The 72,089-nt window shown below is 44.7% G+C and overlaps 2 protein-coding genes and 1 long non-coding RNA gene across 3 annotated transcripts; 1 reads left to right on the top strand and 2 right to left on the bottom strand.

The window, feature by feature from the left end:
• Positions 1-26,796: 26,796 nt before the first annotated feature.
• Positions 26,797-28,358, bottom strand: LOC125523473 (putative F-box/FBD/LRR-repeat protein At4g03220). The gene has a single exon (XM_048688508.1). It carries the CDS (start codon positions 28,271-28,273, stop codon positions 27,137-27,139), a length of 1,137 nt encoding a protein of 378 aa, XP_048544465.1. The 5' UTR covers positions 28,274-28,358; the 3' UTR covers positions 26,797-27,136.
• Positions 28,359-54,369: 26,011 nt separating this feature from the next.
• LOC125521944 (uncharacterized protein At2g34160-like) lies at positions 54,370-56,431 on the top strand. Its single transcript, XM_048687013.1, has 5 exons — positions 54,370-54,654; positions 54,990-55,038; positions 55,843-55,905; positions 55,973-56,037; positions 56,130-56,431. Exons 1-5 carry the CDS (start codon positions 54,538-54,540, stop codon positions 56,232-56,234), a joined length of 399 nt encoding a protein of 132 aa, XP_048542970.1. The 5' UTR covers positions 54,370-54,537; the 3' UTR covers positions 56,235-56,431.
• On the bottom strand, positions 56,261-58,798 carry LOC125521945. Its single transcript, XR_007289512.1, has 2 exons — positions 58,387-58,798; positions 56,261-58,302 (listed from the first exon to the last, which is right to left on the bottom strand). It is a non-coding gene; the product is annotated as an uncharacterized LOC125521945 (long non-coding RNA).
• Between the last annotated feature and the right edge of the window lie 13,291 nt (positions 58,799-72,089).

Genomic DNA, 72,089 nt, shown 5'->3' with positions numbered 1-72,089 from the left:
AAACAAAAACAAGCGCGTCCCAGACCGAAACATGGTTCTCCCCCTCCCCCCGCCCACCCGTCCGATTCCCCATTCGTACACCGTGGGCGCAAAAACTACCTCTCCACCAGCCGTGAAACCCCGGCGTCCTCCGTCCGCCACCCCATCCCACCCATCAACCGCCGCCCTCCTCCATCAGGCCAGAGCCGATACCCCGACGTCGTCGTCCACCGCAACCTCAACCGCAACGCCCTCCATGGCTAGTAGTTGAAGCAGAGGCCGAGCCATCCGTACCCGAGCCAGTTCAACCACGCCGTCCTGCGCCTCACCGCTGCCGCTCCAACTTCACCACCCTCCACCACACCGGAGTTGTTCTTGCTACGCCGTCCTTCACCGCCTCGGATCTGCTTCCCCTCCGCCGATATACGGCCACGGCAACATAGTCAACAATTTGGCCATGGGTTTGTCCAAGGATCCACGGTTCTCCAAAACATCGGTTCCCTCGGGAGAAAAAATAAGATCGACGCGACATATGGAGGAGACCACACTGGCAACCAATAAAGGTACTCCTCTTCCCTTATTCGTGCAAATCTTACATGTCTGCTTGCACGGTATTCATCCCATAGAAGACACTAGTTGACCGCTTCTTCTTGATACTAGATGTTCCTAGTAACTCGCGATGCACAAGGTTTCTCCTCATATACTATTTCACCTTAGCTAGAGATCCGTCGCCCCCCTGAATTTCAATTCCTGGTGAGTTGATTCCCAATTAACGGAAGCACTCCCCGGCGTACCAGATGCTAGTCCGCCTATTACGCCAGGGAAGTAGTGCCTTGTTGTTTATCTTAGGGGCGTGTGGGGCCTAGAGCTACTTGCACCCGATCTGGAGGTCGGCCGGGATTAAAGGGATGGCCTAGGGGCGCTGCCAAGCACGGTGGTGGTGTGAGGTCGAGGGGAGGGCGCAGCGGCGGAGGCAGGGGTTTGGGATGTTGGTCGCTGGCGGTTCGAGAAAGATCGTCAACTGTGACTGGCGGGAGGTAGACGAAGGCCATCTGCCTGTTCCTTATAGATCGGACGGTTCATTAAAAAAATCGACTGACCTATTTATTTTCAGTTGACTGTTATCTTGATATGACCACATGTGGTGGTGTGCTGGAGGAGTACCTACATTTCCTGTGCTCATATATTACAAAATCATACGGAGTAGAATCTAATTTTGTTTTCCATGCAATGTTGTAGAGCTATCATATGTCTCCTGTCATTTATTTTTCAGCCACCTGCTATCTGCTACTTTTACAGTGCACTAGTTCTGCACACACTTCACCTGTACTCTCACTATTGTGTTTTTATGCAAGGGTATTTCAGAGTCTGCCTCGAGAGAAGCAGAAAAGAAAATAGAGATGTTGCTCCAGCTTTCTACGCAGGTAAGCACGGCATGTTACAACACTATAAAGGGTGCAGTGTCAGCAGATGGAGACGGTAAACGTAGCTCTGGAGTTGATGACCTCGCTCGCAATGAACCACCATCCCAGTTGCTTGCTTTAACTTCACGGGGTCATATGTGGTTGCATGTTCCATATGGTGTCTAGCTTGTATTCGAAAGGCCGAAGTCGGTCTTTATTAAAATAAGGAAATATATTTTATACATGAACCACCATCCCATGAGCACCAGAAGACAAATAGCTAGTCAGGGCACTGGCCGAGCCAGTGACAAGCCCAACAAAGACAGGCATCACCTGGAAGCCAACTAAAAAGCCGCGATGGTGGCGAAGTAGCCCGCCTCGCACCAGGCTCTCAGGTCCTAGATGATCATGCTCACCACTCCAGCCGGATGTCTAGCTTGTATTACTTCCAATTTGGTTAAATTGCATCTGCTTAGCTTACACATTATACCTTTGAATATGACATGCCTTTCTGTTTTTGGTGCATAGTAGTACATCTATGTATTAACCTTACATCAAACTAATGTTCTTGTGTATCCCTCATCAATCACTTATGATGAGGCAGTTAGGCAAGTGGACTACTCCTCATTTAAAGAATGCATCGTCAGCCTCCCGACATGATTCTCAAGAAACAGCAAGGCTAGATGAAGATAGTGAACGTAGCTCTGTAGTTGATTATCGCATTTCCCCTACACTAGCATCGCAGGTGCTTGCTCTAACTTGGCAGCGTGATATGTGGTTGCATGTTGCATATGGTGTCTAGATTGTAATCCTTCCAATCTGGTTAAACTGCATGTGCTATTCTGCTTAGCTTATACATTATACCTGTTAATGTGACATGCCTTCCTATATTTAGTACATAGTGCATTTGTATATTAAGCATGTCCTTACATAAAACTATTGCTTTTTTTGTATCCCGCATCAATCAATATGATGAGACACCTTTAGTATATGCAGTGCGATATTAGTTGCATCTTTCATATGATTTATAGCATTGCGCTGCTTCTAATTTGTTGAAATTCTATTTATGATGGGACACTTTTAACTTGGCAGAGTCATATTGGTTGCATCTTTCATGTGGTGTCTAGCTTGCATTGCTTCTTATTTGTTGGAATGGTTTCTGCTTAGTTTACACAAACAGTTGTGAACATGCCATGCCGTCCTGTTTTTCGTACATATTCCATCCTGGTATCATGTGTTCGCCTTACATCAAAGTAGTGATCGTCAGTATCATGCATGAATGAGTTGTGAAGAAAGAATTTTATTGCTTTTTCTTGTCGGTTTTACTTGACAATTCAAAATCAATAAAGCGGAAGGAATTTAGCAAGGTAGCGGATAAAGATGCTCCTTCCAAACGGAGGGCCTCTACAGTTTCTACTCCTCCATCCCCCCAAGATGATTTCCAAGACAACACATGCATAGGCACTCAACGTAGATGTGTTTATGATGAGCATGTCTCCCCTAGTGCACCATCACCGGTGCTCCCTCTAACTTAGCACTGTTATATGTGGTTGCATGTTATGTCTGATGTCTAGCTTGTATTGCTTCTAATTTTGTTGAATTCCATCTGCTTACTTTACACATTATACTTGAATAAGACATGTGTTCCTGTTTCTAGAACATACACTATCTGTCTATCACACCATGTTCTTACATCAAATTACTACTGTTGTGTAACCTGCAACAACCACTTATCATAAGACACGTTTGACTTTGGAGTGTGATATAGGTTACATCTCGCATTCTTTTCTAGCTTGTACTACTAATTTGTTGAAATGGCACTTATCATGAGACAATTTTAACTTGGTAGAGTGATATTCGTTGCATCTTTCATATGGTGTCTAGCTTTCATTGCTTCTAATTTGTTGAAATGCTTTCTCCTTAGTTTACACATCATAAGCTGTGAATATGCAATGGCACTAATGACGAGAGACCTCTAACTTGGTAGTGTGATGTTATTTGCATCTTGCATATGATTTATTTCTTGTACTGCTTCACATTTGTTTAAATGCCATTTATGATGAGACACTGTTAACTTGGCAGAGCGATATTTGTAGCACCTTTCATATGGTGTCTACCTTCCATTGCATTGCTTCTAATTTAGTGAAATGTCTTCTGCTTAGTTTACACATCATAGTTCTGGTTATCTCTTCCGTCCTGTTTTTCATACATATTGCATCCTCCTATCATGTGGTTGTCTAACATCAAAGTTCAGTTCGTCTGTATCACGCATCAATTTGTTCTGAAGAACTAAATTGTTGTTCATTTTTCTTGTCAGCTTGACTTAACATGGCACAGAGAAAGAGGAAGAAACACAGAATGGCAGGGAATGGGAACCAGAAGAATCCTGCAGATTCTACTGGTATTGATGGTGCAATAGAAGGTCAAAGTCCAGCAGAAAATTCTACAAACAGGGTATCCCATGCTACACGAGCTGCAGAAAAAGCCAAATAGAAACAAATAGTTGCCACCAAACAAGCAGAGACATCCCTAGTTCTTGCAACACCTTCCACAGTACTACCAGCTGCACGAGTTACTCGTGCGTCTACTGAGCTAGCAGCACGTTCCCAAGCTCCATTGCCACCTGACACTACTTCCCAAGCACTCTTGACACAAGACGAGTTGGCAAGATCAGATGAACCTTGTGAGCTTCAACAGCAAGAAGGTAGTTGCTGGAGTTAAGTTACAGTTGCATGCTTCTTTATATGTAGTCTCACAGTTTGATGTACACTAACACTTCCTATGTTCGTTGTTGGACTAGCACCTAGGCGCAAGAGAAAAAAAAACATCAGGGATAATGCTCGATAGGTTAACTAAATCTAGAGGAGGAAGAATGGAGATCCATTTTGAGGCAGGTTTAAAAAGGCCATGTGATGCTACAGAGTCAACCAAGTTAGTACTAGAGGCAGCGGTTGCCGTTAGGTGTCATGTACGTATCCTCCCAACATGGATTCAATACATGAATGACAAAGACGAAACCCAGTTTAACACTTTCCTTGACCATTTATCTGTAAGTATGGTTATGTATGGAAACTACTAATATCGTCTTTCTATGTCCCATACTTTCTAGGTTGCTGATAATGAGACTCCCATAATTTTCAACAGATGAGGTTCAAGTTGGATAGCCAAGATGATGCAACCAGACAAGCTTGCACCCATGTTTTCAAGTCTGCTCTGCGACAGTATCGGTATAACTTGAGGAAAACTCACTTTGAAGGCAAGGCTAATAGTGAACTTTCCCAAACATCTCCAGTGGAAAATATATCGGATGAAGACTGGAGGGGCCTCATTAAACACTGGTCTGATCCGAAGTATCAGGTACATTATATATATATGATCAAATCACATGTTGAAGTCCTATTTACGCATGTGCCACACAAATCTATCTTCTTGTAGGTGAACTGTTCAAAGAACAAGGCCAACCGTACGAAAGTGAAATTCCAACAGACGACAGGATCTCGTAGCTATATTGCACACTGCGAGGCTCTTGTAATTAGCTGCTGTTTCACTCTTTTCGCTATACCATATTATCAGATCTATATTGACTTGTTCCAAATGCAGAGGAAAGCCCGCAAGGACCAAAAAGTAACTGAACCAAATGTTGTGTAAATCTTCAAGGACTGTCACACCAGCAAGAAGAAGGGCATGACTACACCAGTCAAAGCCGTTGTTGTAAGTCCTTAATCCTCGTGCCTTTTAACTACTACTTACTCTGACTTGTCCCTTGAACTGCATGGTTTCCAGCCAATGTCTATTACTCTTTTCAATTTTATACACAATTGTCTTAGCATATCATTGCACCTTACAAGGTTTAAAAGAGAGGAGTGATATTCCTTTGATCTTGACCTGTAATCTAGTTCCGTGCTGGACTTGCCCACACAACGTTACAATTGCCTGTTTGTCTGTTCTCAGTTGTTTTGTGATATGAATGATGTCATACTATGCTTACCGTATTATAAACTTCGTCTCTTTATCCTTAGCCCTCAATACAATGTGAAGAAATAGACAATACATTAGCAATGGTACATGGTCATATGTTTGGAACCTGGTATTATTATGTACTTTGCAATAAAATACAACTAATATTTTACATGGGTTCACCAGAATAAGTTCTGTATATAGACCAAAGCTATTTATTTTGGTTTTGCTGCCTCCTTAATATCTTTTGTTCTGGTACTACTAATGTAAAACCTCAACTTTTCAGCGGGCTATGGAAAAAATGGTGGAACCGCCACCTTCTGAAGGTGGCGTGGCAACTACAACCGCAATGCCAGCTCTTGATGCAGTGGGTCAGTACTTGTCCACTAACAGTGCCAAAAGCACGTTCCTGCGTGATACTGGGTCGGTTGTTAAGGCAATCTCGTCCAAACTGCCTCATGATCAAGATATGCAAGATCAAAATAATGTTGTATCTGTGCTCCAGACACAAGTCCATTCCCTAACAGAGACCCTTTGTGAAACAAGGAGAGACATTGTTCGATGTTGTCAAGATATGCATGGTTTTGAAACCAGACTATCAGACATTTGCTATGTTGTTCAAGAGCCTAGGAGAACTGAAGGCGAAGGTTATGGTGCTCCATCGGACAATACAACATGAAAACATAACAGTCAGGTCAAATGAACTGAGCTTCTGAACTTCTGGTGGTGCATTTATCTGCTAGACTGCTAACTTTTATGCCAACCTTCCTTTTGTTTTATAGTTGTACATTGTTTGGTGCGATACAAAATTTGTTCTTAACATGCAGCCACCGGCTAAAGAAAACAACAAGCCATTTTTGTATAGTGTAGGGTGTTCCCTATATTTGCACTGGTGGCGAACTTTGATGCCCAATGGATGTAATATGTGTAATAGCCGTAATAGCCTAGCGTAAGTTGCTTGCTTATTTATTTCCTTATTGTCTTGTTTATTTGTTTTCTTGTAGTCAGCGCAGTTCTTTTTCTGCGGTTTGCTAGTGGCCGCAATAACCTATTTTTTAAAACTAGGCCACATTAACCATGGGCTACATATTTACTGTAGATAACATGGGCCTCCTATGGGCCGTAGAAACAATGGGCCTTCTACGGGTCGTAGTGTTGGAAATATGCCCTAGAGGCAATAATGAAATGGTTATTATTATATTTCCTTGTTCATGATAATTGTCTATTGTTCATGCTATAATTGTATTAACCGGAAACCGTAATACATGTGTGAATACATAGACCACAACATGTCCCTAGTAAGCCTCTAGTTGACTAGCTCATTGATCAATAGATGGTTATGGTTTCCTGATCATGGACATTGGATGTCATTGATAATGGGATCACATCATTAGGAGAATGATGTGATGGACAAGACCCAATCTTAAGCGTAGCACAAGATCGTGAAGTTCGTTTGCTAAAGCTTTTCTAATGTCAAGTATCATTTCCTTAGACCATGAGATTGCGTAACTCCCGGATACCGTAGGAATGCTTTGGGTGTACCAAACGTCACAACGTAACTAGGTGGCTATAAAGGTGCATTACAGGTATCTCCGAAAGTGTCTGTTGGGTTGGCACGAATCGAGACTGGGATTTGTCACTCCGTATGACGGAGAGGTATCTCTGGGCCCACTCGGTAATGCATCATCATAATGAGCTCAATGTGACTAAGGAGTTGGTCACGGGATCATGCGTTACGGAACGAGTAAATAGACTTGCCAGTAACGAGATTGAACGAGGTATGGGGATACCGACGATCGAATCTCGGGCAAGTAACATACTGATAGACAAAGGGAATTGTATACGGGATTGATTGAATCCCCAACATCGTGGTTCATCCAATGAGATCATCGTGGAACATGTGGGAGCCAATATGGGTATCCAGATCCCGCTACTGGTTATTGGCCGGAGAGATGTCTCGGTCATGTCTGCATGGTTCCCGAACCCGTAGGGTCTACACACTTAAGGTTCGGTGACGCTAGAGTTGTTATGGGAAATAGTATGTGGTTACTGAAGGTTGTTCGGAATCCCGGATGAGATCCCGGACGTGACGAGGAGTTCCGGAATGGTCCGAAGGTGAAGGTCGATATATTGGACGAAGGGTATTGGAGTCCGGAATTGTTCCGGGGGTACCGGGTGACGACCAGCGTGTCCGAAAGGGGTTTCGAAGGCCCCCGACAAGCGTTGGGGGGCCTTATGGGGCAAGGGGAGGGGGCACATCAGCCCACTAAGGGGCTGAGCGCCCCTCCCACCCCATCTCACGTAACTTGGAGAGGTGGGGGCGCCTCCCCTAGGGCAGCCACCCCTCCCGGCTTGGGGGGCATGTTTCCTAGGGGTGGGGGCGCCCAAACCCATCTAGGGTTTCCCCTGTGGCCGCCGCCCCTCCCCTAGGGAACCCTAGGGCACCTCCTCCACCCCCTTCCCCCTATATATAGTGAGGGAGAGAGAGGGCAGCCGCACCCTTCCCCTTGCGCAGCCCCTCCCCCTCTCCTACACCTCCTCCTCCTCCGTAGCGCTTGGCGAAGCCCTGCCGGAGAACCACGAGCTCCATCACCACCACGCCGCTGTGCTGTCAGAGTTCTCCCTCTACTTCTCCTCTCCCCTTGCTGGATCAAGAAGGAGGAGACGCCCCCGGGCTATACGTGTGTTGAACGTGGAGGCGCCGTTGTTCGGCGCTTAGATCGGAATCGACCGCGATCTGGTCGCTGCGTGTACGACTCCACCAACCGCGTTCTTGTAACTCTTCCGCTTAGCGATCTTCAAGGGTATGAAGATGCACTCCCTCTCTCTCGTTGCTAGTATCTCCTAGATTGATCTTGGTGACACATAGGAATTGTTTTGAATTATTGCTACGTTTCCCAACACGTAGACACAATGGGCCTTCTACGAGCCGTATCATCAATGGGCCTGGCCAAACATGGGCCAATAACAGACCACATTATGGCCGTAAATGGCTAGGGTTGAAATCGTTCGTTCATGGGACGACCATAATGGGCCGTCGTTAATTGGCCGTATTTGATGATGTTATGAAAACGGCCCAATGTATTAACGGGCCACAAACGGGCCAACTATAACCACAGGCTGAATTTGGCCCACAAGCAGAAAATGACAGTAACGGGCCGAAAGTAAACGAATGCTAGAAATGAGCTAAAGAATAAATGGGCCCTAAGAAAGATAACATGGGTTGGAAACGGCCCAATGGAATAATGGGTCGTTAATGGTTTTAAAGTGATGCACTGTTCATTACGGGCCAATTTTACCACAGGCCATTAATGGGCCGAGGGTTACTAAGGGCCTCATATGGGCCGAAAGACGTCATGGGCCATACATGGGCCGGAAGTTAAAACGGGCTGTAATTATATTGGACGGCCGAGATGACGCTACTGGGCCTAATTCGGATAGGCCGTAAACGGGCCCTGGGTTAGCGGGCTGTAAATGGGCTATACGCGAACAGGCCGTTAACAGGCTTGCCGTGGGCAGGCCCGCCACCTTTTGACCAAGTCAAATGGGCCGGCCTTTTCACAGGAATGGGCCTCTGTTGGGTCGTGCCACGTGTCGACGTATCATAGACGCTTTGGGTCCAATGAGTGGATGACATCTGTCCCAACGGTGAGCCGACACATGTTTCCTCCACCCAATGATGATTTTACACGTGGAAAATCCCCATTGGTCAGGGTTGTTAACGGGTTAACGGATCCAAAACCGGACCCGATAGCTTAACGGCGTTCCGTGACGGTGGATGCCACGTGTCGGTCACCCTTGACGAAAGCACTTCTGTGACGTGTGATTTATCATCATGGAAGTGGACACTTCCGTGATGATAATTTTGGTAATGTCATGGAAAACTTCTATGACAGCACAGGTATGACTATCTTGATTCTGTCATAAATTTGTCATGGATGTACATGCATGACAGAAAACGTGACCTACTGTGACAAACATGTATCATCAAGGAAGTGTATTTTTTGTAATGTTGTGAACTTATGCATATGGGTTGGCACACGTTTTCGTCTTGACTCTCCAGTAGAAACTTTGGGGCACTCTTTGAAGTTCTTTGTGTTGGTTGAATAGATGAATATGAGATTGTGTGATACATATCGTGTAATCATACCCACGGATACTTGAGGTGACATTGGAGTATCTAGGTGACATTAGGGTTTTGGTTGATTTGTGTCCTAAGGTGTTATTCTAGTATGAACTCTTGAATAGATCGATCAGAAAGGATAAATTTGAGGTGGTTTCGTACCCTATAATAATCTCTTCGTTTTTTCTCCGCTATTAGTGACTTTGGAGTGACTCTTTGTTGCATGTTGAGGGATAGTTATATGATCCAATTATGTTATTATTGTTGAGAAGACTTGCACTAGTGAAAGTATGAACCCTAGGCCTTGTTTCAACGCATTGCAATACCGTTTTCGCTCACTTTTATCATTAGTTACCTTGCTATTTTTATATTTTCAGATTGCAAAAACCTATGTCTACCATCCATATTGCACTTGTATCACCATCTCTTCGCCGAACTAGTGCACCTATACAATTTATCATTGTATTGGGTGTGTTGGGGACACAAGAGATTCTTTGCTATTTGGTTGCAGGGTTGTTTGAGAGAGACCATATTCATCCTGTGCCTCCCACAGATTGATAAACCTTAGATCATCCGCTTGAGGGAAATTTGCTACTGTCCTACAAACCTCTACACTTGGAGGGCCAACAACATCTACAAGAAGAAGGTTGTGTAGTAGACATCAATAGGCGCTTTTAAAACAATTACGGTTTAGGCTTGAAAAATGCGAAATAAAACTATAGCTTACTTTGTCTAGCACAAAACCTAAATATAGTATGCTCCACTATGTGCACCAACAACTTATGGTAAGCAAGATAAACAACTAAGTGATAGCAAGACATATAACTTCAAGCATGAAGGCTATCACAAAGTAAGTGCATAAGTAAAGAGTTCGGATAAGTGATAACCGAGGCACGCAGAGACGGCGATGTATCCAGAAGTTCACATCCTTGCGGATTCTAATCTCCATTAGAGTGATGTGTGGAGGCACAATGCTACCCAAAATGCCACTATGGCTATCGTATTCTCCTCGCACCCTCGCACAATGCAAGGTATCATGATTCCACTAAGGGACCCTTGAGGGCGGTTACTAAACCCATACAAATGGCGACCCTTGGGGCAGTCACCAAACCTGTACAAATTGCTTGGGGCAATCTCCACATTGTAGACCCCAAAGCTTGCCCGCGGATTTACACCACAATGATTGAGCTCCGCGACACCCCCAACCATCTAGGACACCCAAGCACCCAAGAGGCACAAGCTCTAGGGTGCCCAAACACCCACTAGTAATAAGCTTCTCAACTTTCACTTCCACATATCACCATGGAGAACTCAAACTGATGTAACGAATGCAATGGCGAGAACACACGAAGTGGTCAAGTCCCACACTCTCAAATCCCACCAAAGCAACGAAAGCTATGGAGGAATATGAGAGGAAGAGCAAGGGGAAAACAAATGAACATCAAGATCTAGATGTACAAGGTTCCCCTCACTTAGAGGAGAAAAATGATTGGTGGAAATATGGATCTAGATCTCGTCCCTCTTTTCCCCCAAAATAATCAAGAATCATGGGACGAAATGACAGTAAGCAAGCTTTTGGAGGTCAACAATGGAGGGGGAAACTTGCTCAAAGTTGTTCCGGGCAATAGGGAAGAAGACCCCCTTATATAGTGGGAAGAGAAATCCAACCATTATGTTTTGGAAATGCTCAAGAGGTATTGCCGCTTAAGGGAGTGGTACTACCTATAAATATAGGTAGGTAACATAAATCCTCGCGGTAGTACACGTGGCACAACAACTGAAGTACTGCACAAGCGGTACTACCCCTTAAGGTAGCAGCAGAGCTAGAACAACCATAAATTCTACAAACGAAGACTCAAGCTTGTTGGATAGATGACGACAAACACAATCCAACAATGAATGGATATATTAAGAACTAGCACTAGAGAAGAAATGCCAATTGGATAAATAATAGAACCTTCCCCAAATATGAACTAGAAAAATCTCCAACACTGAAAGCGCAAACCTTCCCCAATTGGGAGAGCCATGATACGTCTCCAACGTATCAATCTTGGATGTTTTATATGCAATTATATATTGTTTTTATCATGCTATTATTCATGCTTTTCGACGATGTGTGTTCTGTGGAAGGAGATGTATGACCAATTCCCATAGGCAGGAGACTTTTGATAAGGTCGTACAAAGGCGTCTATGGCGACTTCGTCAATCTCAAGAAGATGTGCCGACTCAGACTCTTGAAGGTGATCATAAGGGTAGGATGTGCGTGTGTGCATTCATAGGGGTGAGTGTATGAGTAGTTGTTTTTGTATTGTGTAAAAAACAATGTCATGGTGGTTCTGCGAAATGAAGTGCTCCAGTTAGGGTAAACTCTCCACTATAGACTTCATCGATGAGCCCGTGGATTCACCTTCCCTCTGCCTGTGCTCTGGCAGCCGGTGGTGGGGAGGGTAATCCCGGTTCTCCGCTCCGGTTAGTAGTTTATTTTAGGATTTTTGGGTCCTTGAAACTGGGGTGCTCGGACGAATGGCGGCGTTTCTTCTTTGAGTTTGTCTTTCGGGCTCTAACCCTCCGCGACTTTGTCCTTCTAAACGTAATCGATGGAGCACCGGCCTAAACTCCAGCCGTCTCTTTAGGGCAGTGAGATTAGGGTTTCTCGTCAAGTGACGAGATTTGGTGTTACGTGCTTCAGAACTATGCAAGGGTTCAACGCCGACGACTCCGGCTCCAGGGCGTCGGTCCTTATGGTCACGTGCACGAATACTTCCCGGATGTTCTCGACAAAGTCAAGGCGGCTATGGTAGGAGAGAGGAGACAGTAGCGCGTTAGCGGCTCGGTCTGCCGGCGGTAGTGGTCGTTTGGTCTCGAAATCTCGATCTAATTTTTATTATATTTGAGATGTTTTGTACTTTCAATGAACTTATATATAATAGATTTGATGTTCTTTTTTACTGCTCTGGTTATCTTATTTGTTCATCGTGCTAAGTCAAGCCAGCATGTGTCCTTTCTAAATAAAAAATGAATTGCATGTATTATCTTGCTGCTCTTCCTCATGATGCATAACATGCGCACTTGTATGGTAGGTACTCTTTTATAGGGATGACAGTTTTACCCATGGGTATGAGTACTCACGGGTACCCTACCCTAAAATAATGGACATGGGCATGAATTGAAAAGATTTTGTACCCACGGGAAATTGGTATCCATACCCGCAAAATCTATGGGTAGGGCATGGGTATTAAATTGCGCCCATTGTTAACCCAATGGATACCCGGAAAATTTAATAAATCAAAATTATTCGTATGACATGTGGGGTAAGTATCTACTCCCTTCGTTCCAAATTACTCGTCGCAGAAATGGATGTATTTAAAACTAAAATACATCTAGATACATCCATACCGCGCAACAATTAATTAGGAACGGAGGAGTAACTCTTATGGCCCAATCCTAAATCTTGTATTCTCTAAACCAGCCATAGGTCATAGGTCCGCAATCTCCTCCTCGACACTCCTCTGACATCCTATGTAACTTCTTGAAACAATGAAATCTCGATTCATGACCATCGAACTCTCGATCCAGTGACCCCCAATTCCAACTGCTCATTCCCACTACGTCGGGCTTCCACCAACCGCTACTCATACTCCCTTGATGCCTCCAAGAAGCCACCCATCGGAGGAGGCTATGTTGGTACTATAATGCCCGCCCATATCACTTGAATTTTACACTCATTTATCTATTTTTTTTAAATTTAAATGTTATATATGGTACCCAATGGATACTCATTGTGTACAGGATACCCGACGGGTATGGACATGGGTATCAATTCATGCCCATGAATATTGAAGTGAGTGGGTATAAAAAGTTTCTATGGGTATGGATTTGGGTAGAAGGAGGTTGTACCCGCCCATACCCTATCCACTGCCATCCCTACTCTTTTATTGGGTTGGAGATCTTCGGCTGTATGATGAAAGCAACTTGGCCGGACAAGGCTCCTGCCGTGCGTTACACGTGTTAACGGCAAAAGTAGCGGATTATTGTGCAATGACGCGATAACAAACTGGCAACCGATCGTGACTAATGAGCGGTCAAATCCACGCGCCTGGCCTACGTGCGATACGGCGCGCAGGCGCGTCCACGTCTGAGGCTGGAGGCCGAGCCGATGAGTGATTGCACGCTTAGGACACACGCTGGCCTCGCCTGGCATGTTTTTCGAATGATTTGAAGATTGCTTATCACACCTGCCGCACGGTCACTTAGCATGATGTATAAAATAAATAAATGGAGCACTTGGATCATTTCGCACAACCACCCGTGACGGAAAAAAATTAACACCTGGACCGATCTCTCAGGGTCCATTCTTCTTGCTGGCGTTCCTTTCTTTTTCGTCTCAGCATGACTGGTAGTTAGATCATCTACAATCGGACGTATTAAACCATTTTTCATATGGTTGCGCACGCACTTGATCAATGACTGGACATAAGAGAGAAGAAAAAAGTGACCTAACCAGACCCCTCATATCTTTTCTATATGTCCGGACTGTCCATGAACTCTCGTATCCATCTCAAATTTGGGGAGAATATGAGGGCTCGCTGACACGCCCGGATGCGTCCGGTCAATCTGCCACGTAGAACACAGACTCACTCCGGATTATCTTTTACCTTTCTTTATTCATTCTTATCTTTCTTTATCTTCATCTCCGTCAACACATGAAGAAAAAAAGAACATTATAACTGCGTGGATGAATAAAATAGGCGCTTAAAACAAACGCGCCCAGTCATTGATCGGGCGTGTCCACGGGCGTCTGAGAGATCGAATTAGAGGTACATGGTGTTGAAATATATTGTCCGTCTCCCTTTATCAGTTCGGACTTTTGGAGCAACTGGCTGGAGCATGAATTCAATATGATATTCGAGCCAAGAGGTATCTCATGTTAATATATTTTTCGGTGAACGTTGTTGCTGCTGATAAATTCCCTACTTAACTGCCGGGTCCACATCCACAGCTAGATATTTTTCAGAGAAAGCAAAATTATCCTTTGCCCCCAATTCTATGTCGGTGCCATCCTTTTCCTGCTCACTTGCCTCTGCATCATACTCAATGAAGAAGCTGAGATAAGCTAGGTCCAGTTGTTTGAGTAGTTGATGTGCTGAAATCATTAGGTAGTCTCCTTGTTTAACAATATAAACCGACATCAACACGGTCCTTGTTACTCAAGTGTTTACCCAACCGAGTGTGGCTGTTCAACACGCACGGACATTGCGCCCCTGTTACACCCACGATCGAAAACTTAGCAAAACAAAAAAAAAATGAAACTTTACAAATCCGATTATGAGCAAATGTTTTAGGTGCTTGCAAAGTTTTGTAGCCAAATGACATCTAAGGAACTCCGTACAAAAAATAAACAAACTTTATACACACAAAAAAAATCTGAAACATGGGTGCCGAGCAAGAGTTTGTATTTTATTTCATATGAAGATCATTTAATGTTATTTGGCGACCAAACTTTACAAGATTGTAAAACATTTGCTCATAATCAATACCACGAAGTTTTAGATTTTTCTAAATTTATTTATTATGTTGTTCATTGCGTGGGTGCATCATAAATGGATGCAGCCACTACTTTCCCTTACCCAATATCATGGCCAATGGCTTGTCATTCTTTACATTATGATATTTTTTCAAAGTGTCGTCTACAGTCAATCGATATTCAAACCCTGACCCTATACCATCCGCCATGCATTGGCTTCCTAATCTATGATATTTTTTCAAAGTATTGTCTACAGTAGATCGATATTGAAACACCGACCCTACCATCGGCCATGCATTGGCATCTAAGGAAGCAATAGAAAATGCCGATGTTCTCTGACTGCGTCGCCGTCGGTGTTCTCGGCTCGTGCGGTATCCATCTCCACAAGAGCAGAGGGGTAAGCTTAGGGCATGGCAGCAGTGAGGTGGCGGCGACGGAGGAGCAGCTGGCAAAGGATGACGCCCGGCGCTGTGCGAGCGGATGGTGAAGATGACTGAGGCTGTATTCGAACGCGAAGGGATGGACGGGGCTATACCGTCAGACTCGAGCGAGGGGAAAGTATCAAGTGATACCATCCCTTACATGCTACTATGATATCAATTAAAAAAATCTGAAAAAAAATCATCGATGTTCATGACATATATGTCGACAACCCCTAAAGAATTCAGATCAAAATTCTACATACACATGAAGAAACAAAGAAGACAAATCCATCATGAATGTATCAAAGGAAGACAAAAGCAAAAATAACACTATTCACACCTGAATTTGTCTTTTTGTTTCTCCGTGTATATTTCAAATTTTGATCTGAACTTTTTTTGTTTCTCCATGTATATTTCAAATTTTGATCTGAAATTTTCGTGAACATCCATGATTTTTTTCAGAATTTTTTGACAAGTTTAAATTTGAATTTTTTAAGTTGGTATCATGAATTCATGGTAGCATACAAGGGTGGTAGCATACTATAAGGGCTAGTATCATCTGATACTTTCCCCAAGCGATGTCATGCAGTGGCTTCGCTCCAAGGTTTCAGCCCTTCTCCACAATTTGCATAAAGTTGCCGCCAGCCATCAGATTTCTATGCTAGCTAGTGGCACAATCATAATTTCCCTTACCTTTATACCTTCCCTAATCAACAAATGATACCTGATGCCCATAGGCACTTCATCTCTCCTTCTCCCCATTTCAATGAGAAGCTATGCACTGTTCCCTTCACATGGATGGCAGTGCTATATAAATCACCGTAGTAATAGCACCATGAGACCGTGAGTGAGCTAATTCGATCCATCCAAAACATTCGGATCCAGTGATCTGGTCCATGTATTCTGTTTTCCCGCTGCTTCCTTCTATCAATCAATGCAAGCCAGCAACATGATGGATCTTTCAAAAAAAAATTCAGAGCAGAAACACTTGCAAATACTGGCACATGCATGCTTGACTATCCAACATTCCTCTCTCCCACTAATGCCATATATAAATAGGCCATGGCTAACATTTACGAATTAACCCACTTCCAGCCAGCAGCTCCATCACAATAGCAAAACAACACTAGCTTATGGGTTGAAACCACCAAGCAAAATCCTGAAACCAGTCGTCTGATAAGCAAATTTGACGTTGAGAGTCATGTCGACGCACCACTTTGGCTGCTGTGCTCTGGCCCTTCATGGAAAGGAGGTCAGTCAATATCTTAACATGTAAACATGAAAATCGTTGTGTTTATAAAGATTATTTGCAATACTCAATATAGCAAACAAAACCATCTATGAACTAGCAGCATGCAGAAAAACAACAGAACAATTGCTCATCACATCACTAGAACTCCCTTTTCTTGACAATCACAGTACCTGCAGGAGTTTGCTAATATTTTGCAAGTGCAGCGAATAGAGAAGATTGCATATACCAAAAAGGGCCACAAACTAGAAAGGTTAAATAATTCATTACCCCCTATTCCACCATTCAGCAATCATTTCGAAAAGAAAGAAATCTGGGGATTTATGCACACTAATTCAGCAGTTTTATTCCCTCAAAAAATCAGTATTATCAGCCAATTATGGGGATACGGGCACAACCAAACTTCAGTTACTCGAAAACCAATATAACATCTGCAAACTGGACACCGAACACCCATGTAGATGGTGTGAATGAATTTATGGAAAATGAGAGTTTAGTATTTTGGGAACAGAAAAAGGGCAGCCGTGTGCATGTAGCTCCCGCTTGCGCAGGGTCCGACCACTTTGGGAACAGAACCTAAAGAAAATACTAGTACAAAGACCGCAAAAACATTCCCTAAACCTACAGAGCTTTACAACAAAGATAGCATGAGGAAACCTAAAACTAAGACAACCTGGAATTAATAATTGGCACTTAGCAAAATATAGATACAAGTCTGACAGAGATAATGCATGGGATTAAGCAACAGAGGCATGGAGTTTCAACAATATGCAAAACAGAAATAGTTGTTGCATTCGGGAGCGTGATAATCATGTATTTAGAATCTGCTTACCAGAACTAGGAACAACACTGCATTCCACATAAGGGTACTCCTTGAAGATGTCATATATTTTTGTGCACAAACCGTTACTTGCTGTGACATCATCTGAAAGCTTCACAGCTATTCTTTTCAGCATTGGTGTGCATTTGAATATTTGTCTCAAGAAATCAAATTCATGCTCCTGTCCTTCAAAGACATTGATTTTCACTTCTTCAAGATTGATCAAGGTGATAGTTTCGCTTCTCCAGTTCTTAGGCTCATCACAGGGACAATTTACTGGGCATGCTATTGCTTTCTCCCCCTAAAAGAAATATGAATAACTACAGCGTGTTATACTCTTTGAAAATATCATCTCAAAACTGTACCTGGATTTGCCTTTTTGCTTCATATATTTCAGATATAAGCAGAGGAAAGAATTACCAGTCCTATCTTAAGAATTTTTGTAGCAGTACGAATCCGATGAATCGCCAGGAGGCGAAACACAAATGCTCCAAAAGCGTGCCCGCTTGTTTTGAAAGAGTTGAAATGTAGATCCAAGACAGAGAAGTTACAAACCACTAGATGTTTCTCTATTTCTTGCGCAAGGCTGAGCTCGGTGCGTGAAAAACTAAATGAGTGCTGGTGCTGCAAAAACAATTTGAGAGTAATATCAGCAATAAGTTTAATCCGTTAAGAGAGACCTGAAGGATTGGAGTATCACCAAAGAGCTAGCTATGGACAGGGGTGCGTGGAAGCTTGCTATCCATGTGCCAGAGCCATGAGTTGGTTGCGAGATCTTATGGGTTTCACCTCTAGCCTACCCCAACTTGTTTGGGACTAAAGGCTTTGTTGTTGTTGTTTGTATCAGCAATAAATTTAATAAGTATAGTTGGCAACTCCAGGAAGTAAATTGAGCAGGCCAAGGAACGCACAAGACAGTCCATCCACAGGCACAGGGCATTGCTCTCCGTCTCTAACCTCACCATCGCAAGGCCCCAAAGGCCAATCCCAGCAGCTACCTTGGAATAGTGGCATAGCCACAGAACCTTCTCCACCATAGGTGCCAAGATGGACAACCTGAGCTCGCGGCGAGTGTCTAAGGATAATGTCAATTGCTTAAGCGTGGGGGCCTCGATATCCACACTCCCTGTCTTGATCTCTAGAACGAGCCCCTGCAGGGACGCGGAGCGGATGGCGTCGCCGAGCAAACAGTCGGTCGCCCTTAGCACGCGCAGGCGCGTTCAATGGAGGAGCAAGTCGGCAACGTCCACGCAGCAGCGAGAGAGGGACAGCACCTCCAGAGCAGGGAACATGTAGCAGCTTGCCGGTGGGTCGGCCAAGAGGGAGAGGTCCAACTCCAACTCCAACCCAGATAGGTCGATGGAGGTGGCTCGGTGGAAGCAGGGGAGGTCCACCTTTGGGGGATAGCACAATAATAAGTCAGGTGTCAAGCGGGCAAGTGGGCCGAGAGAGACGTTGAAGCGAAGCTCCACCGGCGAGAGCCCCGCGGCGGCGCGGAGCAGTGAGGAGACGCCGGCCGCGTACTGCAGGTAGTATAGCAGCTCACGCCGAGGAACAGGCGGGGGCACCTCGGAGTGGATGTCGAGGAGGAACAACACGCCGGGAGCGTGGACGAGGGAGTCGAGCGCCGATTGGAGCGAGTGGAGCGCGAGGTCGCGGAAGGTGAAACCGGTGAGGCGGGTCCAGAGGCGGCTCCACCGGCGGGAGAGGAGGCTGGTGCGCGCGGCGGCGCGGGCGCAGCGGAGGCGGGCGAGGACCTGGAGAAGCAGATCCTCCGGGAGGGCGCTGATGAGATCGGCTCCTCCTCCGGTTGGAACTAGCTCGGGAAGGCCGCCGTGGTGTGCTCCTTCCTCCATTGTTGCAAACCTTAGTGCGCCGCGCACTTCTTTCAAATCCAAATCGCCGCAATTGCTCGGCGGTGAGATTTTCTGTTTGAACAGGTTTCTTTGGCAAAACCTTAGGTTTCTTGGGTTGTCTGCAAACCGGAGCCTGCAGGCGCTTCAGCTGGGCTCGGCCCGTTTAGCTCTTTCGTTCGCGTTTTCAAAGCGCGAAAAATCGATGAACTTTTTTCAAATTTTATAAACATTTTTTCAAATTTGATGAACTTTTTTCAAATTCGATGAACTTTTTTCAAGATTGATGAATTGTTTCTTCAAATTTATGAACTTTTTTCAAAATCGATGAACTATTTTTTCAAACTCGATGAACTTTTTTCAAAGCTGATGTCTTTTTTTTGAAAATGATGAACTTTTTTTCGAGAACGATGAACTTTTAAATTTTTCCCAAAATCGGTGAACTTTTTTATGTTTGTGAACTTTTCTTCAAAAATGATGAACTATTTCTCAAAATCGATGAATCTTTTTTAAGTTTGTGAACTTTTGTCTCAAAATCAATGAATGATTTTAAATTAACGATTTTTTTAAAATAAATTTTTTAAATGATAAATTAATCACGTGGCTATACTAATTCATGTACCGTTAGCGCTATTGAAATCACAGTTGTCCAATTGCTGTGGTGGTCAGCTTAGCTCGAACAATACCTGACTTCACGAGCGTTGCACGCCAGCTACATGTTCGGGCGCTTAAGGCGCCGAACAGGAGCTCCCAGTTTCTTTTTCAAGATTGACCCGCTTACTTTATTTATTTATTTAGAATTTTTTTGACCGACTTTGTTATACCAACTCGAACGCGACTATGTCGGCCAAACAACACATACAGTTTTTCGGGCTGGACCGGGCCAAAAGAGGCTCAGCTTGGTCGCAAATTGGCCCAGCGTTTTAACCTCTCGGGGTGAGCTGGTTGGAGCACGTGACTTGGTGCTCATTTCTCAATAAAAAAGTGACTTGGTGTTCTCCCCTAAAAAAAGTTACTTTTTTGCGAGAGAAAAAAGCATGACTTGGTGCTCAAGTAGCACCACTCAAGGTGGCAGTCGAGTCGGGTTTGGTCAGGTAGACCTCAACCAGACCCATGCCCGAAACGCAACTGGGTGCATAGCCAAACCCACGACCCTACCCATGGGTCTTAGGCTAGACCCATGCCCGAACCCGCCGGGTCACCCGACCAAATTGGGCACCCATCGGGTCAGGGCAATAAGAAACTCTTTTTGTATTGTCTGCTTCGAAAGAAGTCAGTAGGCATCCAACCCTTCCTTTTCTACTACCACAAGCGACGTGGAACTATCTCAATCAGAACTACTGTAGTACTGCACTGGAATGGATGAGCCGCCAGAGTCAAGTGGAACATGGCCCAAGTGATTTTAGCTTGCACGCGCAAACCATGGGTCGGGTGCTTCTCTTTTTTGAAGGATGGGTCAGGTCTTTCTCTCTTTACTTGCGCATGAGCCTCACGCACGTATTCTTTTTCTCATGTGTTCTGTGTTAGGTGCTTGGCCTGTATATTCATACATTCACCCTACATTTCTCTCCTCTGTTTCTCTGTGCCTTGTGCATACATACTAAATAATTAGTTAATAATTACAAGTTTTCACTAGGTCACATACATGTCACATTAATCGGGTAGCCCATCGGATAATCCATGGGTATAGGCGTGTACCCATACCCTACCATCACTACGCGCACATGGAGACCCATACCCTACCCATTCGGGTCGAGTGCCCATGGGCACGCGTACCTATGGGTGGAATTGCCGGGTTGAAGCACCACCATCGTCTTAGGCCTAACATGCACTATCACCATTAGTCCCCCATAACGAGTGTGTGGTTTTATGCACGTTGCATCAAAGGAATGGAAGGAGCTCCACTCACATTTCCTTCCAATGGATGTAGAAGCCATCCGCCAGGTCCCACTAAGTATGGTCCATCAGAGTGATTGCCGGGCCTGGCATGGAAAGAGCAGCTCTTTCTCATTGAGATCGACATATATGATGCTTCTATAGACTAAGATGCAATGCAAGGACTGGAGGCAAGTAGCTACGGCGAGCTCAAACAAAAAAGGAGATGAGAAATTTTGGCGTGGGTTGTGGAAGGTTAAAGTCCCGGCCAAACTGAAAGTGTTTGCATGGAGACTAGCAAGGGCATCTTTGCCCACGGGAGAGGTCGGAAAGGATCGTAAAATGGCACAATCAGCGGCATGTTCGATTTGCAACGTTGTGGTAGATTCCTGGTGGCACGCTTTACTCGATTGCGATATGACAAAGAGTGTATGGGCGCTATGTGAGGATGACGCTGCAGTTCCTTTTGTTTGGGGCAAATTTTAACATGGTCCCTCTTACCTCCTTTTTTTACATATGAGGTAAGAAGGTAAGAGTCAATCAAGCCATTCATTAATGAGATCAACGGCTAAGATCTATTTTATACTCTTACCTCTCATATGAAAAGAGGGGGTAAGAGGGACCATGTTAAAACTGCTCAAGTACATAACACTATCCAGCGTCTTGCTCAAGCTAAATAGCCATAGCTTGGCATCCTGCGTTTCATCACCAAGCTAAATAGTACATAACACTATGTACTTATGTTTGTGGAGGTCTTGGTGACCCTTTGGGTGATATGGTGGGCTCGGCGTCGAGCAATTCATGAGGGGGAATTTCAGAGCCCTTGGTCCACAAACTTGTTCATCGGACAATGCCTTGAGTAGGTCGAGTACTGCAGCAGAAGGACACCACCTGCTCGGGCTACCACTAGGGCTCCGTACGAGAAGGAAACCAGCAAAGTGGGTTCGGCCTGGCCCAGGCATGGTGAAACTTAATGTTGATGGAGCTGGCCAAAACAACGAACAAAGGGGCGGTCAGAGTTGTCTACAAGAGTGAAGATGGACATTTCCTGGGTGCTTCGGATGTTGTGTTACCTGGGGTGATGGATCCAACGACCCTGGAAGCTCATGCATGCAGGGAGGCCACGGAGATCTTTCGGTGGCCACTGAAGTCCGCAGCAAGGCCGTCGTCTCGGGCCAGAGTGATCATCGCAAGGACCAACACTAGCGGCTGCAGAGCGGTCACGACGCTCTTGGCCACGACCCCTTGTTGGATCTAAACATAGACCGGCCCACAATGGCAACCTAGCTAGCCCCCGACCAGACATGGCAAGGGAAGACACGCCCTGTATTGCACGTCCATGGTCAAATCTGGGAAAGAACCCGCCCACGTCGACATCCCCGGCCAGCCAGCCATGGCCAGATCTGGGCAGGGAAGAGCAGGTCGCGGCGGTCGATTGCCGATGGCCCGGGATGGGGCAGCTGCAGCCCTCCTGGCCACACCGTCAAAACCTAGCACCCCTAGTTCGCGGTGGAGAACGGAGCCCAACCGGCGGCCATGAACACGGGCACCACAAGGAGACGAACGACTACGTCGGGCGAAGGGAAGGACACAACAAAGGGAGAGAAGTCCTGCCGTCACTGCCTTCCGCATGGGGCTTCGCCTGGTGGCGGCGAGAGGATAGAGGAGGAATAGGGGCCCCAGAGACGGCGAAGATTGGAACACTACCCGTGTTGGCCCGTTGAGGACAATGCAGGAGCCTTGTTTGCTTCACCCTTTTTATTTTTTCGAAAACACTAACGCCCATACGTGTGGGTGTTACCCAACTCGCCCACACGTCTGAATCGTCGTTCACTGTCTTTTGCACGAATCTTGACACGAAAAGGTGAATTTAGTGTGTCACGTAGGGCGGGGCTGGTGTGTGGGCGTTAGAGAGTTTGCCCACACGCCCGCACCACGTTGTTTGCCAGCTGCATTGTATAGAAGAACTGCTTTTCGCCCACACAGCCACCAACTAGGTCATGCGCGTGTGGGCGAACTGCTTTTCGCCCACACGACACTACTATCTTGTGGATGGCAACTGCAGTTACGCGAACGTGGCAACTCGATACACACACATGACAACTGTGATTCTTTGCTACATGGCAACTGCAGTTACGCGAACGTGGCAACTCGGTACACACATGGCAACTGTGATTCTTTGCTACACGGCAACTGCAGTTGCGCGTACGTGGCAACCAGATAAACACACATGGCAACTGTGATTAACAATACATGACAACTATGGTTGGACCACACGTGGCAACTAGGTAAACACACATGGCAACTACTATTTTGACCATATGTGGCAAGTAGTTAATCACACACGGCAACTACGGTTTGATTACACGCGGCAACTACCATAAATTAGACATGGCAATTATAGTTAACCAAAATGGATAGAGTTGCCATGCTTTTACAACTACACTTGCCATCCCGGATGACTACATCTGCCAATCAGGATGGCAACTAAATCGTCATCCCGCGGGGTAACTAACGTAGCTGCGTCAGGACGTGTGGGCATTTTTGCTTCGTGCCACACGCACGGAGTGGAGATGAGTAGTACTTGTTGGGCGTGTGGCACGAAGTAGCCGCGCCCACACATGTGGCAATTCTAATGTCCGCCCACACACAGTCCGTGTGGGCTGCCTCCTGCTCACACCACACATGATGTGTGGGCGCATGTCGTATATGTCACACGTGTGGCAGTTATCGGCGTCCTATTTGTTTGGTCGGACTTGTTACTTTTGGTTGTGCATATCTATGCAGAGGCAGAGGTCCGGCATCGCTCTTCATGTTATATATCCACATGATACTATATTTAAGTTAATAAAAGTGCCCTTTGTAGAAACGATCTTCTTTTTGTCGGATGGACTACAGTTGTTTAGTTTCTCTTCACAGAAGGATGCTCTCTTGCAGGAGCTTCGAGCTAGATGATAAAATGCTCAGCGTGGACACACAGGCGCGTGACCAATGGAAACCTCAAGTTCAGCGCAAAATCGAGCGATTTTCAGGTCTCATGGGCATCAAAGAAACGCTGCCCAGGCAGTTGCGGACACACCAACACCATTTCAAATTAACCACATGAGCTCGGTTATCATCCGTAGCGACGGTGGACAGCCAACAGGTCCATCCCAAACACAACAAAGGCAGCAACACACAAACAAGTACACTCAACTGACCACATTCATGAATCCAATAATGCGGGACTGCTCAATCGCGGTCATCATTCATGAATCCAAATGTACCCACTGTATACATGTTTTGCTACCTGCCCAGAATTTACAATGAACAGATGTATGTATTCCTCATTTGAGGATTGTATGCATTCCTCCAAAAAAAAAGTATGGTTCAGAGCTCTAATAGCAAGTCAGAGATCATGTCACCAAATATGCCCACCGCATACATGTTGCAACGTGCCGACAATGCACAGCGAACAGATGTACGCATTCCTCTTCGCTTCTAATACCATAAAAGCTCAAATCTACAATCTGCAGGGCATGAGCTTTCGATGTTGCCCAATGAAGGGTCCTCAGCCTCCGAGGCTATTGTCAAAACTGTAAGACCCGGTGCCCGTTGCAGGAGTTGTTCCACAACGTAAACTTCACCTGCATCCCCATCAAAATTGATGATATACACTTCTCTCAGAGCCAGCATCAGAACGCCCTCGGCTCCTGGCTCAGTGTGGCAAATGCAGTTTGGCGAACAGTAACTTCGGACCTGGAAGGAGAGCAGAGCACACCAGGTGCGTTAGAAATGGCAGAGACAAAACTGGAACAGAAGATGCATGAGTCTAGCCCATCATGGCCAGTGTAAAAGCTTTTAATTGCCATGCTACAGAATAAGCAAACGGTAAGCGCGACAAATCTTTAATTTAGCGCTATCATTTGAAAACAATTCAAGTTCCGAGGTTCGCCAGTGTAACTGACTCACCATCAAGGAAATATCAGAGATGCAGTAATCACGTGATCAAGCACAAGCAGTATTTTCAAAAATCTCCCACCTCATGGAATAACAGATTACCTATCTTGCCCATTTTCAGGCACAATGATATTACTGACTATATCATACGAAGTGAAAAACATTTGCACGTTGGACAACGATTTTAGCCACCTCGTTTTAAACTCATAACTGAACCGAAGATGCATGGAACAAAAATAACTGTGCAGTGCAAATGGTATTGGCGAGTATAAACCGGAACGATAGACGCTAGTAACTAATTTGGTGTTTACAATCACAATACAGAAAGTGTAAGAAACTCTAAAAGAAAGATATATACTGGTACTTGATAATATATGTACACTTTATACTAACTACACCTACCAAGTTTTTGTCCGAAAAAATGAGGGAGCACCCCTGGCCTCTGCAACTATTCCTATTAATTAACTCGTATCAAGAGCTTTTCCTTATCCTTATTATGATGTTAATGCACCTTCCTAGTAATGCTCTTATTTTTCCGCTGTATGTCCTCAACATGTCTATGCTCTCCTAGTCCTAACAGAGAAGGGAACTTAGTTCTAGTCCAATACACAATGGGCATTCATGTTCATGCACACCATTGGACACCAGCTATACTGGAATTTATGTGTCACTTAAAAATCATTAGTGTGCTCTGGTTCCCAATTATATAAGAAATATAAATGCATTGCTCAATTTAACAGCCGGTGTGTAACTTCAGTCGTTCAACAGATTGTAACCATAGGGTGCTGAAAATGCTGAATACAGGTATACTACAGAGGGTATGATTACCTCATCTCGGATTTCGAATGATAGGCGCAGCTCTCTTATACCATGACACTTCGTGAGAAACCGCAGTACACTTCTTTCAAAAGCATGTTCATTTGTTTCTAAGGATAACCCCAAGATATCCACATTAGGGATGACTATGTCTTCCATCAGGAGCAACGAGCTATCCATCCTCGGCTGATTCATTGGAAGTCAAAAAAGGTGAGCCCATAAAAATGATCCTCAGTGAATTTACACTCTGAGTAACAGATTGAGAAACTACATCAGCCTTAACATTCGATCTTTTCCTTGTATACTCTGAGAATCCTTGCAATATATACATATCTAAAAACCACCAGTAGAATATCTTACGCATAAGTCAAAAGGCACAGTAGCATATTCTACAAAACCAACAATGCTGCTCCTGAAGGATACTTGCACATGTACAGACGTGCAAAGTCAAACCACTTGAAGTATATCCTACAATACCAACAGTGCTGTTTCTGAGCTCCTATTTTCTGCTTTCCTGAACGACACTCGCAAACTCAAACCACTGAATGAATATTCTACAATACCAACGGTGCTGTTTCTGAACTCCCATTTTCTGCTTTATTGAACGATACTTGCACATGTACAAACAAAAACTCAAACCACTTGAAGTATATCCTACAATACTGACAATGCTGTTTCTGACCACCTATTTCCTGATTTCCTGAAGGATACTTGCATATGTACAAACTTGCAGACTCAAACCACTGAATGTACATTCTACGACACCAAAGGTGCTGTTTCTGAACTCTTATTTTCTGGTTTATTGAACGATACTTGCACATGTACAAACACAAACTCAAACCACTTGAAGCATATCCTACAATACCGACAATGCTGTTTCTGACCACCTATTTCCTGATTTCCTGAAGGATACTTGCAAACTCAAACCACTAGAAGCATATTCTACAATACCAACAATGCTATTTCGGAACTCCTATTTGCTGCTTTCCTGCTCTAATTATGCTTGTGCACTTCCATACTAGTCAACAGTTACTTAACCATCTTGTGCATGTGTCGTTTGATGTACTTCCCCACCCGATTGTAATTTCTCACACTCCTTCTATCAATGAAAAGATACGTATGATCTTGCCTCGTTACAATACAATTTTATCTCAATGGCACACTGATCGATATTATTCAAGGAGAGAATAATTTATGCTCATGAATAACATTGCACAGTTTAAGTCCAAGAGGAGACCGTAAAAATAATTGTATCCAAGAGGAAGAAAAGGCACTCACACCAAGAGTCATCTCAAGCTCAAGGTGGTGAACTGCTGCAAAGCGACCAAGAAACCCTGCACATATCTGAGCCATCTGAAAACCTCGCCAACGATGTGTGTCCATAGGAGGTGCTCCGAGCGTCTGGAGGCATGGCATCTCTCCGAGGTGGACAGACTCTAGATCATAAGGCCCATTCCACCTGAACACCTCTAATCTCTCTGCAGTAATGCTGGCAACTGGTTTGAGAGAATCATAGAAGCAGCGTACCACATCTAGCTGATGGAGCCCTGGAGCCGTGATGTGGAGACGCTCAAGCCCCATGAGATAGGACAGATCAATAGATACCAGAGACTTGGAGTTGAGCGTCAGCACGTTCATGTCACGGACGCTGCTCATGGTTAGTTCTTGCAAGGACGGGAGCATGGTGTCGCTGATGAGAAACTGGCCCCGGGACTGGAAGTTCTGCAACCGCATCAGCCTAAGCGCGTCGAAGACGCCGACCCGTGGCAGCTCCAGGGTAAGAAACCCGAGGCGAAGTCGAATCTCTGTGGCTCTCCTGAAGCAGGGCATCTCGGACGCCTCGCCGTCGTGCCGTGGTCGTCGTCCCCGAAAGAGCTCTTCCATTTCGTCCGACACGGCGCGGCTGTCGTCGAGGTGGAGCCGGCCGCAGAGGAGGGGCGCGGCGAGGGAAAGCCAGGCGAAGGTCTCCCGCGCGTCCACCTGGTAGGGCGAGACGGCGAGGCTCTGGATGTCGTGCGCCTCCGGGGCGGCGAGGGCCTCGTAGGCCGCGAGGGCACGGGCGGGCACGGAGGGGTGTACGCCGTCGAAGAAGAGGTGGGGAAGCTGGGCCCATACGCCGCGCCATCTCCGGGATAGGACGCTCGTCGCGACGGCTTCCTTGGTGCGGAGGCGGAGGAGGATGTCGACGAGGAGGTGGTCGGGGAGGCGGCTCAAGAAATCCACGCCGCCTCCAGGGACCGCGGCGGCGGCGCCGGGGACGGCCGCGGGGGCGAGCGCGGCGGCCTTGTTGGGGGGCTCGCCGTTGCTTTCCATGGGGGCTCGGGATTTGGGATTTCTCCCTCCTGGTTCTGGTTCTTTGTTCTTGAGCGAGCGGGCTCCGGGGCGGGGAAGGCGACCTCGGTGGGGAAATGTTGAAGAGAGCCGTTGGGCGGAAACCTGCTCCTTTCCCTTTTATATTTTACGAAAAAATCAACGGGAAATTGTTTTGTTGGGATTTTGTGAGGAACAATACCAAAAGTGAAAATTAGGGATTTATGCAAAATTCTGTCCATAGCATACAACTTAATTTCAAGTGCAACGTAAATTAAATAGGAAAAACACTCAATGTCAACCGGCTGAAAATGGATATCACGTCCGTCGCTTCCTCTACACAACACGTGTCCCTATGGGCTCTACATATGTATCCATCTGATTTTTTGAAATAGAACTTAGTTGCATCGTATTCCACGACTCTCTCCTCTCTCTCGCATCTCTCCTCCCCAGATAGAATGAGACGCTACCAGTCGGCTTCCGCCACGCGCTCACGCGCGCCCATGCTCGCCATCGACCCGCGTCGGTAGTCGTCATTCGCCGGTGAGGTAGGCCTTCACCGCCGTCCTTCACTTCCTGCTATTTTTCGTTGACGGCTCGCTCACCTCAAGTTGCTTTTCAGGCGAGGCACGACTCATCAGCGTGCTTCTGCAACAGCAGGTGCGACGACTCTACAGACCTGTTGCGGTCGGCGGTGACGCGCTAGACGCAGGCAACGATGGCGACGCTTCTGCACATTGTTTCCAGTTGCAAAATTTTTTGCAACATTATCTATGTTGCAAAAGTTTTTCCACAAATCACCATTGTTGTAACAAAAGTGAAGACAAAAAACCTATGTTGCAAAAAACGGCAACATATCCTATGTTGCAAAAAAAACACTGCAACACGACATCTGTTGAAAAAAAAAATCCACACCCCAACCTATGTTGCAAAAAAATCCGCAACACAACCTCTATTGCAAATGTTTTTTACAACAAGATCTCTGTTGCGAAGTAGAGGAAACATTCAACCGATAGATTGTGTCAGATCTGACAGCTTGCAAGGTGGCAGATCTTTTAATAATATCTGTCGGCCTAAGCACAACAACCCCCATTAAATAGTACATAAATTAAACATGACATAATTCATATGGTTCATCTAGATTCCGTGTGCTTCATGTCGACGCAGTCGCCGGTCCACCTCATCTTTGATGGCCTTGGGGTTCTTAGCACGATGACTAGTTGGCTGGGCGGGAAGTTCGCTTGCGTAGGCTGGACAACAAATCAAGACCATGGTCGCTTATTTGATCCTAACCGTAGAACGTGTTCCTAAGGTTAATGTCCTATGGTTTTCTAGGATGAATGTGATGTGAAATCCTAAAAGGAGCACCCAATTAGTAAACAAGTATAAGAAATAACATGATTGATTCCTCGGCTTACGTCAAGAAAAGAGTGAAGTGCATCATAGTGTTGGAAATATGTCCTAGAGGCAATAATAAATTAGTTATTATTATATTATATTTCATTGTTCATGATAATCGTTCATTATCCATGCTAGAATTGTATTGATAGGAAACTCAGATACATGTGTGGATACATAGACAACACCATGTCCCTAGTAAGCATCTAGTTGACTAGCTCGTTGATCAATAGATGGTTACGGTTTCCTGACCATGGACATTGGATGTCGTTGATAACGGGATCACATCATTAGGAGAATGATGTGATGGACAAGACCCAATCCTAAGCCTAGCACAAAGATTGTGTAGTTCGTATGCTAAAGCTTTTCTAATGTCAAGTATCATTTCCTTAGACCATGAGATTGTGCAACTCCCGGATACCGTAGGAATGCTTTGGGTGTACCAAACGTCACAACGTAACTGGGTGGCTATAAAGGTTCACTACAGGTATCTCCGAAAGTGTCTGTTGGGTTGGCACGAATCGAGACTGGGATTTGTCACTCCGTGTAAACGGAGAGGTATCTCTGGGCCCACTCGGTAGGACATCATCATAATGTGAACAATGTGACCAAGGAGTTGATCATGGGATGATGTGTTACAGAACGAGTAAAGAGACTTGCCGGTAACGAGATTGAACAAGGTATCGGGATACCGACGATCGAATCTCGGGCAAGTATCGTACCGCTAGACAAAGGGAATTGTATACGGGATTGATTGAATCCTTGACATCGTGGTTCATCCGATGAGATCATCATGGAACATGTGGGAGCCAACATGGGTATCCAGATCCCACTGTTGGTTATTGGCCGGAGAGTTGTCTCGGTCATGTCTGCATGGTTCCCGAACCCGTAGGGTCTACACACTTAAGGTTCGATGACGCTAGGGTTATAGGGAATAGATATACGTGGTTACCGAATGTTGTTCGGAGTCCCGGATGAGATCCCGGACGTCATGAGGAGTTCCGGAATGGTCCGGAGGTAAAGATTTATATATGGGAAGTCCTGTTTTGGTCGCCGGAAAAGTTTCGGGTTTTATCGGTAATGTACCGGGACCACCGGGAGGGTCCCGGTGGTCCACCAAGTGGGGCCACCAGCCCCGGAGGGCTGCATGGGCCAAGTGTGGGAGGGGACCAACCCCAGGTGGGCTGGTGCGCCCCCCACAAGGGCCCAAGGCGCCTAGGGTTTGGGGAGGGGGCGCCTCCACCTAGCTTGGGGGGCAAGTTTCCCCTCTCCCCCCCTTGGCCGCCACCCTATATGGGTTTGGGGCTGCCGCACCCCTTGGGGTGGAAACCCTAAAGGGGGCGCACCCCCCTCCCTCTCTCCTATATATACTTGAGGACTTTGGGGCTGACAACAGATGAGTTTTGACCTCTCCACGGCGCAGCCCTGCCTCTCTCCCTCCTCCTGTCCCGCGGTGCTTGGCGAAGCCCTGCAGGATTGCGACGCTCCTCCACCACCACCACGCCGTCGTGCTGCTGCTGGATGGAGTCTTCCCCAACCTCTCCTTCTCCCCTTGCTGGATCAAGGCGTAGGAGACGTCACCGGGCTGCACGTGTGTTGAACGCGGAGGTGCCATCCGTTCGGCACTAGGATCTCCGGTGATTTTAATCACGACGAGTACGACTCCATCAACCCCATTCACTTGAACGCTTCCGCTTAGCGATCTACAAGGGTATGTAGATGCACTCTCCTTCCCCTCGTTGCTAGATTACTCCATAGATTGATCTTGGTGATGCGTAGAAAATTTTAAATTTCTGCTACATTCCCCAACAGTGGCATCATGAGCTAGGTCTATGCGTAGTTTCTATGCACGAGTAGAACACAAAGCAGTTGTGGGCGTGGATATTGTCAATTTGCTTGCCGTTACTAGTCTTATCTTGATTCGGCGGCATCGTGCGATGAAGCGGCCCGGACCGACCTTACACGTACTCTTACGTGAGACTGGTTCCACCGACTGACATGCACTAGTTGCATAAGGTGGCTAGCGGGTGTCTGTCTCTCCCACTTTAGTATTCGATGAAAAGGGTCCTTATGAAGGGTAAATAGAAATTGGCATATCACGTTGTGGTTTTGGCGTAGGTAAGAAACGTTCTTGCTAGAAACCTATAGCAGCCACGTAAAAACTTGCAACAACAATTAGAGGACGTCTAACTTGTTTTTGCAGCATATGCCTTGTTATGTGATATGGCCAAAAGGATGTGATGAATGATATATGTGATGTATGAGATTGATCATGTTCTTGTAATAGGAATCACGACTTGCATGTCGATGAGTATGACAACCGGCAGGAGCCATAGGAGTTGTCTTAATTTATTTATGACCTGCGTGTCAACTTAAACGTCATGTAATTACTTTACTTTATTGCTAAAGCGTTAGCCATAGTAGTAGAAGTAATAGATGACGAGACAACTTCAAGAAGACACGATGATGAAGATCATGATGATGGAGATCATGGTGTCATGCCGGTGACAACGATGATCATGGAGCCCCGAAGATGGAGATCAAAAGGAGCAAAATGATATTGGCCATATCATGTCACTATTTGATTGCATGTGGTGTTTATCATGTTTTACATCTTATTTGCTTAGAACGACGGTAGCTTAAATAAGATGATCCCTCGCTAAAATTTCAAGAAAGGTGTTCCCCCTAACTGTGCACCGTTGCGAAGGTTCGTTGTTTCGAAGCACCACGTGATGATCGGGTGTGATAGATTCTAACGTTCGAATACAACGGGTGTAAGCCAGATTTACACAGCAAAAACACTTAGGTTGACTTGACGAGCCTAGCATGTACAGACATGGTCTCGGAGCACGGAAGACCGAAAGGTCGATCATGAGTCGTATAGAAGATACGATCAACATGAAGATGTTCACCGATGTTGACTAGTCCGTCTCACGTGATGATCGGACACGGCCTAGTTGACTCGGATCATGTTTCACTTAGATGACTAGAGGGATGTCTATCTGAGTGGGAGTTCATTAAATGAACTCAATTATCATGAACATAGTCTAAATTGTCTTTGCAAATATGTTGTAGATAAATAGCTCATGTTGTAGCTCCCTGTTCCAATACGTTCCTAGAGAAAGACCAAGTTGAAAGATATTGTAAGCACTGATGCGGACTAGGTCCGTAGTCCGAGGAGTGTCCTCACTGCTACACAGAAGGCTTACGTCTTTGATGCACCGCTCGATGTGCAAACCCCTACAACGTCGTCTGTGGATGTTGTGAACACCTGACAGACACATCCTGATGACTACTTGATAGTTTAGTGCACCATACTTTACGGCTTAGAATCGGGATTCCAATGACGTTTTGAACGCCATAGAACATATGAGATGTTCCAAGAGCTGAAATTGGGATTTCAGGCTCATGCCCGTGTTGAGAGGTGTGAGACCTCTGACAAGTTTTTTTGCCAACAAGATGGAGGAGAATAGCTCAGCTAGTGAGTATGTGCTCATAATGTTTGGGTGCTACAATCACTTAAATCAAGTGGGAGTTAAACTTCCAGATAAGATAGTGATTGATAGAGTTCTCTAGCCACTATCACTAAGCTACTAGATCTTCGTGATGAACTATGACATGCAAGGGATGTAGTTGATCCCGGAGCTGTTCGCGGTGTTTAAAACCGCAGAAGGTAGAAATCAAGAAAGAGTATCAAGTGTTGATGGTTTGACAAGACCATGGTTCCAAGAAGGGCAAGGGCTAGAAGGGAAACTTCATGGATGGCAAACCAATTGCCGCTCCAGTGAAGGAACCCAAGGTTGAACCCAAACCCGAGACTAAGTGCTTCTATTGTAAGGGGAACGGTCACTGGTAGCGGAATTACCCCAAATGCATGGTAGATAAGAAGGCTGGCAACTTCAACAAAGTATATACGTGTTATTAATGTGTACCTCACAAGTACTCCTGGTAGCACCTGGGTATTGGATACCGGTTCAGTTACTATTATTGGTGACTTGAAGCAAAAGCTACGGACTAAATAGAGACTGGCTGAGGGCGAGGTGACGATGTGTGTTGGAGGTCTTTCCAAAGTTGATGAGATCACCATCACACGCTCCATGTGCCTTCGGGATTAGTATTGAACCTAGATAAATGTTATCAGGTGTCTACGTTGAGCATGAATATGATTAGATCATGTTCATTGCAATACGGTCATTCATTTAAGTTAGAGAATAATGGTCATTCTGTTTACATGAATGATACCTTTCATGGTCATGCACCCTATGTGAATGGTTCATTGAATCTCGGTCGTGGTGATACACATGTTCACGCCAAAAGATGTAGAGTTAATAATGATAGTATCACTTTCTCGTGGCACTGCCGCTTAGGTCATATTGGCGTAAGATGCATGAAGAAACTCCATGTCGATGGATGTTTGGAGTCACTTGATTTTGAATCGCTTGACACATGCGAGCCATGCCTCATGGGCAGGATGACTAAGACCCCGCTTTCAGGTACAATGAAACGGGCAAGTGACTTGTTGGAAATCATACATGCTGATGCGTGTGATCCAATGAGAATTGAAGCGTGTGGTGGATATCGCTATTTTCTCATCTTCACTGACGATTTGAGTAGATATAGGTATATTTACTTAATGAAGCACAAGTCTGAAATGTTTGAAAAGTTCAAGCGATTTCAGAGTGAAGTTAAGAATCATCATAACAAGAATATCAAATTCCTATGATCTGATCAATGAGAATATCTGAGTTATGAGTTTGGCAATCACTTAAGACATTGTGGAATTGTTTCACAGTTGAAGCCACCTGGAACACCACTGAGTTATGATGTGTCCGGACATCGTAATCGAACCTTATGAGATATGGTGCGATCTATGATGTCTCTTATCAATCTACCGTTTTCATTTTGAGGTTATGCGTTAGAGACAGCTGCATTCACTTTAGATAGAACACCATCTAAGTCCGTTGAGACGGCGTCGTATGAACATTGGTTTGGCAAGAAACCAAAGTTGTCGTTTCTTAATGTTTGGGGCTGCCATGCTTAAGGCTTCAGCCGGAGAAGCTCGAACCCAAAGCAGACAAACACATCTTCATAGGATACCCAAAGGTGACAGTAGGGTATACCTTCTATCTCAGATCCGAGGGCAAATTGTTTGTCGCTAAGAACGGGTCCTTTCTCGAGAAGGAGTTTCTCTCGAAATAATTGAGTGGGAGGAAGATAGAACTTGATGAGGTTGTCGAACCTTTACTTCAACCAGAGAGTGATGCAACACAGAAAGATGTTTTCTGTGGCGCCTACGTCTGTTGAATAGGAAGTTAATGATAGTGATCATGAAGCTTCGGATCAAGTTGCTATCAAACCTCGTAGGTCGACAAGGATATGTACTACTCCTAAGTGGTACGGTAATCCTGTCTTAGATATCATGTTGTTAGACAACAATGAACCTACGAGCTATGGAGAAGCGATGGTGGGCCCGTATTCCGACAAATGGTTAGAAGCCATGAAATCCGAAATAGGATCCATATATCAGAACAAAGTATGGACTTTGGTGGACATGCCCGATGATCGGCAAGCCATTGAGATAAATGGATCTTTAAGAAGAAGATGGACGTGGGCGGTAATGTTGCCGTCTATGAAGCTCGACTTGTGGGAAAGAGTCTTTTCACAAGTTCAAGGAGTTGACTACGATGAGAATTTCTCACCCGTGGCGATGCTTAAGTCCGTCGGAATCATGATAGCATTAGCTGTATTTTTCGATTATGAAATCTTACAGATGGATGTCAAAACAAGTTTTCTTACCAGTTTTCGTAAGAAAAGTTGTATGTGATACAATAAAAGGTTTTGTCGATCCTAAGGATGCTAAAAGGTATGCTAGCTCCAGCAATCCTTCTATGGACTAGAGCAAGCATCTCGGAATCGGAATATATGTTTTGATGGAGTGATCAAAGCTTTTAGGTTTATACAATGTTTGCTAGAAACTTGTATTTACAAGAAAGTGAGTGGGAGCACTACAATATTTATGATAAGTATATGTGGATGACATATTGTTGATCTGAAATAATGTAGAATTTCTGGAAAGCATAAACGGTTGTTTGAAGAGTGATTTTCAAAGGAAGACCTGGATAAAGCTGCTTACATATTGGGCATCAAGATCTATAGAAATAGATCAAGACGCCTGATGATACTTTCAAAGAACGCACACCTTGACATGTTTTTGAAAGAGTTCAAAATAGATCAGTCAAAGAAGGGGTTCTTACCTGAGTTGTAAGGTGTGAAGTTGAGTAAGACTCAAAGCATGACCACGGCATAAGAAAGAGAAAGGATGAAGGTCGTCCCCTATGCTTTTGTCATAGGCTCTATACGGTATGCCATGCTGAAGTACCGCACCTGATGTGTGCCTTGCCACATGTTTGGCAGGAGGGTACAAAGGTGATCTAGGAGTAGATCACCAGATAGCGGTCAAAATTATCCTTAGAGGAATAAGGAAATATTTCTCGGTTATGGAGGTGATAAAGAGTTCGACATAAAGAGTTACGTCGATGCAAGCTTAACACCTATCCGGATAGCTCTGAGTAGAGATACCGGATACGTATAATGGAGCAACAATTTGGAATAGCTCCAAGTGAAACATGGCAGCAGCATCTACGATGTAAAGTTTTGCGAAATACATAGGGATCTGAATATGGCAAGACCCGTTGACTACAACCTCTCTCACAAGCATAACATGATCAAACCCAGAACTCTTTGAGTGTTTATCACATAGTGATGTGAACTAGATCATTGAGTCTAGTAGACTCTTGGATGTTGGTCACATGGCGATGTGACCTGTGAGTGTTAATCACATGGCGATGTGAACTAGATTATTGACTCTAGTGCAAGTGGGAGACTGTTGGAAATATGCCCTAGAGGCAATAATAAATTAGTTATTATTATATTATATTTCATTGTTCATGATAATCGTTTATTATCCATGCTAGAATTGTATTGATAGGAAACTCAGATACATGTGTGGATACATAGACAACACCATGTCCCTAGTAAGCCCCTAGTTGACTAGCTCGTTGATCAATAGATGGTTACGGCTTCCTGACCATGGACATTGGATGTCGTTGATAACGGGATCACATCATTAGGAGAATGATGTGATGGACAAGACCCAATCCTAAGTGAAAGTGCGTTATATCGACTAGAGGGGGGGTGAGTAGGCAATTTTTATGAAAGTCTTCAAAACGTGGAAGTTATGAAGACAAACAGTAGAGATATGCCTATAACTATGCAGCGGAAGGTAGACTACACTAGGCAAGCCATGGTCAAGTATCAACAGAGTGAAAGCATAGTGACAAATAGCTGTAGTGTAATAAGGATCAGGTAGGAAGATGTTATGAAGCCAAACAGATCATTCACTCACGTTGTGAAGACAAAAGATAGAACAGATGCAATGACTTCACAATGATTAATCAGTAAGTAAAAGGAAGTGAAGATGAAACCAGTGACTCGTTGAAGACAATGATGTGTTGGACCAGTTCCAGTTGCTGTGACAACTGTACGTCTGGTTGGAGCGGCTAGGTATTTAAACCTTAGGACACACAGTCCCGGACACCCAGTCCTGAACACGCAGCGCAGGACACCAAATCCTCACCGTATTCTCCTTGAGCTAAGGTCACATAGTCCTCGCCCAATCACTCAGGTAAGTCTTCAAGGTAGACTCCCAAACCTTCACAGACTTCGTTCACCGGCAATCCACAATGTCTCTTGGATGCTCAGAATGCGACGCCTAACCGGCTGGAGGATGCACAGTCCTCAAGTGTAATAAGTCTTCAGATCACTCAGACAAGAAGACTTAAGTGATGCCCAATTCTCTCTGGCTCTGGGTGGTTAGGGATTTTCTCCTCGCTAGGAATTTTCTCTCAAAGGCTTCGAGGTGGGTTGCTCTCAAACGACAAAAGCCGTGCACTGAAATCTGAGCAGCCAACCGTTTATGGTTATAGGGGGTGGGCTATTTATAGCCACTTGGCAACCCGACCTGATTTGTCCAAAATGACCCTGGGTCACTAAGGAACTGACACGTGTCTCAACGGTCAGATTTCAAACTCTCATGGCAACTTTACTTGGGCTACAAGCAAAGCTGACTTGTCCGGCTCTGGACAAGATTCGCTCTCATTGTCTTCACTCGAAGACATAGGTTTTTGGTTTAGGCATCACTTCAGTCATTTTGACTGGTTCTCCTGGACCCCACTTAACAGTACGGTGGTTCCTATGACTCAACACAAAAGAAAAAGAACTACGAAAGATCTAAGTCTTCGAGCTCCATAGGCTTCATATCGTGTCTTCTTTTGTCATAGTCTTCAATGTGAATATCTTCATATACCACCTTGAACTTCAATGTCTTCATACATTTTTAGGGGTCATCTCTGGTAGTAAAACCGAATCAATGAGGGACTTCTACCTGTGTTATCCTGCAATTCTCACAAACACATTAGTCCCTCAACTAGGTTTGTCGTCAATACTCCAAAATCAACTAGGGGTGGCACTAGATGCACTTACAATCTCCCCCTTTTTGGTGATCGATGACAAACTAGTTGAAGTTTTCAACAGGGAATATAGTCTGTGAAATTGTAAAGGATAAGGAATTGTCTTCATAAGTTGCAAGGGCTCCCCCTAAAGATGTGCATATAAGTTAATTTGCTTTTGGAATGCAAATGCATATGGCAGGTTGTACTTGTGGAGATCCACTTCAGCTTATGATGACAATCCACTATGCATGTGAAACTATATGAAGATAATGACATGCATAATGGAAAATGGACGTCTGCAGAATGAGATAAGTGCGGAATTTATCGTCGCACATGCGGAATTTATCTTCGCAAAACAGGGTGGCAAACAAGTAGCAGACGACCATCTGGTTTAAGTGTTACAACTCATATGAACCAAATGTAGCAAAAACGAGAGTTGTAAGCACGAAGCAAAATATAAGGCACCCGCCCATATGAACCCGCTTGAAGACTATCAATCTCATATGCTTCTCCCCTTTTTGTCAGTAATGACCAAAAAGGTTTGAAGACATAGAGCCTCTACTCATTCCCATGAGGAGTAGATGAAGTAGCAGGGTTGTTGATGTTGTTTGGCGGTGCAGAAGAGCTTGGAGGTGCTGAAGCAGATGGTGGTGAAGTAGCATCGTCTTCTTCCTCAATGATTCTGGCAGTGACTGTGGCAGCAGAGGAAGAAAACTCAGAGTCTTCAAGAGATGGAGTCCCCGGCAGCACAGCTCTTCGAGGAGGTGTGGAGTCAAATTTGAATCTCTCAGTGAAGCCATCCTCTTGAAGATCAGCTTCAGAAAGCATCATCTTTAGCCCTTTCCATGTGCGGCGACAGGTTTCATGGGCAACAAAAGCGTTCTTGGTGGCAAGATTTCGAGTGCGATTAACATCCACCAAGAGGCTTTTCATCTGACGCTTCAGCCAGTCATGATGCCTATCTTGTTTCTGATGAAGGGCCACAAGAAGCTCTCGGTCGTTGAGAACGCGAGTGCGCTTCTTGGGTCCTGAAGCAGTGGCACTGTCAGTGGCTTCAGTTGAAGCAGGGTGTGGTGCACGTGTAGTGCCAGCCAAAGGATACACCCGAGAAACTGCTTCAACGCCTTCAACATTCTGAGTGAAGCTCTGATGTTCTGCATTCTGAAGACTTAGAGGTTGCTTGCCAGGCTCAGAATATATGGCTTCAGTTGACATGTCCACATCAGGCAGGAAGATCCGATGGTTGCGGGCTGAGGGCTGATACTTGATGGCGGAGTGTAGCTTGATCAGCCGCATGACCCAAGGGGCGTAGAATTTCAAACCAAGCAGATCCATGCCTGATGCAACAAGTTGGCGTATGAAGAAGTCCTGTGCATTGAAGCATTTGCCATGAAGTATGTTGAAGACTAAAGTCTTCATTGCACCCTGAAGCTTGGCATTTGGAGAGTGCCCTTTGATAGGCCAGAGAGTCCGCCGGATGATGTGATAGATGGTTCTGGGCAGGTTCTCAAGGTCTTCAACGAAGAACTCTGTGGGATACGCAGCATCTGGGGGCAATGGCTTCATCATGCTGAGCATTTGGCTCATATTAGGTTCTGGCCGCTGAAAGATGCCCTCAATAGCTTCAGCATGCAGTTGACAGCCTTGCTCAAAAAGATCGCCTGGAGTGGGCAAGCCAGTGAGCTCAATGATGTCAAATGCATTGGCTTCATGATGGACGTTGCCAGTCATCCACTCCAGGATCCAAGTCTTTGAATCTCTACTGTATCCTTTGATGTGAAGGGTGGCATAGAATTGTAGCAGCAGCTCTTCATTCCAATGCTCTTCATCAGTGACAAACTGCAGCAGACCCACTTGTTTGAAGCAATCCAACGCTTCTTCTAGACAGGGCAGACCAGCTATAGCTTCAACGTCAAGGCGCTTGTGTGGAAAGATGTGACCTTGGTTGTAAAGAATGCAAGAGTAGTAGCTTCGCTGAGGATAGCTCCAGAACCGATCAGATGATATCCTTTCTCTTGAGTAGGGGTTCTTGGAGCTATCGAAGAACGTGTTGTCTGCCCTGAAGCCATTGATGTTGAAGGAGCCAGGTGCTGATGCAGGACCTGGAAACCTTGGCAGTCTGGGGATTGGCTTCTGGACCTGAGGCCTGTGCTCAACATGATAGTTGAATTGGGGACCTGCAGCAGACTCAGGAACAGAAGTTGTGGGTTCAGTGGCTTCACTATCTTCTGAAGCTTTTGCTGGGGAGGGCTCCACATTAGCTTCGTTGTTGGTTGTGGCAGCCTCAAGATTTTCATCCTCCGCTTGACTAGCTGGAGGGTCGGTCACAAGCACGTTCTCCTGGAGAACTGCTTCTTGGTGGAGCAGAGGAGTGGGCTCGTGTGGTGCTTCTTCTGCGGCTGATGCAGCCGGAATGTCTTCAGCATAGACTTGAGGCCTTGGACCTTTGCGAAGCCTGCGGAACGCAGACGACGCCTGTGGGGCTGGAGTGGGCTGGGCCTCATAGTCTTCTTCCTCTTGAGGGCGATCCGCCCATGAAGCATCCTGTGCAATTGGCGTCAGTGGACGACCAATGCTGATGAGTTCGCTGTGTTCTAACTAAGGAAGGGCTGCATCATCTTCTACATTGTCACGATGACCAATGTCTTCAGCAGCGATGGGATCAGCTGCTGGAATGTCTTCAGCTTCAGGAGTCTCTGTGGAAGCAGGCTCATGAACCGTCAGTTGACGTTCTGCGTCAGGGTGAACCATAGAAATAGGTTCAACTATCAAGGGCTCTGTGGGAGCAGCCCGAGCTTTCTTGATCTTTCGCTTTTTCTGAGTGGGGGCAGAAGGAGAGGCTTCAGAGTGTTTCCTCTTCCTGGCTTCAGCCTCTGCAGTTCTTGTCTTCTTGAGCTCTGAAGCGGTTGACCGGCTCTTTGGCTTCGAGCCAGTCGTTGCAGTTGGGAAGACAAGCGGAACTGCTTCCTGCCTTGGTGCCTCTGGTTCAGCTGGAACAGTCTTCTTCTTTTTCTTTGCGGCCATCTTGGGGTCGATGCCAGGACGCCCAAGTGCCTTGCGCTTCTCAGCCTCATTGTAGGCTTGCACACATATGTCAGCCAGAGTCTTCATCCGCTCACGTGAACCCTGAGCTTCTGCATGCTTCTTCAGAAAGTTTTCCTTTAGCTCATGCAACATGATCTTGAAGCTCTTCACTTCTTGCACGCTGAGCTTGGCCATATGCTTCTTGAACTGAGCCTTTTCATGATCAATTTTCTGCTTCAGTCCAACAATGCGCTGGGCAATAGCAAGTTCTGAAGCAATAGCGCCTTGGAAGGCGACGCTGAGGCCAACGGGCAGCTGTAGATCTTCAAAGCTGATGTTTGGTGTGGCAAACCACTCGTCAATGAAGTTGTGGATGATGGCGACATCAAAGAGAGGCAGATTGTTGAAGATTTCTGCTTCTTCTTTGCTCTTGATGAGTTGCTCAAGAGCGTCATCTCGAAGATCTTCATCACTTGACAGATCAATGGCTTCACTGCGCAGGATGCCAGCAGCTGTGAGCTCTTTGCCAGTGTGAGACAGAGGCATCTTGGCCTTCTGGTGCCTTGAGACGCATGATAAGTCTTCAGACTGCACACTGTCTTCAGGAGGTGCAGTCGCCAATGGCTTCGCCTTTGAGATTTTTGGTGAAGGGGCTGGCTTTGAAGCTTTTGGCTTCTTCAACTGCTTCGGCTTCAGCACTGCAGGCACTGCAGGCGCTTCATCAGACTCAGTGTCAGCTGCAGGCTCATTCACTGCAGTCCCTGGAACCAAGATGTAGGTGATGAGGCCTTCAAGGTTGGCATACGGACCGATGACATTGGGTTCTGCTTCTCGTGTGCCATCTGCCCTTGGTGCTGAGGGACCAGGGTTGAAGTCTAACCCAAATTTCTTCTTGTTCTGCTTCGCTGAGTTTTGGGCAAACTGGAAGTTGCGCTTGAACAGATTGTCGTCACGACACCAGAGTAGTGACGACGGATGTGCATCATCAGGCTGTGGCCCACGAACCATGCATGGATAGAAGCTTTGGGCAATAGCTTCATCTCTGGACTTGGGTTGGAGATTCTTGTATAAGATGTCTCCCCACGGTCTTTTGATGGCGCTTTTCTCAGCATACTCTTGGGTTGTGAAGCGGTACTTGAACCATTGTTCTGCCCAATAGCGTCGAATCCATTGGATTCGGGTCTTGCGCTGACCATAATCCTCTTCAGGATATGTCTTATACATTTCCGCGAGTTCATCAGGCAGATCTTTGGATGTTCCGCCACGACGTTGTCTGCCCCCCTTCCTTGCTGCTTTCTCTGAAGCCATAAACTTTAACTTGAAAGGCTTCAAGACGTTCAAAGGCTTCAAAGGCTTTCTCTTGCTGGACCAACAGGAACTGGCTTCAGGAGAATTTATGTGATGCTGTAAGAATTCTGCAAATGAATGCAGACTATGAGAACCAAAGGATTCTCCCACGGACATGTACCTGTGACAGCATTAAGGTGCGAGGGAAGGGGAAGAGGTCATATGCATTCTCAGAAGATTTTGAAGATAAATCAGTTTAGAAGACATTGACCTCATCGTGCGAAGACATTCACTCATAGATAAGAAGTTGGTTCCAGATTTGTACGAATCCACAGATCAGTACAAGTGAGGAATCTAACTACTTTGTGAAGCACAAGTGAATATACTAGGCATGTTATGAGATGCAGTTTGAGAGAGATCTAGCTTGTGTGAACAGAAACTTCTTGTGGTAGAAAGTGACAGATCAATAGGATCAACGGTGCTGTAAAAAGGCAGTTTTATTTACCACACTGAGAACTGCTAGACAGAGCGAGAGATGAGGCCGAGCAGTTCACTCGTCCGTGCCCTAACTTGGCGACGGAGGAGACCTACGGCGACGGCGGAGAGGACGATGTCCGCGGTCGGCGTGAAGATGGCGTCGGAGAGGTTGCGGCGGCGAAGCGCTTCGTCGCCGGCGTCGTCGAGAGCTAGCGGTGGCGCTAGGGTTCGTGCGAGGGTGGAAGAAGAGATAGTTACCACTGTGATTGTGTATTTATAGGCACAAGGGCGGCACTGTGCTATTACACAGGTGCCCCTGGCGATTCGCATCTGAGGAACGCGTGGCCAGTTTGCGGAAGTTTGGGGTTTGTTCCACGTCCCACGCACGCCTGGATTGTCAGGTGGTCGTTCATGCTTCTCTGGATTTTATGTGGAGGAATGAGCATTGAAAACGGACTTTATGGTTGTCTCTATATCTTCTGCTGACAAGGACGCAGTGAAGACATTCGACAGTTTCAATAGAATGCATATGACTTGGAAAGATAGAATTTGAGATAGAAAGCATAGAGAGGTTAGGGTCCGATCACATTCACTTAGTTCAAAAGATTCAAACAAGAAGACATAGCTATAAGTGAATGCTGTAGAGGACAGAACACTAGTATATATATATCTATATAATCAACGTAATGAAGATAATCATGAAGACATGTTGAGATTGAAGCCAAACCAAATGTGAAGACATTGCAAGGTAACGCCATGAGTGAAACACTTCAAAATAGAATGTTTGGTGGTGGCGTTACCCACCGTATAGGAAGTATTAGACCCAGACACGGCGCACAATTATCGTGGCGCTCCGAAGTCAAATTCCACATTAATGTGTTCACACTTAGAATGTATGTCTTCATTGATTGAAGATATACTTCACTTCGTGTGTTGCACATCTAAGTCATCAATATGCATAAGGCTTAGGATGTGTGCCTGATCACAGGACATTTGAGGATTCCAGGATATTTAGCTCACACCATAACTTGCAAAACCTCTTCTCATCCAAGGGCTTGGTGAAGATATCTGCCAATTGCTCTTCAGCGTTGACGTGTATGATATCAATGTCTTCCTTCACAACATGATCTCTGAGAAAGTGATGACGAATTTCAATGTGCTTTGTTTTCGAGTGCTGAACTGGGTTGTTGGCAATCTTGATGGCGCTTTCGTTGTCGCAGTAAAGTGGCACTTGCTTCAGATGAATGCCATAGTCCTTGAGTGTTCGCTTCATCCACAGAAGCTGAGCGCAGCAAGATCCAGCAGCAATGTATTCAGATTCAGCAGTGGAGAGAGATACACAGTTCTGCTTCTTTGAAGACCAACATACAAGTGATCGTCCCAGAAAGTGACATGTGCCTGATGTAGACTTGCGATCAACTTTGTCATCAGCATAATCAGCATCCGAGAATCCAACCAAATCAAACTCTGAGGCCTTTGGATACCATAATCCTAGAGTTGGGGTGTGAGCCAAATATCGAAGAATTCGCTTCACAGCTAAGTGATGCGAATCCTTTGGTGCCGCTTGAAATCGAGCACACATGCAAACACTAAGCATAATATCTGGCCTAGATGCACATAGATAAAGTAACGAACCAATCATGGAGCGGTATACCTTTTGATCGAACTCTTTACCATTGTCGTCAGGACCCAGATGATGTTTGGCTGGCATTGGTGTTGTGAAGCCTTTGCAGTCTTGCATACCGAACTTCTTCAGGCAATCTTTGAGATACTTCTCTTGAGATATGAAGATGCCATTGCGTTGTTGTCGTATTTGAAGACCAAGGAAGAACTTCAGCTCCCCCATCATGGACATCTGATATTGCTCTTGCATCATATATCCAAACTCTTCACTGTACTTCTGATTGATGCAGCCGAAGATAATGTCATCCACATATATTTGGCACACAAATAGTTCACCATCATATGTCTTCGTGAAGAGAGTGGGGTCTAGGGAACTAGGTATGAAGCCTTTGCTCTTCAGGAAGTATTTGAGTGTGTCATAACAGGCCCGAGGGGCTTGTTTGAGGCCATACAGTGCCTTGTTGAGCTTGTATACCATGTCAGGATGTTTTGGATTTTCAAAGCCAGGCGGTTGTGCAACATACACTTCTTCTTCAATCTTGCCATTGAGAAAGGCACTCTTCACATCCATTTGATATAGAAGTATGTTATGATGATTTGCATAGGCCAGCAGTATGCGTATGGCTTCAAGCCTAGCCACAGGAGCAAATGTTTCATCGAAGTCAATGCCTTCCACTTGAGTATATCCTTGAGCAACGAGACGAGCTTTGTTTCTGACAACTTGACCATGCTCATCTTGCTTGTTGCGGTATATCCATTTGGTGCCTATTATGTTGTGCTTCCGTGGATCAGGACGCTTAACCAGTTCCCATACATTATTCAGCTCAAACTGTTGAAGCTCTTCTTGCATAGCTTGAATCCATTCAGGTTCCATGAAGGCTTCTTCAACTTTCTTGGGTTCTGATATTGAGACGAATGCGAAGTGCCCACAGAAATTTGCTAGCTGAGTTGCCCTTGAATGAGTGAGTGGACCAGGTGCATTGATGCTATCTATTATTCTTTCAATCTGCACTTCATTGGCAACGTAAGGATGTACAGGGCGAAGACTTTGCTCTTGCTGTTCACTGTCGTTGTTGGAAGGAATGTCTTCAGGCTGAGCAATGTCTTCATGTTGATCAGGTGCTGAAATGATAAGTTCTTCTTCAGGATGAGCTTCAGAAGGTATAATCTCTCCAGTTCCCATTAGCTTGATTGATTCACTGGATGGAACTTCATCTAGCACACTTGGCAGCTGCTCTCTTTGTGATCCGTTGGTCTCATCGAACCGCACATCCACTGTTTCAACCACTTTGTAGTGAAAGAGATTGAAGACTCTGTAGGAGTGCGAATCCTTTCCATATCCAAGCATAATACCCTCATGTGCTTTTGGTGCAAATTTAGAGGTGTGATGTGGGTCCTTGATCCAGCACCTTGCGCCAAATACTCTGAAGTAACTGACATTTGGCTTTTTGCCAGTAAGGAGCTCATAAGATGTCTTGTTCAGTAGCTTGTGAAGATAAACACGATTGATTGTATGACATGCAGTATCAATGGCTTCGGGACAGAATTTTCTTGGAGTCTTGTATTCATCTAGCATCGTTCTGGCCATCTCAATTAGTGTTCTGTTCTTGCGTTCCACGACGCCATTCTGCACTTGTCACTTCTGATGTGCTTTATCTTGGCGCCAAAATTGTTCATAGCACGATTGGCGAAGCGTCTGAAGACATCCTGCACTTCAGTCTTGTAAAGGATTATGTGCACCCAAGTATATCTAGAATAATCATCAACAATAACGAAGCCATAGAGGCAAGCAATAGTAGTTAGAGTTGAGTAATGAGTGGGACCGAAAAGATCCATGTGGAGCAGTTCGAAGGGTTGAGTAGTAGTCATGATTGTCTTCGAGGGATGTTTGGCCCTCGTCATTTTCCCTGCTTCACAGGCACCGCATAAATGGTCTTTCTTGAACTTCACGCCCTCGATGCCTATGACATGCTTCTTCTTCGCGAGGGTGTGGAGGTTCCTCATGCCAGCATGTCCAAGCCTCCGATGCCATAGCCAGCATTCTGAAGCCTTTGCTAGAAGACATACTGCAAGCTGTGGCCCTGCTGAGAAATCTACCACATACAAATCATCTTTCCGATACCCTTCAAACACTAGAGACTTGTCAGATTCCATTAGTACCAGGCAACGATATTTTCCAAATATTACGACCATGTTCAAATCGCAAAGCATTGAGACAGACATTAAGTTGAAGCCAAGGGATTCAACAAGCATGACTTTATCCATGTGTTGATCCTTTGAGATTGCAACTCTACCTAGACCCAATACCTTACTTTTACCAGTGTCAGCAAATGTGATGTGGCTCTTGTCGGATGGACGTAAGGTTGAGTCCATGAGAAGGCTTCTTTTGCCGGTCATGTGATTGTACACCCACTGTCAATAATCCATTCTGAAGACTCTAAGACACTGGTGTCGTACCCTACAGTGCAGTTAGGGGGATAGGCTTCACGAAGAGAATTGTGAAGCAAAAACATTTGACGAACCAGTGGGTTATGAAAGCTTAGATCCAGGTTAGGACTAATAGAGAGAGTAGCAAGCGATTCAGGTACGAAGTACATAGTAAGACCATTTGGGCATTTGATCTTGCGCCCTACAAGATGTCTAAGGTCTCCAGCAATAGCGTTAGACGATTTTGGTTTTCTGCTGGAGACCATTCCCTGCAAAAGAGAGTTAAGCCTTCTTAACCACCCACATCTTCAAGGGTGGCTTAGAAGCAATAAGTCTAAGTGCAGCATCTGAGAATTTTGGCTTTGAAGCCTTAGCAAACAGTCTTGGAGGTGGACAATAGTACTCATAAGAATAAGCAGAATAGTTCTTGGTCTTACGAACATAGCGGTTTGATGAACCGCTCTCATATTCATATGACTGAGTATGATCTCCCTACAAAACATTTGCGTTAGTGTGACTCAGGTGAGTCCTCTGTTTGTATGAAGCCTTTGGACCGTATGAAGCCTTTGGTCTGAGGTTTGTCTTCTTCAAGTGAGGTGTCATGAAGACATTCACAGGAAGATTTTCCAGACACTTTTTCGGAACCCAGATCTTCTTCATAGGCGGTCCATTCCTGCAGTTAGTACCAATGTACCTGGCAAACACTTCACCATTCTGATTCTTAAATAGTATATAGTTTGCATCAAAGGATTCATCAATGATAATGGGGTTAGCACAAGTGAAGCCAGTTAGATTGGATGGATCTGCTGAAGGTTCCTTTGCAGCAACCCACATGGTTTTGGGGTACTGCTCAGGTTTCCAGTAAGAGCCATCTGCATTCATTTTCCTTACGAACCCAACACCCTCTTTCCTAGGGTTTCGGTTCAGAATCTGCTTTTTGAGGACATCACATAGTGTCTGATGCCCTTGAAGACTTTTGTACATCCCTGTTTCAAGCAATGTCTTCAACCTAGCATTCTCATCAGCAATAGTAGTGGTATCCTCAGCAGAGGGGTTAGTTACCACTTCAGCAGTTGAAGATATTGCAACAGCAGTAGCAGTGGAACATTCAGCAACAGAAGTAGCATTATCACGCTCAATGCATTTAAGACATGGTGGTTCAAATCCTTCCTGAGCGGAACTGATCTGTTCGGCGCGAAGTGACTCATTTTCCTTTTGAAGATCTTCATGAGCCGCTCTCAATTTCTCAAGTTCTTGCTTCCTTTGAAGATAATCATAGGAAAGCTTTTCATGAGTTGTTGAGAGAGTATCATGACGATCTTCAAGTTCCTGATACTTAACATGAAGATTTTTTATGTCTTCAATTAAGGATTCAGATTGAGTCATTTCAGCACCCAACAGATCATCGCTTCTGTCTAACAATTTTTGAATATGTTCCATGGCTTTCTGTTGTTCAGTTGCAATTTTAGCAAGTGTTTTGTAACTGGGTTTTGAATCACAATCAGAGTCATCGTCACTAGATGTTTGATAGTGAGTAGTGCGTTTGTTTACCTTGGCACCGCGTGCCATGAAGCAGTAGGTAGGAGTGGAGTCGTTCTTGTCATTTGCATCGGTGTCGGTGATGAAGTCATTGTCTTCAGTGTTGAAGATGGACTTGGCGACGTATGCTGTAGCCAGACTCGCAATGCCAGAATCAGACTCCTCCTCAGACTCCACCTCTGCCTCCTCAGAAGCGGATTCCTCCTCTGAATCCATTTCCTTGCCAACAAACACGCGTGCCTTGCCAGATGAGCTCTTCTTGTGTGATGAAGACTTTGAGGAAGACTTGGAAGAAGACTTTGAGTATTTCTTCTTCTTCTTGTTGTCAGAGTCATATTCCTTGCTCTTCTTCTTCTTTCTATTCTCATTGTCCCACTGTGGACACTCAGAGATGAAGTGTCCAGTTTTCTTGCACTTGTGACATGTTTTCTTCTTGTAGTCATGAGCAGAAGCTTCATCATTCCTTGAGCTTGATCGTGAAGATTTTCTAAAGCCTTTCTTCTTGGTGAATTTTTGGAACTTCTTCACTAGCATTGCAAGTTCCCTTCCAATGTCTTCAGGATCATCAGAACTGCTGTCAGATTCTTCTTCAGATGAGGAAACAGCTTTTGCCTTCAAGGCACGAGTTCGCCCATAGTTTGGACCGTAGATATCTCTTTTCTCAGAAAGCTGAAACTCATGTGTGTTGAGCCTCTCAAGTATGTCAGACGGATCGAGTGTCTTGAAATCAGGACGTTCTTGAATCATCAGGGCTAGGATGTCAAACGAACTATCAAGTGATCTCAGCAGCGTCTTGACGATTTCATGTTTGGTGATCTCAGTGGCGCCGAGGGCTTGAAGCTCATTTGTGATGTCAGTGAGCCGGTCAAATGTGTGCTGGACATTCTCATTGTCATTTCTCTTGAAGCGGTTGAAGAGGTTGCGAAGAACACTGATTCTCTGATCTCTCTGGGTTGAGATGCCTTCATTGACCTTGGAGAGCCAGTCCCAGACCAGCTTGGATGTCTTCAAGGCACTCACACGGCCATACTGTCCTTTGGTCAGATGACCACAGATGATATTCTTGGCAGTAGAGTCCAGTTGAGTGAACTTCTTGACATCAGCAGCAGTGACACCTTCTCCAGCCTTGGGAATGTCGTTCTCGACGACATACCATAGGTCGACGTCAATGGCTTCAAGATGCATGCGCATCTTATTCTTCCAGTAGGGATATTCAGTTCCATCAAAGACGGGGCACGCAGCGGAGACTTTAATTATCCCTGCAGTCGACATAGCTAAAACTCCAGGTGGTTAAACCGAATCACACAAAACAAGGGACCACCTTGCTCTGATACCAATTGAAAGTGCGTTATATCGACTAGAGGGGGGGTGAATAGGCGATTTTTATGAAAGTCTTCAAAACGTGGAAGTTATGAAGACAAACAGTAGAGATATGCCTATAACTATGCAGCGGAAGGTAGACTACACTAGGCAAGCCATGGTCAAGTATCAACAGAGTGAAAGCACAGTGACAAATAGCTGTAGTGTAATAAGGATCAGGTAGGAAGATGTTATGAAGCCAAACAGATCATTCACTCACGTTGTGAAGACAAAAGATAGAAAAGACATGCAATGACTTCACAATGATTAATCAGTAAGTAAAAGGAACTGAAGATGAAACCAGTGACTCATTGAAGACAATGATGTGTTGGACCAGTTCCAGTTGCTGTGACAACTGTACGTCTGATTGGAGCGGCTAGGTATTTAAACCTTAGGACACACAGTCCCGGACACCCAGTCCTGAACACGCAGCGCAGGACACCAAGTCCTCACCGTATTCTCCTTGAGCTAAGGTCACATAGTCCTCGCCCAATCACTCAGGTAAGTCTTCAAGGTAGACTCCCAAACCTTCACAGACTTCGTTCACCGGCAATCCACAATGTCTCTTGGATGCTCAGAACGCGATGCCTAACCGGCTGGAGGATGCACAGTCCTCAAGTGTAATAAGTCTTCAGATCACTCAGACAAGAAGACTTAAGTGATGCCCAATTCTCTCTGGCTCTGGGTGGTTAGGGCTTTTCTCCTCGCTAGGAATTTTCTCTCAATGGCTTCGAGGTGGGTTGCTCTCAAACGACAAAAGCCGTGCACTGAAATCTGAGCAGCCAACCGTTTATGGTTGTAGGGGGTGGGCTATTTATAGCCACTTGGCAACCCGACCTGATTTGTCCGAAATGACCCTGGGTCACTAAGGAACTGACACGTGTCTCAACGGTCAGATTTCAAACTCTCATGGCAACTTTACTTGGGCTACAAGCAAAGCTGATTTGTCCGGCTCTGGACAAGATTCGCTCTCATTGTCTTCACTCGAAGACATAGGTTTTTGGTTTAGGCATCACTTCAGTCATTCTGACTGGTTCTCCTGGACCCCACTTAACAGTACGGTGGTTCCTATGACTCAACACAAAAGAAAAAGAACTACGAAAGATCTAAGTCTTCGAGCTCCATAGGCTTCATATCGTGTCTTCTTTTGTCATAGTCTTCAATGTGAATATCTTCATATACCACCTTGAACTTCAATGTCTTCATACATTTTTAGGGGTCATCTCTGGTAGTAAAACCGAATCAATGAGGGACTTCTACCTGTGTTATCCTGCAATTCTCACAAACACATTAGTCCCTCAACTAGGTTTGTCGTCAATACTCCAAAACCAACTAGGGGTGGCACTAGGTGCACTTACACTAAGCCTAGCACAAAGATCGTGTAGTTCGTATGCTAAAGCTTTTCTAATGTCAAGTATCATTTCCTTAGACCATGAGATTGTGCAACTCCCGGATACCGTAGGAATGCTTTGGGTGTACCAAACGTCACAACGTAACTGGGTGGCTATAAAGGTTCACTACAGGTATCTCCGAAAGTGTCTGTTGGGTTGGCACGAATCGATACTGGGATTTGTCACTCCGTGTAAACGGAGAGGTATCTCTGGGCCCACTCGGTAGGACATCATCATAATGTGCACAATGTGACCAAGGAGTTGATCACAGGATGATGTGTTACGGAATGAGTAAAGAGACTTGCCGGTAACGAGATTGAACAAGGTATCGGGATACCGACGATCGAATCTCGGGCAAGTATCGTACCGCTAGACAAAGGGAATTGTATACGGGATTGATTGAATCCTTGACATCATGGTTCATCCGATGAGATCATCATGGAACATGTGGGAGCCAACATGGGTATCCAGATCCCGTTGTTGGTTATTGGCCGGAGAGTTGTCTCGGTCATGTCTGCATGGTTCCCGAACCCGTAGGGTCTACACACTTAAGGTTCGATGACGCTAGGGTTATAGGGAATAGATATACGTGGTTACCGAATGTTGTTCAGAGTCCCGGATGAGATCCCGGACGTCACGAGGAGTTCCGGAATGGTTCGGAGGTAAAGATTTATATATGGGAAGTCCTGTTTTGGTCGCCGGAAAAGTTTCGGGTTTTATCGGTAATGTACCGGGACCATCGGGAGGGTCCCGGTGGTCCACCAAGTGGGGCCACCAGCCCTGGAGGGCTGCATGGGCCAAGTGTGGGAGGGGACCAGCCCCAGGTGGGCTGGTGCGTCCCCCCACAAGGGCCCAAGGCACCTAGGGTTTGGGGAGGGGGCGCCTCCACCTAGCTTGGGGGGCAAGTTTCCTCTCTCCCCCCCTTGGCCGCCACCCTAGTTGGGTTTGGGGCTGCCGCACCCCTTGGGGTGGAAACCCTAAAGGGGGAGCACCCCCTCCCTCTCCCCTATATATACTTGAGGACTTTGGGGCTGACAACAGATGAGTTTTGACCTCTCCATGGCGCAGCCCTGCCTCTCTCCCTCCTCCTCTCCCGCGGTGCTTGGCGAAGCCCTGCAGGATTGCCACGCTCCTCCACCACCACCACGCCGTCGTGCTGCTGTTGGATGGAGTCTTCCCCAACCTCTCCTTCTCCCCTTGCTGGATCAAGGCGTAGGAGACGTCACCGGGCTGCATGTGTGTTGAACGCGGAGGTGCCGTCCGTTCGGCACTCGGATCTCCGGTGATTTGAATCACGACGAGTACGACTCCATCAACCCCGTTCACTTGAACGCTTCCGCTTAGCGATCTACAAGGGTATGTAGATGCACTCTCCTTCCCCTCGTTGATAGATTACTCCATAGATTGATCTTGGTGATGCGTAGAAAATTTTGAATTTCTGCTACGTTCCCCAACACATAGGTCCTCGAACTATTTCAAAGGTGTCATGTAGGCCCTTGAACTATTTCAGAGGTGTCACATATATACACACTTATTACACTGGAAAGATTTTTTAGGACCTAGATGACACTTTTCATAGTTTGAGGACCTACGTGACACCATCGAAATAGTTCAAGGACCTATGATGCACTTCACTCTCAAAAAAAGTATGATACACCACATCATTGGTTTCCTCCTCATTTTCTTCATCATCGTTGTACCTTTTACTTACATCTGCGGAAGCCATGGAATGCTTCTCTTAAAAAAGTATCCACCCCCTTCCTTTCTTCGTTCTATTTGATGCTTGGTTATCATCTATGATGCACTTGCTTGTCTACACATCTACATTACCCTACGTAAGGGAAGCAGAGGGTGTTGGCTGGGGGGGGGGGGTATATAACTATGTGAAGGAATGATGATAGGCAATACCAAAGAAGAGATTTTATAGGAACATTTGGGGGTTTATGACGGTGGTGAATTCTCTAGCCATTGGAGATGAAAGTAAGAAATTTTTTAAACCATGTATATTGCATTAATTATTGACAAACAATGAGAATATAATATATTCTACGCAATTTCGGAGTAGGACCATCCTTGTTTTTAGATATCTTAGCATGTGTTTACATGTTGTAGGACAGGACACTCTCCCGTGGTGGTAGCTTCAAATTCATAATTATGCATATGATTTCATTCAAGCATCAGGATTAAGATAACCAAAATAAATAAATACGTAACCCAAAACTGTAATTTACAAAGGTGAAAATATTTTTTTATTAAAAAGACGAATAAGAAAAGTGTTTTATCGTTTATGTCACTAGTTGTGTCTCACTACTTAGTTTTACCATTAGAAGTTATAACTACTAAAAAATGCCATTGATACATGAGATGCTTGCTCAAAAATGCCATTGATACGTGAGATGCTTGCTCAAAAATGACATTAGATATCTAAAAAATGCCATCGCTCCGTTAGAATATTTGCTCAAAAATGCCATTAGGCATTGTTATTTTCACTTCAAACCCGTTGACCATGTTATATGACAGAAATAAGCCTAGACCCACATGTCAGTCCTCTCTATCTCACAATAATAAGTGTGGCCCCACTTGTCAGGAGTAATCAAGCAAATAATTTTACAGAAAAATAAGAACGATGTCGGGATCAAGTAGGCCCCACACTTTATTTTGGTGAGATAGAGGGAGAGCTGGCATGTTGGTCCATAGGTATTTATGTCATTATAACATGGCAAAAGAGATTTGAGATCACAATAATGATGTCTAGTGGCATTTTTGAGTATGTGTCTAATGAAGCGATGGAATTTTTGAGCGGTTGAAATTTCTCGTGGCAAAACTGAGTAGTGGGACACTATCGGTGGCATAAATGATAAAAACCCATAAGAAAATGGAGAGAAACAGAAAGAAAAACGAACCAGAAAATAAAAGGAAATAAGAAAGGGAAAGCCGAACTTGGGCCAGGCCCGGGACAACCCTTCTCATGGATAGGCGCAGCCCGCAGGACTCGGAGCCCGAGTTGGTGGTGGAACCCAACTCGAAGTCGCTGCTCCCGTCCATATAACCCAACCCAGCCGACCCACAGGATCTCGCCGCGGAATCCCGATATTTATTTTTCTTGCGTTCCGGTCCCCAGGCTTCGAGTTATTTCCCTGGTCTGGTGCTCGCGCGGCGGCGGCGGCGGCGGAGGGTTTGCGTCGGCGCTCTCGCGAGCTAGGGTTTCGGGCCGAGGAGGAGGAGGAGCGAGATGGAGGAGGTGACGGAGGGGGTCAAGAACCTGGCCGTCACGGAGCCGCACAAGAAGAACCGGATCCAGGTCTCCAACACGAAGAAGCCGCTCTTCTTCTATGTCAACCTCGCCAAGGTGAATCCCCTTTCCTCTCCCCGACCCTTCGATCTCGGCTTGTTTGTTCCGGCCGGGTATTCGGGGAGGGCTTTGATCCGCACCGGGGTCCGGTCTAAAACCCTTGGAAAGTCCTCCCCATCTTGTTTTTCTGTTGATTCCTGCGTTTAGTTTAGTTTTAGAACGCCTGTGCTGGGATTAGATTCGCTCTGTGCACTTTCTGTTGTTGAGTCTGCGTTTCCGCTGGTCTATGCGGTTTATTTCGGGGCATAGATTTAGTTTTGTGATGTTTTTTTTTTTTGCGTGTTTTTGTTGTGAAATCGGAAGCTAATGCTGTTGTGGCGATGATTTTGCAGAGGTACATGCAGATGCATAACGAGGTGGAACTCTCCGCTCTCGGCATGGGTAAGCTCCTCTGCCCTTCAGGATTATTTCAACTGTCTGGTACCAGGCTACTAGCGATTAGTAATGGCTGCTGTGCTTCTGCAATGAAGCGCTCATGAGCTTAGAACCGATTATATAAGCCTACCTCGTCATGATTTGTTTTTAGTTTTAGATTTGACCAAAATATTCAGTGGTTGTTCTTGTTCGCGATGTCATTGTGCAAGTTTATTTTTCAGCATTCATGCTGATTGTCCCAACTTATGGATGGTTAGTGTTCTCCTAAGTCCTTAGGAAGGGTCAGTCGATTCTAATGACTTCTAAAACTAATGTTTAACAGTGTTGTCGCTTACATGTGCTGTCTTACTAATTATGTCTTTCAAACCATCGGGTTGCCTTGATTTCTTATGTGAGATGCTGTATATTAAAACCATCGGATATGCAGTTAACTTTTCAAATGCAGCTGAGAATTGCCAGTTACTCCATGTACAGGAGCTCATTTACGTTATAAATCCATGTACAGGATGCTCTTTGGCTACTATGCAGTACACCCAAGAACTTGAGTACTTTTTTACCAGCTTGTCTGTGTTGCTTTGGCTGCTGTTATGTTCTTTTCTTGTCAATCCAAATTTTTGGAAATTTATTATGTGATCAAAGTATCATTCATTTTGACATCACAAAACTAATTCATCCTTCGGCTGTTTGTCTGATCCTCTTTGATGTTAAAGCCATCAAATGCCAGTTTATTTGTCTCCTTCGTTCTGCTCATTGATTCTTTGTTATGGTGCTTGAAATGTCAACTGATGAGTCTCTTGTCTATCCTTCCAGCTATCGCCACTGTGGTGACAGTTGCCGAAATTCTGAAAAATAATGGCCTTGCTGTTGAAAAGAGTAAGACTCAGGTTTCCTTGCATTTTCGTTCTCTCTAGTTACTCAAATCAAATAAAATCTCTTGCAGAAATCATGACATCCACTGTTGATGTCAATGATGAATCAAGGGGCCGCCCGATGCAGAAGGCTAAGGTTAGATTTCTTCCTCAATTCCCATGAAAGATAGCCGTGTTTTCCAACGGTATGCCAATGTTTGCTGATCCTTGAAACTGTTTCTACACCAGATTGAAATAGTGCTGGGCAAGACGGAGAACTTCGACGAGCTGATGGCCGCGGCCGCGGAGGAGAGGGAAGTCGCAGCCGCCGAGGAGGGCGAGGAGCAGGGCTAATAAACTGTCTTGAGCCGGCTGTTGTAGCTTTTATTTAGTACTTGCTGCTAGGTTGTGTGTTATCTTCTCTTGGCCAGCAAGAGATAGGTACTTGTGTAACCAAAGTGTTCTTTGTATTTGTTTCGTCTCCGTGGTAGTTTAATGTCGATGGTATTCTGGTTCACTCAAATGATATGCCTTGTGTTTTATTCGTTTTATTATTTGGTGCTGTTTGTTAACCTTGTTTTGACGCCTCGCTTGTGAAAGAAACCCTCAGACACAACACTACTCGGAGTCGTATCTCTAGAATCTGTTTGGGATACTGGACACGGGGTTTCAACTCATAACCAAAGACTATTGCTTGTACGCAAGTCATATCCTATGAGTTTTGCACAAAAGGTCTATAGATAGATGCCTCAAAAGACCAACTTCAGCGAGCCCCTAAGAGCATCTCTAGCAGGTCCTGGCAAAATATTTGTGGGATGAGTTTACATGGTCTGTTCCGAGCCGAAGGCCTCGCGGTACCGTAAATTTTCTTGAGCCTCACAACTTTTTGATTTTTAACAATATCAACCGAACAGAATTATAATATAAATTAAACGTATGAATATAAATGATCCGAAAGGCAATTCACAGTACAACAATCTTCATTACAACAACTGTTCAAATTCTAATAATTAGTACAACAATAAATTGTTCAATCACACACAAATACATATGAAATTTATAAAATTAAAATTAAAATGGGAGTCTAATCTCCCATAGAGTTGCCACTATGCTCAACAAGATCATCGCGGAGCTGGTAGTGTGAAGCACTATTCTCAATCTTCCGACATGTCTCAAGAAATGCAGTGATCTCACCTGCGTCCCTGTCAGGCTTCACATGGCTACCCACATTATCATAATAAAACTCTTAAGTTCAAATTCTCTCATCCTCGATGATCATAGTGTAAAATTACACATGCAGCCATGATGTTTCTGAGGGATTTCTTATCCTAGAATCGAGCGAGACCTCAAACAATGGCAAACCAAGCTTGCAACACAACAAATGCCCTCTCAATATCTTTTCGGCATGTTTCTTGTGCTTCGGCAAAAATTTCATGCTTCTTGGTTTTGGGGTCACTGATGGTCTTCACAAATGTTCACCATGGAGAGGTCTTCACAAATGTTCACCATGGAGGATAAATACCGTCGGCAAGATAGTACCCCATGGTATAATCATGGTCATTGACGGTATAGTTGCAAGCCGGAGCTTTTCCACTCTAGCTGAGCATAAAGATGAGATCGATGGACATTGATATCATTGAGAGACCCCGGCAAACCAAAGAAGCATGCCAAACCCATAAATCGCGTGAAGCCACAGCTTCAAGCACATTGGTAGGTTTATGTTTGTGTCCAATGTATTGCCCTGCCCAAGCCATCGGGCAGTTCTTCCACCTCCAATGCATGCAATCAATACTCCCAAGCATGCCCGACCATCCACATTCTTCGTTCATCGCCATCAACTTCTTTGTGTCCTCCTCATTTGGAGCTTGAAGATACTCTGGGCCAAAAACCCGAACCATTGTCTTCACAAACACCTGCACGCATTTGATAGTGGCATCTTCTCCAATGCGAAGATATTCATCGGCATAGTCGGCGGGAACGCCATATGCAATCACTCTCATCGCCGCCGATATTTTTTGATATGTATTAAAGCCAAGCAAACCGGCAGCATTCCTTCGACGAGTGAAAAGACGACAATTTGCTCGCAACCTTCAATGATGCAAACGAAAAGAGGCCTACACGTTCGATACCGCCTACAGAATAGGTGAGCCGGATATGTCGGTACCTTGGCGAAGTAGTCCTTCATAAGCATCTTGTCACTGAGAGATCGGTTGGGCGGAATGCATAGCTGGTCAACCTTGGATCCATGACGCTTTCGGAATGCATAGCTGGTCAACCTTGGATCCATGACGCTTTCTCTTCGGACCCCTTTCAAATTTGTTCACGAGCTACAACAACACTAGGTTGTCGACATCGTTGTCCAAAATCTTCTCTCTATCACGGAATCATCTGACGACGACGACGACGACGAACTCCAATCCATCTAACAAAAGAAATGCACGTGATGAATTTTCCTAAATCTCGCAGGCCGAAATTGAATCAACAAATCACCGGACATTGAACTTACCTTCCCCGAATGCAATTCCGCCTCCCGGAATCAAGTGAGCCGCCGCTTTCTTCTCCGGTGTCGGCCGAAGCAAATCGGCCAAACCCCTTCTTCACCACGATCCAAATCCGCGGCGCCGGCGCGTGCGGCTATCCCTCAGGCGATTCCGGGGTTCACCGGCATGGGAACCAACCGGATCCGCCCACTACAAGGTCGCGCAGCAACCTCCGGGGCGGAACCATGGTGCTGGTGGCGCCGCTCGTCTGCGGAGAAAAATGGGCACCCTCGGCCTCCAAAATTGGTGGAATAGGTGCGGCGGGGGTGACGGAGCTACTATACGGCGCGGGATGGCTGGGGTCAGCAAGAGACGACAGGGAGATGCGGCGGCAGGGAAGGGCGCGTGAGGTGAAATTTCCTTGGTGCCAAGACGCGGGAGAGATAAGGGAACCGACAAAAAGAGGGAGGGAACCCGTAGATATGATGAAATCAGCCCGGACTTTGCAGGATCTCACAAAATAATTTAGCGGACGACCAATTTTTCAGATTTGTTCCGGGCGAAAAATACGTCCCCGTCCGCTATATCGGCGGTTATTATAGCGGACAGCCTATTTTGCAAGATCTGCTAGAGATGCTCTAAATCTCACACTTCATGTTTCGTTTTTTTAAATCTTTATAGCTATACCAACATAGTTCTCGGACTGTCGATTGATCGGCGATCCAGCTCCTCGTGATTCATTAAAAATCAACATGTGTAGTTCTAATTTGCACATGAACAACCATAGTTATTTGTGAGTCTTGATTCATCAGCACAATCTGCATCTTAAATGTGTTTCTCAAAAAACAAATACTTATAACTTGGTCTAGCATATTCTTTACCATGTGCAGCATACATTATCAACTAAAGAACAGGGAAATGCATTAGAGCTCCGAGGTGCCACACACCCCTATATGAATAAACATTAGAAAAATTATCAATTATTTTTTTAATCTGAAATTTGGGGATATCAAACCTAGGTGCCCATTGTACACTGGTGTTTAGTTTCGTGAGGAATGGGTGCCTATGATATCTGTGGAAAAGGAAATATGGTCCGACATACGATCCATCCAAATAGTTTTTTTATACATAGGATTTTTTTGACTCTTTTATCGATATGAACACGGCACCCATTCCCTACAAAACTAAACATGGGTGTACACTGGGCACCCAGTTTTTTTTTTCAAAACGGAGGCAAAAGATTTGCTTCATCTATTTAAATGAGGAGAATAGAGTTTTAGAGTGTTACAAGACCCCACCGAGCACAGACTGACAATTACTCGCTTAATACAATTTTGTGGTATTTTTTTAGTGTTGTATTCATATAGGGGTGTGTGTGGCACCTGAGAGCCACAAATCCTCGTCCCTAAGAACAACGACATTGTATTAAAAAGACATATCTTATACCGAATCCATGACCCCCACATCATTATCCTCTTTTTTGCATTACTAACAAAGATATGAACAGATCCAGTCAACCTAATCCAAGAACTCATGTCCTTCATTGAGAGGTAAACAACCGAGCTACTCGAAGCTTCCCTGCTGCAACACCTCAAGCTAGACCAAGCTATCTTCATTTTTTCTCTAGCCACTGATGCCATCCCCATGACAAAAGGTGCAACTGAGCAATACCCACCTCAAATAAGCTCCCTATATATTGACATACATAAATCATAATACGAAATTTTGTTTTGCAGGAGGCTTGGCTTTGGCCCCCTCCCCCTTCATGACACCATATTACATTTCTTCAATAATTATTTATGTTGCAATACATAATATACTCTATTATTGCCATTGGGCCCACTGTACTCAGCACTAGAGCCTCTCCGAAACGCCAGCGATGGCCTTGTCTACATACCTCAATACCAACATGTTTTCTTTCATGGCTACTTCTATCCGAGAGTCATCTCCTTGTTCGCCGAAACACATGCCAATATTTTATCAACGGGCTTCGATATTTTCATCCTATAAAGTAAAATCACGTTACTCCAACTATATCCATCCGAATGGAATTTTTTATGTCAGTTATAGTGTAACCTCACACATGTGTCTGACACAAGTCTGGCGGACCTTGCTCTGATTATTTTTGCTCGTTTGTGTCCTATTGTGGTTTTTGATGACAGATAAGACAAGAATCAAGACGATACCATTTTTGTGCTACTATATTTTGTGCCAATTTATTCATCTTTTCTTGTGGCAAAGACCCTCTGGGCTGAGTGAAGTAATTTCAAGAATGGTCATTATATATATGGCTTTGTCTGCTTTCTTGTACTCATCTATGTTTTGTCTTGGTAAGGATCATAATAAAATGTTGTTCACATCAAACTTCTCGAAGTTCTTATGCACATGGACGCAATCCAAGTTCGATTGTTCAATATATGAAGGCATTGCAAGGAGAAAACCATCCAGTGTTTCAACGTTTACCTCCTAAACTAATAGTCATGTGAGTAAACAAACAAGAGATAGAGGAAGGTTCCTATGGCGTCCGCATAAAATGGATTCCCGGCCAAGATGGCACCACCAATAATACCAGTGCCTTTTGATAAAGTCTGGTAGATGAATAACATCTCAACGGAAGCCAAAGACTCATGCTTATCATTTGCATTGTTCAAACAACTAAGATGTTTATTTGTAGATCTTCTCTACCGATATCATATTCAAGGAGTTTTTCATTGCACATGGTTTTCTTGGGGGTGGGGGAGGGGGGCAAAAGACCTCTGGCCTGCACATAGCCCCGCTACTACATGCTATGTTGCTTGGGTGGTTCTATGTCGTATGTATTCTGGTGAACATACTAGAGGAATTACCATTCTTAATGTTGGAAATTTTATATTACCTGTTTGTTCATAAGAAAATCTATGAAGCGTTGTGAAAACAAGATGGATCAATGCTTAGTGTTCGTGCTCCACCCAACAAGAATGGCTCGTCTTTGGCATTTTCCATTTTCTTATCACAAGACCGAAGCTGCTGACAACCCAGCTCTCTCATTTCTTATCACAAGAGCGAAGCTTCTCACTTATCGAGATGTTGCACATATGGTTGGGTCGGTTACAATGCATATACATTGTTTTCACAGAAGACTCCATAAATTTTCTTGTCAGTGCTTCTATGGCATCCACAACAATGCCTGAATATGAGCAAGTGAAGGGGCTACTAGAAGAAAGCTTAGAAAAACACATTATTAAGGAGAGTGTAAGTATATATAGGAGTAGGTGGACCATAGCCATGTTGTTGAATCAGTCAATAATTCAGAGAACATGTGGATCATTTTTAAATAACTCATGTCATAAATAATCCTACACCTTGCCCAAGCAAGCAACTTAAAAGGGCATGCAAAGGTCATCACCGATGGTGGCTCAGTTGCATGCTGAGGATCATGCGCCACAGACCATGGTAGCAGCGCAAGATATGCCAAGTGCAGGGCTGGCCCCGGGGAATGAAAACAAGTGTCACAGCCTATGGCTCATCTCAAATAACGGATCAATACATCTAGATACATTAATACATTCTAAAATATATTTACATCACACAATACCAATGGAAAAAGAGAGACTTTGCTAATGCATCACCACATTTCTTCAATAATTGTTTACATTGGAGTACATGTATCACATACTCTTTAGATAACTATCACATTGTGATTCAACCAATTTAGTCTTCGATTCATTTTCGTCTCACCTTATTTGGTAATTAAAATTATATTTCTGGTATTTATACCTTTATAATAACTTTCATGATGTGCAATATATATTTGTGGAAGTACTTCCTTTACTCTATTATAGTGTACCAAGTTTGCACTGTTACCTTTAAAATGCCAGACCGGCCCTACTCACCACTTGTGGCCTCGAAAAAGTTGTTGCCATGACCCTTGCCACATACAAGCTCTTGTGTCCTCAATGGCCACTAGATTTAGCTAAGAAAACGTACGTCCGAATGACGCTACTCGAGAAGGTCATGACACCCACCATGCCTCTACCACACTCCAAGTTGGTGACGTCAAGCATGAGCATGGTGACAAAGCATGCCATGAGGACGACATAGCATGCATGTCGATGCAGAGGTGGTGGATGGAGACATAGAGGAGTGATTATCTTTGAATTGCATTGCCATGGCGGGTGGAGGGGTGGGGTGTCAGCATAGACCACTTGCTAGGGTCATGCTTTTGCATGGCCTGACTATGGACGACCACCAACTCAAATCTTTATTGCTCGTTGGAGTGGAGGGAGTAGTGGGAAATGTATGGTAAAAGTAAAGGTGCCCCTTCACTTCCATCGCATTTTTTGCTCCCTTTTCGATGCAAAGAACAGGGGTCTACCATGGTCCAATATTTTGCATGTGTTATCAATACAAATTGGGTGAAAAAGAAAACTAAAACGGCGATCCATGCACGTTTTGGTCCCTTGGTCGAAATTTTAAGCTCTAAAATATTACATAGGTATTCGTCTTGAAAACAACCATCCAGGTTGGCCTAAAGGCTGAAAAATCAGTACCGAGTCAAAGGTGGTGTTTCCGAATTATGAAAAAAATTCAATACAGTACCAAATGGAGGCTGTGTTTCCTAGTCCTGAAAAAACACTATAATCCCCATAGATTCATCTAACTGCGATAACATGAAATCCAACATATCGAGTAAAGATCATTGCATTGGTGTTTTCTCTAAAGATCAATGTGTCGTTCTCTATAAAGACTGCATGGTGTGCCCAGAAAACAAGATTAACCAAGATCTGGTGATTAAGAGAGAACATGGCTAGCACAGAAGCAACGTAGCATGACAAAACCGTATCTGTTGGTGAGTATGTTGTTTATGGATTTCAACTCAAACACATAACTTATACAAATGCCAAAACTTCAACTAACAACATATCAAATATCTTTGACCTAACTTTTGTTGAGTTTTTTTAGAAGGATATACCCCCGGCCGCTGCATCTGGGCAATGCATGCAATCATTTTATTAATTATTCACAAAGAACTTACAAAGTAATACATCAGTAAGCCTGAAGCTGCCATCTTGGCAACTGCTACCTCTTGAGCATGCGTTGGTTTTCCCTTGAAGAGGAAAGGGTGATGCAGCAAAGTAGCGTAAGTATTTCCCTCAGTTTTTGAGAACCAAGGTATCAATCCAGTAGGAGACTACACACAAGTCGCCTAGTACCTGCACAAATAAATAAGAACCTTGCAACCAACGCGATAAAGGGGTTGTCAATCCCTTCACGGCCACTTGCAAAAGTGAGATCTGATAAAGATAATAAGATAAATATTTTTGGTATTTTTGTTGTATAGATTGGAAAATAAAGATTGCAAAATAAATAGTAACTAGAATTGTAGATCGGAAACTTACATGATGTAAAGTAGACCCGGGGGCCATAGGTTTCACTAGTGGCTTCTCTCAAGATAGCATATAGCACGGTGGGTGAACAAATTACTGCCGAGCAATTGATAGAAAAGCGCATAGTTATGAGAGTATCTAGGCATGATCATGAACATAGGCATCACGTCCGTGTCAAGTAGACCGAAACGATTCTGCATCTACTACTATTACTCCACACATCGACCGCTATCCAACATGCATCTAGAGTATTAAGTTCATAAGAACAGAGTAACGCATTAGGCAAGATGACATGATCTAGAGGGATGAACTCAAGCAATATGATATAAACCCCATCTTTTTATCCTCGATGGCAACAATACAATATGTGCCTTGCTGCCCCTACTGTCACTGGGAAAGGACACCACAAGATTGAACCCAAAGCTAAGCACTTCTCCCATTGCAATAAAGATCAATCTAGTAGGCCAACCAAACTGATAATTCGAAGAGACTTGCAAAGATATCAAATCATGCATATAAGAATTCAGAGAAGAATCAAATATTGTTCATAGATAATCTTAATCATAAACCCACAATTCATCGGCTCTCGGCAAACACACCGCAAAAAGAATTACATCGAATAGATCTCCAAGAACATCGAGGAGAACATTGTATTGAGATCCAAAGAGAGAGAAGAAGCCATCTAGCTAATAACCATGGACCCGAAGGTCTGTGGTAAACTACTCACACATCATCGGAGAGGCTATGGTGTTGATGTAGAAGCCCTCTATGATCGAATCCCCCTCCGGCAGATCGCCGGAAAAGGTCCCCAGATGGGATCTCACGGGTACAGAAGGTTGCGGCGGTGGAAAAGTGGTTTCATGGCTCCCCTGGATGTTTTCAGGGTATAAGCGTATATATAGGCGAAGGAATTAGGTCGGTGGAGCTACGAGGGGCCCACGAGGGTGGGGGGCGCGCCGCCCTACCTCGTGGCCGCCTCGTTGCTTCCTTGACCTCTACTCCAAGTCTCCTGGATTGCGTTTGGTCCAAAAAAAATTCTCACGAAGGTTTCATTCCGTTTGGATTCCGTTTGATATTCCTTTTCTGCGAAACACTGAAATAGGCAAAAAAAGCAACTGGCACTGGGCCTTCGGTTAATAGGTTAGTCCCAAAAATAACATAAAAGTGCATATTAAAGCCCATTATGAAGGAAATATGCCCTAGAGGCAATAATAAAGTTATTATTTATTTCCTTATATCATGATAAAAGTTTATTATTCATGCTAGAATTGTATTAACCGGAAACATAATACATGTGTGAATACATAGACAAACAGAGTGTCACTAGTATGCCTCTACTTGACTAGCTCGTTAATCAAAGATGGTTATGTTTCCTAACCATGGACAAAGAGTTGTTATTTGATTAACGAGATCACATCATTAGTTGAATGATCTGATTGACATGACCCATTCCATTAGCTTAGCACCCGATCGTTTAGTATGTTGCTATTGCTTTCTTCATGACTTATACATGTTCCTATGACTATGAGATTATGCAACTGCCGTTTGCCAGAGGAACACTTTGTGTGCTACCAAACGTCACAACGTAACTGGGTGATTATAAAGGAGCTCTACAGGTGTCTCCAAAGGTACATGTTGGGTTGGCGTATTTCGAGATTAGGATTTGTCACTCCGATTGTCGGAGAGGTATCTCTGGGCCCTCTCGGTAATGCACATCACTTAAGCCTTGCAAGCATTGCAACTAATGAGTTAGTTGCGGGATGATGTATTACAGAACGAGTAAAGAGACTTGCCAGTAACGAGATTGAACTAGGTATGGGATACCGACGATCGAATCTCGGGCAAGTAACATACCGATGACAAAGGGAACAACGTATGTTGTTATGCGGTTTGACCGATAAAAGATCTTCGTAGAATATGTAGGAGCCAATATGAGCATCCAGGTTCCTCTATTGGTTATTGACCGGAAACGTGTCTCGGTCATGTCTACATTGTTCTCGAACCCGTAGGGTCCGCACGCTTAAGGTTACGATGACAGTTATATTATGAGTTTATGCATTTTGATGTACCGAAGGTTGTTCGGAGTCCCGGATGTGATCACGGACATGACGAGGAGTCTCGAAATGGTCGAGACATAAAGATTGATATATTGGAAGCCTATGTTTGGATATCGGAAGTGTTCCGGGTGAAATCGGGATTTTACCGGAGTACCGGGAGGTTACCGGAACCCCGCGGGAGGTATATGGGCCTTAGTGGACCTTAGTAGAAGAGAGGAGAGGTGGCCAGAGATGGGCCGCGCGCCCCTCCCCCCCTTGGTCCGAATTGGACAAGGAGAGGGGGCCGGCCCCCCTTCCTCCTCTCTCTCCTCTTTCCCCCCATCTCCACGAATCCTATTCTAACTAGGAAAGGGGGGGAGTCCTACTCCCAGAGGGAGTAGGACTCCTCCTGGCGCGCCTCTCCTGGCCGACCGGCCCCCCTCCCTTGAACCTTTATATACGGAGGCAGGGGCACCCCCTAGAGACACAAGTTGATCCACGTGATCATATTCTTAGCCTTGTGCGGTGCCCCCTTCCACCATAGTCCTCGATAATATTGTAGCGGTGCTTAGGCGAAGCCCTGCGACAGTAGTACATCAAGATCGTCACCACGCCGTCGTGCTGACAGAACTCTTCCCCGACATTTTGCTGGATCGGAGTCCGGGGATCATCATCGAGCTGAACGTGTGCTAGAACTCGGAGGTGCCGTAGTTTCGGTGCTTGATCGGTTGGGCCGTGGAGACGTACGACTACATCAACCAAACGCTTCCGTTGTCGATCTACAAGGGTACGTAGATCACACTCTCCCCCTCTCGTTGCTATCATCACCATGATCTTGCGTGTGCGTAGGAATTTTTTTGAAATTACTACGTAACCCAACAGTGGCATCCGAGCCTAGGTTTTATATGTTGATGTTATTTGCACGAGTAGAACACAAGTGAGTTGTGGGCGATATAAGTCATACTGCTTACCAGCATGTCATACTTTGGTTCGGCGGTATTGTTGGATAAAGCGGCCCGGACCGACATTACGCGTACGCTTACGCGAGACCGGTTCTCCCGACGTGCTTTGCACATAGGTGGCTTGCGGGTGACAGTTTCTCCAACTTTAGTTGAACCGAGTGTGGCCACGCCCGGTCCTTGCGAAGGTTAAAACAGCACCAACTTGACAAACTATCGTTGTGGTTTTGATGCGTAGGTAAGATTGGTTCTTGCTTAAGCCCGTAGCAGCCACGTAAAACTTGCAACAACAAAGTAGAGGACGTCTAACTTGTTTTTGCAGGGCATGTTGTGATGTGATATGGTCAAGGCATGATGCTAAATTTTATTGTATGAGATGATCATGTTTTGTAACCGAGTTATCGGCAACTGGCAGGAGCCATATGGTTGTCGCTTTATTGTATGCAATGCAATCGCGCTGTAATGCTTTACTTTATCACTAAGCGGTAGCGATAGTCGTGGAAGCATAAGATTGGCGAGACGACAACGATGCTACGATGGAGATCAAGGTGTCGCGCCGGTGACGATGGTGATCACGACGGTGCTTCGGAGATGGAGATCACAAGCACAAGATGACAATGGCCATATCATATCACTTATATTGATTGCATGTGATGTTTATCTTTTATGCATCTTATCTTGCTTTGATTGACGGTAGCATTATAAGATGATCTCTCACTAAATTATCAAGAAGTGTTCTCCTTGAGTATGCAACGTTGCGAAAGTTCTTCGTGCTGAGACACCACGTGATGATCGGGTGTGATAGGCTCTACGTTCAAATACAACGGGTGCAAAATAGTTGCACACGCGGAATACTCAGGTTATACTTGACGAGCCAAGCATATACAGATATGGCCTCAGAACACGGAGACCGAAAGGTCAAGCGTGAATCATATAGTAGATATGATCAACATAGTGATGTTCACCAATGAAACTACTCCATCTCACGTGATGATCGGACATGGTTTAGTCGATTTGGATCACATAATCACTTAGAGGATTAGAGGGATGTCTATCTAAGTGGGAGTTCTTTAAGTAATATGATTAATTGAACCTAAATTTATCATGAACTTAGTACCTGATAGTATCTTGCTTGTTTATGTATGATTGTAGATAAATGGCCCGTGCTGTTGTTCCGTTGAATTTTAATGCGTTCCTTGAGAAAGCAAAGTTGAAAGATGATGGTAGCAATTACACGGACTGGGTCCGTAACTTGAGGATTATCCTCATTGCTGCACAAAAGAATTACGTCCTGGAAGCACCGCTGGGTGCCAGGCCTGCTGCTGGAGCAACACCAGATGTTGTGAACGTCTGGCAGAGCAAAGCTGATGACTACTCGATAGTTCAGTGTGCCATTCTTTACGGCTTAGAACCGGGACTTCAACGACGTTTTGAACGTCATGGAGCATATGAGATGTTCCAGGAGTTGAAGTTAATATTTCAAGCAAATGCTCGGATTGAGAGATATGAAGTCTCCAATAAGTTATATAGCTGCAAGATGGAGGAGAACAGTTCTGTCAGTGAGCATATACTCAAAATGTCTGGGTATAATAATCACTTGATTCAAATGGGAGTTAATCTTCTAGATGATTGCGTCATTGACAGAATTCTCCAATCACTGCCACCAAGCTACAAGAGCTTCGTGATGAACTATAATATGCAAGGGATGAATAAGACTATTCCCGAGCTCTTCGCAATGCTGAAAGCTGCGGAGGTAGAAATCAAAAAGGAGCATCAAGTGTTGATGGTCAACAAGACCACTAGTTTCAAGAAAAAGGGCAAAGGGAAGAAGAAAGGGAACTTCAAGAAGAACAGCAAGCAAGTTGCTGCTCAAGAGAAGAAACCCAAGTCTGGACCTAAGCCTGAAACTGAGTGCTTCTACTACAAGCAGACTGGTCACTGGAAGCGGAACTGCCCCAAGTATTTGGCGGATAAGAAGGATGGCAAGGTGAACAAAGGTATATGTGATATACATGTTATTGATGTGTACCTTACTAATGCTCGCAGTAGCACCTGGGTATTTGATACTGGTTCTGTTGCTAATATTTGCAACTCGAAACAGGGACTACGGATTAAGCGAAGATTGGCTAAGGACGAGGTGACGATATGCGTGGGAAACGGTTCCAAAGTCGATGTGATCGCAGTCGGCACGCTACCTCTACATCTACCTTCGGGATTAATATTAGACCTAAATAATTGTTATTTGGTGCCAGCGTTAAGCATGAACATTATATCTGGATCTTGTTTGATGCGAGACGGTTATTCATTTAAATCAGAGAATAATGGTTGTTCTATTTATATGAGTAATATCTTTTATGGTCATGCACCCTTGAAGAGTGGTCTATTCTTATTGAATCTCGATAGTAGTAACACACATATTCATAATGTTGAAGCCAAAAAATGCAGAGTTGATAATGATAGTGCAACCTATTTGTGGCATTGCCGTTTAGGTCATATCGGTGTAAAGCGCATGAAGAAACTCCATATTGATGGACTTTTGGAACCACTTGATTATGAATCACTTGGTACTTGCGAACCGTGCCTCATGGGCAAGATGACTAAAACGCCGTTCTCCGGTACTATGGAGAGAGCAACAGATTTGTTGGAAATCATACATATAGATGTATGTGGTCCGATGAATATTGAGGCTCGTGGCGGATATCATTATTTTCTCACCTTCACAGATGACTTAAGCAGATATGGGTATATCTACTTAATGAAACATAAGTCTGAAACGTTTGAAAAGTTCAAAGAATTTCAGAGTGAAGTTGAAAATCATCGTAACAAGAAAATAAAGTTTCTACGATCTGATCGTGGAGGAGAATATTTGAGTTACGAGTTTGGTGTACATTTGAAACAATGCGGAATAGTTTCGCAACTCACGCCACCCGGAACACCACATCGTAATGGTGTGTCCGAACGTCGTAATCGTACTTTACTAGATATGGTGCGATCTATGATGTCTCTTACTGATTTACCGCTATCGTTTTGGGGTTATGCTTTGCAGACGGCCGCATTCACGTTAAATAGGGCACCATCAAAATCCGTTGAGACGACGCCTTATGAACTATGGTTTGGCAAGAAACCAAAGTTGTCGTTTCTGAAAGTTTGGGGCTGCGATGCTTATGTGAAAAAGCTTCAACCTGATAAGCTCGAACCCAAATCGGAGAAATGTGTCTTCATAGGATATCCAAAGGAGACTATTGGATACACCTTCTATCACAAATCCGAAGGCAAGACTTTTGTTGCTAAGTTCAGAAACTTCCTGGAGAAGGAGTTTCTCTCGAAAGAAGTGAGTGGGAGGAAAGTAGAACTTGACGAGGTAACTGTACCTGCTCCCTTATTGGAAAGTAGTGCATCACAGAAAACTGTTTCTGTGACACCTACACCAATTAGTGAGGAAGCTAATGATAATGATCATGAAACTTCAGAACAAGATACTACTGAACCTCGTAGATCAACCAGAGTGAGATCCGCACCAGAGTGGTACGATAATCCTGTTCTGGAAGTCATGCTACTAGATCATGATGAACCTACGAACTATGAAGAAGCGATGGTGAGCCCAGATTCCGCAAAATGGCTTGAAGCCATGAAATCTGAGATGGGATCCATGTATGAGAACAAAGTATGGACTTTGGTTGACTTGCCCAATGATCGGCAAGCAATTGAGAATAAATGGATCTTCAAGAACAAGACTGACGCCGACGGTAATATTACTGCCTACAGAGCTCGACTTGTCGCAAAAGGGTTTTGGCAAGTTCAAGGGATTGACTACGATGAGACCTTCTCACTCGTAGCGATGCTTAAGTCTGTCCGAATCATGTTAGCAATTGCCGCATTTTATGATTATGAAATTTGGCAGATGGATGTCAAAACTGCATTCCTGAATGAATTTCTGGAAGAAGAGTTGTATATGATGCAATCGGAAGGTTTTGTCGATCCAAAGGGAGCTAACAAAGTGTGCAAGCTCCAGCGATCCATTTATGGACTGGTGCAAGCCTCTCGGAGTTGGAATAAACGCTTTGATAGTGTGATCAAAGCATTTGGTTTTATACAGACTTTTGGAGAAGCCTGTATTTACAAGAAAGTGAGTGGGAGCTCTGTAGCATTTCTGATATTATATGTAGATGACATATTACTGATCGGAAATGATATAGAATTTCTGGATAGCATAAAGGGATACTTGAATAAGAGTTTTTCAATGAAAGACCTCGGTGAAGCTGCTTACATATTAGGCATAAAGATCTATAGAGATAGATCAAGACGTTTAATTGGACTTTCACAAAGCACATACCTTGACAAGATTTTGAAGAAGTTCAAAATGGATCAAGCAAAGAAAGGGTTCTTGCCTGTGTTACAAGGTGTGAAGTTGAGTCAGACTCAATGCCCGACCACTGCAGAAGATAGAGAGAAAATGAAAGATGTTCCCTATGCTTCAGCCATAGGCTCTATCATGTATGCAATGCTGTGTACCAGACCTGATGTGTGCCTTGCTATAAGTCTAGCAGGGAGGTACCAAAGTAATCCAGGAGTGGATCACTGGACAACGGTCAAGAACATCCTGAAGTACCTGAAAAGGACTAAGGATATGTTTCTCGTATATGGAGGTGACAAAGAGCAAATCGTAAACAGTTACGTTGATGCAAGCTTTGACACTGATCCGGACAATTCTAAATCGCAAACCGGATACGTGTTTACATTAAACGGTGGAGCTGTCAGTTGGTGCAGTTCTAAACAGAGCGTCGTGGCGGGATCTACGTGTGAAGCGGAATACATAGCTGCTTCGGAAGCAGCAAATGAAGGAGTCTGGATGAAGGAGTTCATATCCGACCTAGGTGTCATACCTAGTGCATCGGGTCCAATGAAAATCTTTTGTGACAATACTGGTGCAATTGCCTTGGCGAAGGAATCCAGATTTCACAAGAGAACCAAGCACATCAAGAGACGCTTCAATTCCATCCGGGATCTAGTCCAGGTGGGAGACATAGAGATTTGCAAGATACATACGAATCTGAATGTTGCAGACCCGTTGATTAAGCCTCTTCCACGAGCAAAACATGATCAACACCAAGGCTCCATGGGTGTTAGAATCATTACTGTGTAATCTAGATTATTGACTCTAGTGCAAGTGGGAGACTGAAGGAAATATGCCCTAGAGGCAATAATAAAGTTATTATTTATTTCCTTATATCATGATAAAAGTTTATTATTCATGCTAGAATTGTATTAACCGGAAACATAATACATGTGTGAATACATAGACAAACAGAGTGTCACTAGTATGCCTCTACTTGACTAGCTCGTTAATCAAAGATGGTTATGTTTCCTA

This window comes from Triticum urartu, chromosome 7 (genome assembly GCF_003073215.2).
Source record: "Triticum urartu cultivar G1812 chromosome 7, Tu2.1, whole genome shotgun sequence".
NCBI classification, from domain to species: domain Eukaryota; kingdom Viridiplantae; phylum Streptophyta; class Magnoliopsida; order Poales; family Poaceae; genus Triticum; species Triticum urartu.
The sequence above is the reverse complement of the archived record's forward strand: the minus strand, read 5'-3'. Positions and strand labels throughout refer to the sequence as shown.

Excerpts from the sequence above, each read along its gene's own strand:
- LOC125523473 (XM_048688508.1), bottom strand. The coding sequence starts at position 28,273 with ATGGAAAGCAACGGCGAGCCCCCCAACAAGGCCGCCGCGCTCGCCCCC.
- LOC125521944 (XM_048687013.1), top strand. The coding sequence starts at position 54,538 with ATGGAGGAGGTGACGGAGGGGGTCAAGAACCTGGCCGTCACGGAGCCG. Across the intron at positions 54,655-54,989 it reads TCTATGTCAACCTCGCCAAG|AGGTACATGCAGATGCATAA; the intron begins GTGAATCCCCTT and ends ATGATTTTGCAG. Across the intron at positions 55,039-55,842 it reads ACTCTCCGCTCTCGGCATGG|CTATCGCCACTGTGGTGACA; the intron begins GTAAGCTCCTCT and ends CTATCCTTCCAG.